This window comes from Pecten maximus, chromosome 13 (assembly GCF_902652985.1).
Source record: "Pecten maximus chromosome 13, xPecMax1.1, whole genome shotgun sequence".
Classification (NCBI taxonomy): Eukaryota; Metazoa; Mollusca; class Bivalvia; order Pectinida; family Pectinidae; genus Pecten; species Pecten maximus.
In genome coordinates, this window is record NC_047027.1 from 32375292 (window position 1) to 32447380 (window position 72089).

At 35.2% G+C, this 72089-nt stretch overlaps 4 protein-coding genes across 4 annotated transcripts in view; 1 reads left to right on the forward strand and 3 right to left on the reverse strand.

Moving 5' to 3' along the window:
* Positions 1 to 382: 382 nt before the first annotated feature.
* LOC117340914 (ABC transporter G family member 20-like) lies at positions 383 to 23700 on the reverse strand. The gene is made up of 21 exons (XM_033902697.1): positions 23516 to 23700; positions 22463 to 22593; positions 20951 to 21110; positions 20187 to 20341; positions 19516 to 19623; positions 18625 to 18724; positions 18312 to 18386; positions 16943 to 17011; positions 16207 to 16315; positions 13652 to 13763; positions 9188 to 9350; positions 7447 to 7550; positions 7035 to 7108; positions 6589 to 6704; positions 5651 to 5721; positions 4453 to 4541; positions 3772 to 3875; positions 3258 to 3330; positions 2452 to 2538; positions 1243 to 1347; positions 383 to 905 (listed from the first exon to the last, which is right to left on the reverse strand). The coding sequence occupies exons 1-21, from the start codon at positions 23522 to 23524 to the stop codon at positions 799 to 801; spliced, it is 2121 nt and encodes a 706-aa protein (XP_033758588.1). The 5' UTR covers positions 23525 to 23700; the 3' UTR covers positions 383 to 798.
* Positions 23701 to 25908: 2208 nt separating this feature from the next.
* Positions 25909 to 32202, reverse strand: LOC117341097. The gene is made up of 6 exons (XM_033902931.1): positions 32085 to 32202; positions 30863 to 31372; positions 29534 to 29674; positions 28556 to 28688; positions 27790 to 27975; positions 25909 to 27214 (listed from the first exon to the last, which is right to left on the reverse strand). The coding sequence occupies exons 2-6, from the start codon at positions 31324 to 31326 to the stop codon at positions 26996 to 26998; spliced, it is 1143 nt and encodes a 380-aa protein (XP_033758822.1). The 5' UTR covers positions 31327 to 31372; positions 32085 to 32202; the 3' UTR covers positions 25909 to 26995.
* A 6776-nt stretch (positions 32203 to 38978) lies between these two features.
* On the reverse strand, positions 38979 to 41507 carry LOC117340671 (monocarboxylate transporter 4-like). The gene is made up of 3 exons (XM_033902436.1): positions 41306 to 41507; positions 40711 to 40854; positions 38979 to 39823 (listed from the first exon to the last, which is right to left on the reverse strand). The coding sequence occupies exons 1-3, from the start codon at positions 41505 to 41507 to the stop codon at positions 39009 to 39011; spliced, it is 1161 nt and encodes a 386-aa protein (XP_033758327.1). The 3' UTR covers positions 38979 to 39008.
* Positions 41508 to 69966: 28459 nt separating this feature from the next.
* LOC117340672 (cysteine sulfinic acid decarboxylase-like) overlaps positions 69967 to 72089 on the forward strand; it is a 7396-nt gene continuing 5273 nt past the window's right edge. Inside the window, exons 1-3 of the mRNA XM_033902437.1 lie at positions 69967 to 70130; positions 70622 to 70728; positions 71858 to 71973. Coding sequence (XP_033758328.1) covers positions 70018 to 70130; positions 70622 to 70728; positions 71858 to 71973 — 336 coding nt within the window. The 5' untranslated portion in view covers positions 69967 to 70017. The remainder of the gene's footprint in view (positions 70131 to 70621; positions 70729 to 71857; positions 71974 to 72089) is intronic.

Genomic DNA, 72089 nt, shown 5'->3' on the forward strand with positions numbered 1-72089 from the left:
TCATATGAAACTTGTTAAAAATTTAAATCAACATAAAGTTTGGCAAACACAGGAAACAACTTAAAACAACAGAAAGTGTAGAATGTTGATATATGATAGAGCTTAACTTCCTTTAAAGAAAAAGACGTCATACCAAGTTATGCTGGTTACAGACTTTCCCCGACGTAATTCGGATATAACCAACCATCTCCGCTGGTCAAGCATCCTCTGTACCAATGTGATCCGTCTTTTCATAGCTCTGACATATCGTATGAAGGCATTCCACATAACGTGTGGTCTTTCATGAAATATTCATCAAACAAACTTAACGGTCCGATTGATTTCGTTGAAAACGGTTCCGGAAAATCTGACCAATCAGAAACGTCGTTGTATTTGTTTTTTGTTAGCTTGTTTGGCAAGATAGCAGATAGAAACCTATACCGACACATTAGCATGGTCATCTTGGTATAACTTCCTTTTAGGCGAAAAAGAGCTTCATTAATAACAAGAATTATGTTTGGTAGATAACAATGAGTATTAATGTCAAACGGAGGGATGCTTTCAAATACAACTCCGTGGGGTGGAATTTTCTTACCAAGTATTTCCTCTTATCCGAGATAATTCTTTCAACAAACCTATTCTTCTAGACGAGGGAAACTAATGTCATAAACTATTTCCTCTTGTCATTGGGAATTAGTTTTATACAATATTCATTCTACTGTCAGTCTCATACTGACGTCAGATACAAATTATTTCCACTTGGAATAAAACCAATGGCATAGTTTGAGTTTAAACAACAATTTCCATCTTTGTCACAAACTATTGTTTAAGTCTTAGGATAAAACCTCCAAGTGCTAACAAGCCGAATCCCCAGCCGAGAGTCACAAGGTATCCACGCCAGACAGCCAAATTTGTCAAGGTCCACCCTATAAACAACACAAACGCCGTTATGAGCCTTTACCAGTATATGAATGAAATATAAATCCAATGGGAAATGTAAAAGAGATCGGTTGTATGGGAATGGACTAAAAAGTATGATATTTTAAATGCTGGAATAAGCGGTATTGCAAATATGTGACATAAGCATATAACAGATACCTATATAACCATCATATGTCTCTGGTATACACGGGAAAATATTTCCTCAGGTATTAAATTTGGTATAAATGTTTCGCTGTGTATGAAAATTTTATTTCTAAAATAAACTGATGTATTTAAACTTTTAATATCTTTGAGTGTCACGTATACATCTTATATACATACCTCGACTAAGTATGGCACGCATGGCATCGCCTCCGTAGGTCATTGGAAGACATATACTGATGTATCGCAGCCATTGAGGCATGGCTTCCACAGGCCAGATAATACCTATAGATCGGTAAATGTCTCAGTAAATTCATTCATCACAACCTACCTAGCAATGGTGTAATATCATACTTACATAAAACATCACCATGCCTAGCTACGATTCACATAATTACACTTTCACATCTGAGGTCGTCACACTTTGTAACCAAATATACAATACATACATTGTTTGTCCATATACAAGGTTATCAAGCCTTGCCATCAGTTCCTAACTGGAATGTTGGTTTGGTTTTTTATTTCAATTTATTCTATCAATATTTTTAGATTTTCAATTCTTCGCAGTATTCCGGATGTTACAGATGTTTAGAGCAACGAGTTACCACTTATTATTAACAACATGTATTTCTCGTTATTAACGTGGGGTTAACCAACCCCATGGCCGACTGTGTTAGTAATTATTTCTCGTTAACAACGCAGGGTTAACCAACCCCATGGCCGACTGTGTCAGTATTTATTTCTCGCTAACATTAGGTTCACCAACCCTATAGCCGACTGTGTAAGTATTTATTTCTCGCTACCATCAGGTCCACCAACCCCATGGCCGACTGTGTCAGTATTTATTTCTCGTTAACATTAGGTTCACCAACCCCATGACCGACTGTGTCAGTATCTAACTCTCGTCAACAACATGGGATTAACTAATCCCATGGCCGACTGTGTCAGTATTTATTTCTCGTTAACATTAGGTTCACCAACCCCATGGCCGACTGTGTCAGTATCTAACTTTCGTCAACAACATGGCATCAACTAACCCCATGGCCGACTGTGTCAGTATTTAATTCTCGCTAACATCAGGTTCACCAACCCGATGGCCGACTGTGTCAGTATTTATTTCTCGCTAATATCAGGTTCACCAACCCGATGGCCGACTGTGTCAGTATTTATTTCTCGTTAATATCAGGTCCACCGACCCGAAGGCCGACTGTGTCAGTATCCACCTCTCGTTAACACATGGGATTTACCAAACCCATGGCCGACTGTGTCGTTATTTACCTCTCGTCAACAATAAGGGGCTCACCACCCCATGACCGACTACGTCAGTATCTACCTCTCGTTAACAAAATGGGGTACATCGAACCCATAGCCGGCTGTGTCTGTACTTACCACTCATTAACAACATGGGGTACACCGATCCCAGGGCTAGCTGTATGGCAGAACTTTCCTCCTCACACAACACCGAAATTATTATGCCTACAGTACAGAGAGTTATTTAATTTCTTCACATTCTATAAAAGTTTCAAAAATACATATGTAGCATATTATTACATTTTATCTTCAAAACTACAGAACTATCATAGATAAAAATATCACTACAACTCAGAGGGTGAGTTCGCCATCTGGAATCATGATTGTAATAAACCGATATTTTAATAAAAGATATTGCAATATTCAAAGGTCAAATATACATCGTTTCAATTTGTTTTGCACTGTAATAAGCATTGGAATCATCATTATTATGAAATATGTTTGATTCCGGGAAATGATAGTAAACCCACACATTAACCCACACATTAACCCAGAAAGCAAAATATTAGAACCCTAGCACAACCACGTTCAAAAGAGCTTGCGGATGCATTTCACACAAGCACGAAATTTGTCTAAACCCAGTTTATTTGCAAAATAGACTTTTACCTAAAAATTAAATAAAAAAATCTTTTGACACCGGATAGCAACAGTTAACCCAAACAACTCCAAAACTAAATATTATAACCTTACAGCAATTATAAAGAGTTTCACGACGCCTTCCAACGCTTTCACCAAAACCCTAACGTCTAGTAACCAACGCTAGCGTCTATACGCCGACGTAACAACTCAAGCTCACCCTGTCTTGCCTAAAATAATGTCCATATATATTTCTAGAAAAAAAGCAACTGTGTATATATTAAGAGACTAATGTATGATAAACCTACCTAGGGTCATGCCGCAGAAACCCTGTAACAACACCAGTATGATGACCCAGATTAGAGGGCCCTTGTACGGCACCTGAAATGTTTGTTTAAAAAAGCATATTTGATGAAGTCTATTACTTTATTTTCAAAAGATATTATCTACCATAACAAAATGCAGATACGGAGAAATGGTTATTACCTCCAAAACATTCATTTGTCGTCTTTAAAAATAACTTATTGAAGAGGAATTTTGGCATCCTTTACGTCCCTCTTTTGATCTCTATTTGTTCTCAGTTTTATCGTTTCTGTATTTGCTTAACTTTCATTTAACTATTTGTTATATCGACACTTTCTATAGAAACCAGTACAACTTGTTCTTGTCTGTTAAGTTAAAATGTGTAAAATCCTTTATTATTCAATTTAGTTTTTGAAACAAAAACCATGAAAAATAATGAATCATCTAATAACATGTTTTAAAAGTTTGTTTCGGAAGATTTTGATTTTAATTAAGAAGAGTTATTTTGGTGTGACATACATGAAAAACCAGCAGAGCAAACATGAGGAGGAGGCCAACTTGTACCATCATTACCAACAGTTGTGTCCACACGTGGGCCAGCATAATCTCAAACGGAGTCATTCCTGTCCACGAGAACAATAGAAAACATTTGGAATAAGAACAACAGAAAATAACGACTTCATAGTAAAGAAAACATAATTTTGTAAATCAAACTCGACATCGATAACAAGACGCAAGCTATGAACAAAACATATATCTATTTGCATGGCGACCCTTGAAAAGTACAAAATGTTAAGACCAGTGGTTTTGGAAGGAAGGCGTCTTCGTTTTCATTGACGACACTCGCCGTGAAAATCAAAGTAAAATCCGTATTATGTATAATGATCAAAATGTCAACTACAGAAAGTGGCATAGGAGCCATTCGGCATATGAACAAGCATCATACACGTTTAATTTCACATCGAAAAGGAAACAGAATATTTCCAATAAGATCATGAAGTCGACCACTAACTGTCCCGTGGTTGCCATCAACATGTACCATTGTAACATAGTGTTGTCCATAGTCAAAATTTGTAACGGGAGTCATGATAATGGGCACACAGCCTAGAATATTGAATTGACCTGGTAATGTAAACAAGAGTAAAAGAATATCTGAGTACCTGAAACAATACAGTTCTTAGTAAAATATTATCCGAGTACCTGAGACAATACTCCTTTCCAGCAGGCCCTCTTTCTTTTCAACCACAAAGGCCAGGGTCGTCAAGCCCGTGGCCATGAAAAATGTGATACTGAAATCACAAAAACGAAACAATCACGAAACATTTACTATATAAACATTTATGTTATGTGTCACGTGATAAAGGTACCACAGTGATGATTTTACCAGAGGAAGTATAACAATGTTTACATTTGTCCTGCACTATGTAACTTAGAATGTTTCGTTTCAGGTTAGATCACTAGGAAATGAATTCGAACCTGAAATCAAAGAAATGTATAGAAACAATGCAAGTCACACTTGACTCTTCTGCGGACAGGAAACTATAGAAAATGTAATGATGGTATTTATGGCCCTTAAAATTATTATCTTGCGTCACATTTTGAACGGAATTGAAAACACCGATAGGGAAATGAATAAGCAAGTGTTTGTTAACCAAGTGCTGTTAACAAAGTAATAAGCTTTTATCAATCATTATTGCCATATATAGGACTTCATGAATGTCGCAGTAACCAGTATCATTTCAATGACAATTGAATGAAGTAAAATTGTCGCCACTCAACATGAAATATATACAGAAATCGCCACACAGCATGCCATTTATACAGAAATTGCCACACAACATGACATATCTAGAGAAATTGTCACCCCCATAACATATCTACAGAGAGACCACTGGTACCATTCGAAAATGCGCATACACCTGCAGTAGGGTCTCATAGATCCGCGCATTATGCAACATATTATGTTACAGCTGTTTATAAAAGTCCATTAAATAACCAGACGCATGTTTTCCATGACGTTCTCATTATTGAGTTTCAAATCAACAGCCTCGCATCTAAAGTATTATGTAACAAACAACACCATTTTTTTTATTAATGATAATTATCCGAAAGTGATTTCATTGCAGTTTAAATATTTTGAGGATAGGTTTTCCACGATAGATACACGTGAAAAGCTTCTGTATCTTGAAAGGCAGCTCATGATATGGGCTGATCTGCCAATTCAACATTGTAAAAGGCTTTTGCAGATATATTTCTGTTTACTTCATTACTGGAAACAAAACTATGTGAATCATGTTACTTTCTATAATGAAGTGGGCGTACATGTATATATTGCCTATAATACAATTGAATGATTCAGTAAACAGCAAAATAATTTAGCTGAGGAAGGACATTTTACCTCAGAATGATGCCAGGTGCCATAAAGTTTGTGAAGCTGGGGTCTAGGGTGCCATATATTGGTTTTTCCAGCTGAAAGAGCAATTAACAGGATCAGGTACATCCTCTGAAATATGATTATTTTTGTAAAAAAAACAACAACAATACATATATTTGTAAAGCCATTATACCCTCCGACCAGGGAGATATTAACGCGATACTAACATGAGGAGACCTCAATCAAAGATCACTGTTTATAGGCCTAAATTGCCAAATTTAGCAAAAGGACACATTTTTTTTAATCTGAAAAGCATATCAAATAACAGGTACATGCGAGACTAATTATGTTGAGTTTGTGCCACAAATGTTAACCCAATATATGTATATTGTATTTTCATTTTTTTTTTGTTCAATTTTCTTTATCATAATGTAATATTGATATTATTTAGCTTCTGAAAAAAATCACATTATCATTGTATCATTATTAATGAGTGTATGACAGACTCCCCAACACGACGTAAGAGTACTTATCGGGGACTCAACCACTTTTGTTTTTTTAGCGAAATATAACTTAAATTACCAATACAAACGACCGTGGTAAACATAAAGATATGTTTAAATATACAGTTTCATTTTGTTAACTTCAAAAGTGTTTGGCCTGCACAGCGCAAGCATAATTTTTTCTGGTAATTTCATTACAGTGCAAATAACTGGTAGCAAAACATATAGAAATTACAAAAATTGGTCGTAGAAAATCACAACTAGTTGACAAGACTGATGCCCATTACAATGTTTTTGAAATTAATTGAATGCTTCGGCCTAATTTGTAAAACATTAAATAATTATTTTGGCAAGAAGAAATCTGCCACTACTATTTTTTTGGGAAATAAAAAAAAATAAAAAAATCTGCCACTAATGTTAAAATGTTGAGAACATGAGAGAAAAAAACACTGTTTTTACCTTAACAGGCAGCTGCGCTATATCAGGGTTCTGGCCTAACGTGGTCAATAATAATCGGGAAAACTTCTCGAACGCTAGGGAAACCTTCTCCTGGAGACTCACTGCTATTTGCTGATCTAAAATGGAGGGATGGTGATTGATGTAACACAAATCACTGTAATATACGGTCAAGTTTTTATTCAACATTTTCTGAAATGATCTGTAAATTTTATTGAAATAAAGACTATTACACATTTTCTTAAATGATCTGTTAAATTGACTGGAATGAAGACTAATCAACATTTTCTGAAACGATCTGTAATTTTGATCAAAATGAAGACTACTTTGTATTCAACATTTTCTGAAATGATCTGTAAAATTGATTGAAATAAAGACGATTCAACCTTTTCTGAAATGATCTGTAAATTTGATCAAAATGAAGACGATACTATAAGATTAATACTCACTAGTCATATCTAGGTACAGTTTGACTGTTCCCCCGTCCAGTGTGGCGTTACTCACGGACGAACTATGACTGAACCTGTAAGTAAATATTTTCTTATAAAAAAGATAAACTGTTTCTAATATCTGACCATTACGGTTGAACATTAAGGACAAGAACCATAAACCATTTCCTATAATACCAGTTGTCTCAAGCCATAGATATCATTTCCCTAGTGTTTGACTAACCATCTCATCAGTGCAAATAAAACAGTTATACTTTTCTAACAATTTTTCTATCGATATATATCCTGATTCTTCATCGAGATTAGTAAAGGAAAAACTAAAAGGAGACTCATTTCTAAATAAAACCGGACATGCTTAAGGTTTAGTGAGACAAATTTAAATGAATCCTCAGTTCCAAGTACTCATCCTTACCGTGTGATAAGGTCTTGAGTGAAGTTTTCTCCTATGGTCATCAGGCCCCAGGCTTCACCTTTCTCCACACAATCTCGAGCCGACTTCAAGTCACTGAACATCACCTGTGTACATTCGGTAAACAGACAATCGAAGGAACAGAAGTTGGCTTTTATAAAACAACCCTTGGAATTCTATGAAATAACTAAGTTGAAGAATTGAAGCAAAAGGAAATGTATCCTCGTATGAATTTTCAAATGCAACAACAAAAAATATCGTGATGCCCTCAATTACGAGATCAGTGACTCAGCCCGGGCCTACATCTGTAAATATGTTCAAGTAACAAACATAATGCACGTTGTTTTCGTGTGGGAAACTCCTGGAAGGTTTTCAAACAAAACTTATCAATAGAAATACATAAATTGGAGGATTTCATTTGCAGGGATAAAAAACTTGATTTGGTAGCCTACATTATTGTACATAAGATTAATGAATTTGTTTTATATAGCAAGCAAAAACTTTAAGTACTGACATATTTTTTATCTATTTTTTTTCTTTCACATCTTATTGCCGATGAATTCATGACACAGCAAATACTCTAAACACTAGTACAAACATTATGTAGTCTGTATCAAGTGAAAAGTTATACATCAAACCAATCAACTATACTGATTAATGCTAAAGCAAAATATATACCCTGCCTGCCCCTCATTAAGATACAATGAGGTAACAGTGATGTTAACGATCTTGTATCATTGTGTGAAGTTTGATCAAAATCCCTCAAGGAATGAAGCTGCTAGAATTTTGCGAAGCTGTGTCGGTACATGCTCACAAAACAGCTTGGCAGGAACAATGTATGAAATTGTGACCTCGGTTTCCCCAATATGGGACTAACAATAGCTTTGTGAGCGGAGGCTCACATAGACATATACTATCAAAAACAAATTTAAAAAAAAGTGTATTTTCGATAGTTATCATTTTACATGATTTTTGATGATGTATTTATGGTGTGGGTTTCTCGGTTAATTCACAATTAATTAATATATTTTGATGATTTTTGTTGACGGTGTTTGCGTGAATACCGTTAAAACAAGGGCACCCTATACGGTTTCCCGATTCAAATCAGTAGCGTGTGGGCCCATCCCTAGCTTCAGTCGCTGCTACTACTCTCCTCAACATTCGACCCATCAAGGTGTTTTTTGCCTTTGAGGGATATTAATCCACTCCCAAATAAGGGCCTGTGTGGGTGTAGCGATGTTTCATGGGATGTCAACGCGCTTCCTAAACCTGCATTCTGCTGTACACTCGCTTCGGAATATTGTGTAACTGATCTGTATTGTTCCAATGTTCGATTTGTAATGATTTACCAGCACATATGGTGCAAGAGTACCCTGAATGCATGCTTTCTTTAAAAAATTGTTGAAAACATACAGCATCAAGCAGAGTCATGGCCGACTAAATTTTAACCGAAGAACATTTTCACAGTGCACGGTGGTAGCTCTCTGTGAAATTCAATTGAGATTAGACGACATCTCTATATTTACCGCTAGTATATTACCCCAACCTCATCATCAAATAATTCTGTTCCGGGGTTAAGGAGATAGTATGTACGCCAGCTTTGTTTTCAAACTAACAATTGGCATTGAGCGAAGCAATTTATGATGGCATTATACCCGGTTTGTTTTGTGATAAAACTCCATAACATCAAATAAATAACTTCTGGTTCATCTTAAATTAAATCTGATTTGTATTGAAAACTTACCTTATCAATGGTGTTATTGTCGAGAGATTGTATAAATAGGTTGCTCAATCCTGTTGTCTCGTTGTTAAAGATGGCCACTTTGAGGTTGTAAGGATCTCCTCCGATACATAAACAGAACAGGATGATCTGGATGGACGGAAGTATGAACTCGAACAGGAGAAAGCTGTAACACAAGAATTGGTTAGGAAACCAAATATTAAAACAAGTGCAATCAATGATTGCGAAAGCTCACCGGCGGCAGCAATCACACTATGCATTCATTTTTTATGTATGTATAAGCATGTCCCTTTGAAATTGTGTGTCACATAATATCGCTCCTAGACCTCTAATGGATGTATAAACCAAATAAGAAGGGTGTGGACTTACAAGCTTTTCAAAACTAACCCCCAAAATCTTTAAAGTAAGTTTTTGTGTCAAAAAAAGTAAGTCCACTAAATAGTAAATGCCAGAATGCCATTCTTTTCTGCATGATTTGCCACAGCATCACTCCTGGATCTCTAATGAATGTATAAACCAATTTAGAAGGGTGATAGGTGTATACTTTGGACTTAACCCCAAAACTTTAAAGTGAGTTTTGGTGAAAAAAAGTTCACAAAATGGTAAAATGCAAAAAAATCACATTTTTTTTCTGCATGATTTTGCCATACCATCACTTCTAGACCCCTCATGAATGTATAAACCAATTTAGAAGGGCATGAGGTGTATACTTTTGGACTTACAAGCTTTCAAAAAACTTACTCCAAAAACTTTGAAGTGGGTTTTCGTGCCAAAAAAGTTAAGTCCAAAAAAATGGTAAAATGCGAAAAAATCACATTTTTTTTCTGCATGATTTTGCCATAACATCACTTCTAGACCTCTAATGAATGCATAAATAAACCAACTTAGAAGGGCCTCAGGTGTATACTTTTGGACTTACAAGCTTTCAAAAAACTTACTCCAAAAACTTTAAAGTGGGTTTTGGTGCCAAAAAAAGTTAAGTCCACTAAATGGTAAAATGCGAAAAAGTCACATTTTTTTTCTGCATAATTTTGTCATAACATCACTCCTAGACCTCTAATGAATGCATAAACCAACTTAGAAGGGCCTGAGGTGTATACTTTTGGACTTTCCAAAAACTTACTCCAAAAACTTTAAAGTTTTGGGGTGGGACGCTGACGCCGACGCGGACACCGGGGTGACAGCATTAGTAACCGGTGAGCTGATAATCAACACAACATACTGGGTGTGGTCAGGGACCAAATATTAATACAATTAATACAACATACAGGGGGTGGTCAGGGACCAAATATTGATACAATTAACACAACTTACTGGGGGTGGTCAAGGACCAAATATTAATACAATTAACACAACATACTGGGGGTGGTCAGGGACCAAATATTAATACAATTAACACAACATACTGGGTGTGGTCAGGGACCAAATATTAATACAATTAACACAACATACTGGGTGTGGTCAGGGACCAAATATTAATACAATTAACACAACATACTGGGTGTGGTCAGGGACCAAATATTAATACAATTAACACAACATACAGGGGGTGGTCAGGGACCAAATATTGATACAATTAACACAACTTACTGGGGGTGGTCAAGGACCAAATATTAATACAATTAACACAACATACTGGGGGTGGTCAGGGACCAAATATTAATACAATTAACACAACATACTGGGTGTGGTCAGGGACCAAATATTAATACAATTAACACAACATACTGGGTGTGGTCAGGGACCAAATATTAATACAATTAACACAACATACTGGGGGTGGTCAGGGACTAAATATTAATACAATTAACACAACATACTTGGTGTGGTCAGGGACCAAATATTAATACAATTAACACAACATACTGGGGGTGGTCAGGGACCAAATATTAATACAATTAACACAACATACTGGGGGCGGTCAGGGACCAAATATTAATACAATTAACACAACATACAGGGGGTGGTCAGGGACAAAATATTAATACAATTAACACAACATACTGGGGGTGGTCAGGGACCAAATATTAACACAATTAACACAACATACTGGGGGTGATCAGGGACTAAATATTAATACAATTAACACAACATACTGGGGGTGGTCAGGGACCAAATATTAATACAATTAACACAACATACAGGGGGTGGTCAGGGACAAAATATTAATACAATTAACACGGCATACTGGGGGTGGTCAGGGACTAAATATCAATACAATTAACACAACATACCGGGGGTGGTCAGGGACCAAATATTAACACAATTAACACAACATACTGGGGGTGGTCAGGGACCAAATATTAATACAATTAACACAACATACTGGGGGTGGTCAGGGACCAAATATTAATACAATTACCACAACATACTGGGGGTGGTCAGGGACCAAATATTGATACAATTAACACAACATACTGGGGGTGATCAGGGACCAAATATTAATACAATTAACACAACATACTGGGGGTGGTCAGGGACCAAATATTGATACAATTACCACAACATACTGGGGGTGGTCAGGGACCAAATATTAATACAATTAACACAACATACTGGGGGTGGTCAGGGACCAAATATTGATACAATTACCACAACATACTGGGGGTGGTCAGGGACCAAATATTAACACAATTAACACAACATACTGGGGGTGGTCAGGGACCAAATATTAATACAATTAACACAACATACTGGGGGCGGTCAGGGACCAAATATTAACACAATTAACACAACATACTGGGGGTGGTCAGGGACCAAATATTGATACAATTACCACAACATACTGGGGGTGGTCAGGGACCAAATATTAACACAATTAACACAACATACTGGGGGCGGTCAGGGACCAAATATTAACACAATTAACACAACATACTGGGGGTGGTCAGGGACAAAATATTAATACAATTAACACAACATACTGGGGGCGGTCAGGGACCAAATATTAACACAATTAACACAACATACTGGGGATGATCGGGGACCAAATATTAACACAATTAACACAACATACAGGAGCTGGTCAGGGACCAAATATTAATACAATTAACACGGCATACTGGGGGTGGTCAGGGACCAAATATTAATACAATTAACACAAAATACAGGAGCTGGTCAGGGACCAAATATTAATACAATTAACACAACATACTGGGGGCGGTCAGGGACCAAATATTAATACAATTAACACAAAATACAGGAGCTGGTCAGGGACCAAATATTAATATAATTAACACAACATACTGGGGGCGGTCAGGGACCAGATATTAATACAATTAACACAACAAACAGGAGGTGGTCAGGGACCAAATATTAATACAATTAACACGGCATACTGGGGGTGGTCAGGGACCAAATATTAATACAATTAACACGGCATACTGGGGGTGGTCAGGGACCAAATATTAATACAATTAACACAACATACTGGGGGTGGTCAGGGACTAAATATTAATACAATTAACACGGCATACTGGGGGTGGTCAGGGACTAAATATCAATACAATTAATACAACATACTGGAGCTGGTCAAGGACCAAATATTAATACAATTACCACGGCATACTGGGGGTGGTCAGGGACCAAATATTAATACAATTAACACAACATACTGGGGGTGGTCAGGGACCAAATATTAATACAATTAACACGGCATACTGGGGGTGGTCAGGGACCAAATATTAATACAATTAACACAACATACTGGGGGTGGTCAGGGACCAAATATTAATACAATTACCACAACATACAGGGGGTGATCAGGGACCAAATATTAATACAATTAACACAACATACTGGGGGTGGTCAGGGACCAAATATCAATACAATTAACACAACATACCGGGGGTGGTCAGGGACCAAATATTAACACAATTAACACAACATACAGGAGCTGGTCAGGGACTAAATATTAATACAATTAACACGGCATACTGGGGGTGGTCAGGGACTAAATATCAATACAATTAACACAACATACTGGGGGTGGTCAGGGACTAAATATCAATACAATTAACACAACATACTGGGGGTGGTCAGGACCCCAAATATTAATACAATTAACACAACATACAGGTGGTGGTCAGGGGCCAAATATTAATACAATTAACACAACATACCGGAGCTGGTCAGGAAACTTAATATTAATACAATTAACACATTATACAGGAAGGGATTTTCAAACTAACTGTTAGATCATGATCAACACAATATACAACTATATGTCAATTGTGCAGCCTTTGTCTGTACTGCAGTGTTTCTTGGATGCAAAGACACAGAAAAAAGTAAATGCCAAATTGGAAAATCTTGAAGATATAAACATTAGAATTCTTCACATTTTTTTCAATGTTTCCTCCAAAACAGTATTGACATCTGAGAACATGACAGAAAGGTCTGAGAATGTGTCAAAAACAGAACCATAATCTTCTAAATAAGATTCAACAACAAATAGTCATGTAAACTTACCCTATATTCCGCTTCATCAGTGTTAGGTTCTTCAGAAACTGAGCGACTATGTTTTTACCACTAGGAAGTCCACAGTTACATCTGGATGACTGACTGTCTATAATCTGTTCATCTGTTAACAATACAGAGCTTCATCTTTCATTTCAAATTCATTATCAAGTCACCCATTTACAGGATGTGTCCCTTTACAAACAACAAGGATATATTCCTTTACAAACAACAAGGATATATTCCTCTACAAACAACAAGGATATACAGTGGAACTTTCGTTAACTCGAAGTCGACGGGACCACGAAAAAACTTCGAGTTATCCGAGTGTTCGAATTAAGCGAGTTATCGCTTTTGGTGAAAAGTTTGGTCAATATTTGTCAACATTATATAATCATTATAACTTTGCTCTGTCGCTCATCAGTTTAGTGTGAAGACTGGTCAATACATGTAAATATATATGTAATGTTTCGTTATGTCACTTGTAATTTGGTGTAGTTTTGCCGATATACAGTCACGATAAATTTTCTTTCACTTAGTCACTTCAATAACGATCTGATGTGCAAGTCATGTTTGCAAAAGGTAAACGATAAAACGGAATTCGACAAAATAACAAGTTATTAATGTCAAAACAAATAACCGTTTAAGTTTAACACAGATTGCATACAAAACGTAACAGAACCATTACCTTTTATTGGACATATATAAAATACTGTTTGATCGGCCTACTTACTTTTTATTGATAACCACGCCATTTCCATGTGTATTAGCACCGGAAGTTGGACTGCGCATGTGCGTATAAAATGTTACTGTAACTGAGTTGGCGTTTTATCCGATTTAATAGACAGCACTGACCGTTACAAAAGTTGTACTCTGAACACCTCGGCAGTAATTACGCTATTGTTTCAGCAGTTTTAAAGATTTAATAGGCGCCGGTGACTGTGTCATTTCTACACCTGTAAAAACATCAGCCGGGTAGATCTACCGGTGTGTCAGAGATTAGTTCCGCTTGAGCGAACGGGTAGATGAGTTGTTGACTATCGTGTGTACTGATATCGGCGACCGCCTTGGGAAATTACCTGATGTAAGTAAAGCAGTACTTTTTATCACCAAGACTTGTTGTTATAAGATTCAACCGACAATTTCTTTTATGGATTTATGAAACACTTATAATAGCATGTAGGTTAGTAGTGCCGATATGTTCAGTATTACAAACAGAATTAAGCTCTTAAAAAATGTCGGCGTTTGCCACCGATCGACGAAAATTATACTTTTCAAGTAGGATTTTTATTGTTGGGACCAAATTTTTACTTCGTATTATCCGAGTTTTTCGAGTTATCCGAATTCGAATTTTCCGAGTTTTTTTTTACTAAGATAAAGAGAGAATTCGGCCGGGACCGGCGAGGTACTTCGAGTTAAGCGGGGTATTCGAGTTATCCGAGTTCGAGTTAACGAAGTTCCAATGTATTCCTTTACAAACAACAAGGATATTCTGGTGATTATTCTGGTGACAACATGTACTGATTTTAATGGGGACCATTACAGATGTCCCCCAAACTCCCCAACATTTTTACCACTATGTTCAGCATCCCTCACAACCCATTTATAAATTGTTAAATCAATCCATAGCAATTGACATAATTTTCGCCTTAATCAGACGATATCTTAATTTCGACCAATCAAGAGTCCTCCATTATTAGGTATCCGTACAAACACCTATGAACCAATTGTTATTGAAATTGAAGATTGAAAACCAAAACCAGAATTGGGCTCTGGCTGTCGGCCAGAAGTCTGTAGGAAGAGGACTTCAGAAATCTATTTTAAGTAACAGTGACCTAGATTTGACCCAGGTGGTTAAGACATGACATAATGTACAAAAGATATGTGTAATAAGCTACAATTAGATAATTTATAACGTTGGTAGCATACAAGGACACTGCTTGGCTACATATCCTTTTACCAACTTGTTATAATGGGAAAATAAAAATATCACTGTTTCTATATGAAACAATCTCATGAAATCTGCTTAGTAAAAGACTATACTTAACTCAAAGTAAAATAATATATATACTCAGTTACTTTGAAAAATTTGAAATCTCAAATTTATTTTAAATCACTGATATGTGAAAACCAGGTTCAACTGTAGATAACTCATACACCTGTTGATATACTAGAAAGCACAGCCACTGCTCTGCAGAAATTTAAGTGTCTATAACATACAAGTTAACTACCTGATGTTTGGTACCGATATATCACTATACAATTCATTGAAATGAACAGGGTATGTTGAAATTTCTTTCTACCTATTTTTAGGCCCTTAGCATCACTGACGAGTGCTAGAAGATAAAATACCTGTATGATGCAGATAAATTTATTTTGAGTCTTCTGTTTCCAATTTACAATTTGTATTGAAAGGTGATAATACAACTGTTGCTTGTGTCCTTTATCACAGAACTTGACACATTGAAGTATTAGTCGAGACATACAGACAATTACCCAGACTCTTGTATACTAGTACCAGACACTAAATATCAGTGAAGATCAATATTGTAAAGACGTATACCTACATATCTCATCTGTGTGCACATCGTTTGTGATTTCAACAACGTCAATATTGCTGGCCAGAAGTGGAGTTCTCTCCCCTGCCACTCCAGACCTCCCCTGTATCATATGACCCTAAACAGAAAAAAAGCATGTGAAAGTGTTAATGTTTGAGTGACAATTTCTCTGTCATTTGAAACTTGTTTAACAAGTAACATCTTAATGATAAATAAGATGTTTACATTTAAAAAGTAATATGTTGATGCTTATGAATGGAAAGTTTTTAAAGAAAGTACATCTCAATGATTAAAAAATGTTTATGAAGTAACATATTGATGATGGATGAAAAGTTTGAAAAGTAAATGTACCATCTTAAGGATAAATAAAGTGTTCAAAAAGAAACATCTTAATGAATTTTTTATTGTTAAATTACCATATTAATGACAAATAAACGTTTGGAAATTAAACCTTTTGATGATAAATAAAAGACTTGAAAAGCAACATCTCAATGATAAATAAACAGTTTGCAATGTACCATCTTAATGATAAATAAAGTTAATAAACGTTTGAAAATTAAACATCTTGATGATAAATAAATGTTTGAAAATTAACATCTTTATGATAAATAAAAGATTTGAAAGTAACATCTTGATTATAAATAAAAAATTTGAAAAGCAGCATCTTAATTATAAATAAAAAGTTTTAAAATTAACACTGTCAAGGGATCCCAAGATAAAGGGATTAACAATCAAGAAAACTCACTTTTCTCCTGTCCTCACTGTCATCCATGTTGTCATTTTGACAAAGTTTCAGGAACACAGCTTCTAGACTCTAGAAAATATGAGGAATTAGTATATGTTAACAAGAGGGAACAAATTCTCACAGACAAAAAAATTATATCCTTATGATATAAATATATTAGTTATTATTCATCAAAAACTTTTCTAATGTTCAGTTTACTATTTTTGGATGATTTATTTTATCAAGTAAAACTGTTAACAAAGGCCCAATCAGCCTGTATTACGTGTAGTATGCAGTTAATGAATGGAACATAATTTTAAGTCAAATTTAAAGTTGATCTAAATCAATGTTGAAATCGATTTCACTCCCTGTTTACTCTGTATTAGTTCTTATCCAATATAACTCCATAGAATCTGCGATTGCAGGAATGTCAAATGTTTAGATCTTATTTAAACAAATATGTTGGCCATTCATTCCAGCATATTTCTTGACCAGCTTGTTAGTTCGGTTCATGGAAAGACACTAAAAGATCTTAATACAATTGAACATGGTGCTTGGTCATGGCTTTTTCTCACTGGTTTGGGAAAGGGCCTTTTTGTCTCATTTTGAGAAAAAAAACTGGTGAACTGGGAAAGATATTTTCAGGAGGAAAAGTTGAAACCAAATGGATGGCAGAAAACCAGATAATATGAAATTATGAATAAAACACTGATTTTAGGCATTGCATTCTTTCTTGTTTAGGACTTTTCATTGTTTCAGATTTAGGACTTTTCTTTGTTTCTGATTAAGGATTTTCATTGCTTCTGATTAAGAACTTTTCATTGTTTCTGATTTAGGATTTTCATTGTTTCTGATTAAGAACTTTTCATTGTTTCTGATTAAGGATATTCCAATGTTTCTAGTTTAGGATATTCTATTGTTTCTGGTTAAGGACATTCCATTATTTCAGATTTAGGACTTTTCTTTGTTTCTGATTAAGGATTTTCATTGTTTCTGATTAAGAACTTTTCATTGTTTCTGATTTAGGATTTTCATTGTTTCTGATTAAGAACTTTTCATTGTTTCTGATTAAGGATATTCCAATGTTTCTAGTTTAGGATATTCTATTGTTTCAGATTTAGGACATTTCATTGATTCTGATTTAGGATTTCTCATTGTTTCTGGTTAATGACATTACTATTGTTTCTGGTTAAGGATATTCCAATGTTTCTAGTTTGGAATATTCTATTGTTTCTGGTTGAGACATTCCATTGTTTCTGATTAAGAACTTTTCATTGTTTCTAGTTTAGGATATTCTATTGTTTCTGGTTAAGGACATTCCATTGTTTCTGGTTAAGGACATTCCATTGTTTCTGGTTAAGGACATTCAATTGTTTCTGATTCTCCTTACATTGATGTGATGTTTCTGGATCAACATGTTGGGTTCCTCCTCTGCCAGCAAACGTCCACCTCTCATCAATCCTACCTGAGATATAAAACAAAGCTGTTCAAGACACAATCAATTTATATGATGACACAATATAAAGTTCGATTGAATTTTCAGTAACCTGAAGAAAGGTAGCAGTTATTTGAAACATGTTCATATTTTATGTTGGCAGGGTAAAAATCTCTAATTAAAATCCTCATGGTTAATAGTGGAAATCTGCGACACTCAAGACATTGTTCAGACTTCCATTCTCAGGATAATTATATCCAGTTCTTACCGTATTGGCCTGCCTTGCTTCCTCTATATAGTGGGTTGTGATGATGATTGTTGTTTTCAGACCATCCTGTCTCGCTATTTTCACTAAATGTTCCCAAATCCTACAAATAGATAAATAGTCTCTAAAACAACTGTTTCTATAGTTACTGTCTCTGTAACAACTGTTGCTATAGTTACTGTTTCTATAACTGTCTCTATAGTTACTGTCTCTATATAACTGTTTCTATAGTTACTGTCTCTATAACAACTATTTATATAGTTCTTGTCTCTATAACAACTATTTATATAGTAACTGTCTCTTTAACAACTGTTTCTATAATTACTTTCTCTGTAACAACTGTTTCTATAGTTACTGTCTCTGTAACAACTGTTTCTATAGTTACTGTCTCTGTAACAACTGTTTCTATAGTTACTGTCTCTATAACAACTGTTCTATAGTTACTGTCTCTATAACAACTGTTTCTATAGTTACTGTCTCTGTAACAACTGTTTCTATAGTTACTGTCTCTATAACAACTGTTTCTGTAGTTACTGTCTCTGTAACAACTGTTTCTATAGTTACTGTCTCTGTAACAACTGTTTCTATAGTTACTGTCTCTGTAACAACTGTTGCTATAGTTACTGTCTCTATAACAACTGTTTCTATAGTTACTGTCTCTATAACAACTGTTTATGTAGTTACTGTTTCTGTAACAAATGTTTCTATATAGTTACTGTCTCTATAACAACTGTTTCTATAGTTACTGTCTCTGTAACAACTGTCTCTTCAGTTACTGTCTCTGTAACAACTGTTTCTATAGTTACTGTCTCTGTAACAACTGTTCTATATTTTCTGTCTCTATAACAACTTTTTCTATAGTTTCTTCTCTGTAACAACTGTTTCTATAGTTACCGTTCACGTAGCAGTGGATCAACGCCTACAGTTGGTTCATCTAGAATCAGAAGCTCTGGTTCATGGAGAAGTGCGACAGCAAATGATACACGTCTCTTCTGTCCTCCACTGTACATATTTGGAATTATAACCAGTTTTAAAATCAGAGATGAAAATGGACTAAGGGCAAAAAGCCTGAAAATTAGATTACTCAATCTTCTCAATGGGAAAAATTACAAGTTTACATTACACTGATATTCTCAAAAAGGCTGAAATGAGCCAATCGGCTGAACATTTTCATCTCTGTTAAATACATTTTGTATCCATCACCATGGCTAATAGACAGAATAAAGGCCTAAGAATGAGAAGAGTGATCATTGAGAACAGAATTAGGGGCCAGCATGGACATTATATTGGAGTCAATAGAGAAAATGTATGAAAGTAGGACAACTAGCAGAGAACATGAAGGGAATCAATAATTTAATACAAATTTCCTGGAAACAGCCAAGTGAGACTAAATATCAATCTAATTATACATGTTGATGACAAGGCGAGAAAACAGTTTTGAGAAACTTGTAATCAGTCTGCGCAATAATGTTGGCCAACTAGCAGTCTCTGTGGTAGGGGTAGATACCTCTTTGTTGTAGGAAAAGAAGTTTGTATGTTTTGTGAAGCTCGGGACTTTGACCTACCTGAGAGTGTCCACTATTCTGCCCTGATCAGGAAGAGTCAGAAATTGTAGAAGGAACATAATACGTTCATGTATATGTTGTTTTGTCATTCCATGTATACGGCCAAAGTAGAACAGTGATTCTCTGATGGTCATCTTGTTGAACAAGGCCATCTCCTGTAAAAAACAAATCATTCTCTTTTAAATTTTTTTTTTTTTTTTTAAATTAATAAACTTAAATTACAAAATTTCTTTGCAACCCTGTCTTCATAACAATCCTACTCATCCATAGTTCAACCCACACAATTACCCTAGCTGGCCAACAGTACAAGCTATACAAACTCTCAGGGTCTCTGGTCATCATGTATTCAAAATAACTGTGATATTTTATATAGATAAAGAATAATTTGTTTGTACCTGTGTCCTTTCAATATATATTGTCTAAAAGAGAACTAGATTAAGGTAGTGTATATAGATTTGTAGTTTCATATTAAATATTTTACATTCCAGGTTTCTGAACCACAAAATAAAATCATTTGTGTCCAAATTTCTTATGTCGAGTCATGCAAAGCAGATTACATACAGATCTTTTCATTTTTTTCATGTAGGTATATAAACAAGAGATTTATCAATATAATTCCAGGTTTCTGTACTACAAGATAAAATCCTTTGTATACAAATCTTTGCTGTTGACTCATGCTATCAGGTTGCATACAGATTTTTTTGATTTCTTATTTTTTTTAGGTAGGTATACATATAAACAAGAGTGTTATTAATATAATTTACCTGTGGCATGTACCCCACTAAACTTCCTGGTATTCCATGTCCAGGTGTCCCTGGCTTTTCCCCTAGAACCACCAGGTTACCACTGTCTACAGACAATCGGCCGACAATACACCGCAACAAGGTTGTCTTCCCACATCCACTCGGCCCTAGTAACCCATATCTGTAATAGACATCAGAAGCTCAGTAAACATAATGCTGTTATTTCTCTGTGTAATGGTTGAATAAATCATGAATTATCAGAATAAACATGCAATGCAAAAAAGACTGATGAAAAACACATTCCTGACGAGAACCCAGAATCCAACCCCAGGAGTTTACTGTATGATCAAAATTCTTCATTTTGGTCGAAAAATCATGTTCTCTCATGATCAACTGAGTGTTGACTCAAGATACCATTTTTTAATAATCATTAAATACAGGTCACACTGACCTGCCCCATCCCATACCAAAAAACACCAAGATAAATTATACACAGGTCACACTGACCTGCCCCATCCTATACAAAAAAACACCAAGATAAATTATACACAGGTCACACTGACCTGCCCCATCCTATACAAAAAAAGCACCAAGATAAATTATACACAAGTCACACTGACCTGCCCCATCCTATACAAAAAAAGCACCAAGATAAATTATACACAGGTCACACTGACCTGCCCCATCCGATACAAAAAAAACAAGATAAATTACAATCTTTGGAAATCGAGACCCGACAAGAACGTTACCAGAATGATACTGTACGATTCTAGTTAATTCATTTACTAAGCTTTGCTTTATCAACACCGAGTCTGTATTTAACACTTGTTACAGGTTATGATAATGAACAGCTCCTAAAACAGATGGCTCCAGAATGACACTCTATGGCTCTTGTCACTTGCAATTTACTAAGCTCTGACTTCATCATTACAGATGTAACAGAGCCCAGGATTAATTAAATTCAAATCACTGCCTCCGCTAGGGATCTAACCCGGGACCTCTGGCTTACTTGTCTTACGCTCAACCAATCGAGCTAAAGAGAAGATCTCTTTAGCTAAGTGGTATATTGCGGCTAGTATTTACCAGGGTTATAAACAGAGACAGTATTTAACACTATTTTGATGAGAATTAATTTTGAGGGACCAGAACACTTGTCCGCAGAGGACCTCGGATCTCTGAACCTCTTGTTCAAAAACAAAAAAGACAGACACATACCCTTGTGAACACTGTCACAACAAAATAGAAAAAATAAAACCAAAGTGATCTCCATTTAATTGTTTGTTTATTGTTTTAATGTATATAATAATTTATTTGTAATTCAAATTTACAATTTTTCCCAAAAATATCATTTTCCGCTTTAGATTTTCCCAATTTCCAGGAAGGTTATTTTTTCCCAAAATAGGCTGAAAAATCACTAGTACAGGTTACAATAAACAGCTCCTAATGATACAAAAACATTGAGATAATTCCAAACATACTGAGTACTGACTTGATACCATACAACAGAGACAATTATCGATATACGTCACCTACATCGTGCCCCTCCTTACAGTCATGGACAGGTTTTGGAGAACTGGGTCTTCTTTTTTTCCATACCGCTTACACAACCCCCTCGCCCAGACTGCTTTCTCTCCAGACCCTCTCACATCTTGTCTAGCCATCACCTGAAAGTAGAAGAAATGATAATAATAATCCAGGGATTTTGCTACAATAAAGAAACACTTAAAACAGGTTCCATAAAAAGGACCCATTCCCCAGACCGGGGTTCGAACCTGGGACCTACATGTATGAAAACTAGCCGGATGCTCTATCAATTGGGCCAGATAATAATGTACCTAGTCGCCAGCGTTCATCCTATATCTAGTCGCATCCCACTACAGTAGCACATAGTACAGGGCCTAGTGAATTTACATGTAAATTAAAAAAAGGCCAGCATGTTCACGATTTGGTTAAATATAGTTGTTTGGACATATGCAACTAAAAAGGTATAAATAATACTGATTACGGGCGGCCTTCTGGGCTGATCCTCTGATATCAGTGAAATAAATTTAAAAGCCAAAGTTAACTGGGGGACAGTGTAGTTTTGTTACTAAATAGATAAAATTACCATAATTTGGCATAAATGTGACTTAAAAAATGGTTGTCAAAGCTTAAGGAACATTCTATAAGTCATGAAACATCATAAAGATGCAAAAATCAAAAAAAAGAAAAATGCACATGGCAAAATACGAAGAAATTATGCAATACTTACAGTAGGATACATGTATTACGTAACATCAAGTCTAGGTAGCCAACGCTTTCAGTTAATATTTCCAAGTGAAAAAGCATAAATTTTGTACATGTAGTATCGATTAATGCGACTGTCAATATGTATAGCCAAATTTACTGTTTAACCGATTTTGGTTATTCTATTGGCACCTCCTGGCGAGTGAGCGTATTACACGCGAGCTCGTGGTTTTCTCTAGCCAGTTATTTGTTTATAATTACGTACATTTAACTTTATAAGCCGACGGCAAAAGAAACAGTGTACACACGATACATTTTAATTCTGTCAGTGCATTTGCAGCCCCGTTTCTTGTGACTTACCTGAATCATCGTCGTAAAAATATCGATGTTTAAGTCAGCTTTGTCTACCTGATCTGTTTAAGTTGTAGACTCGAGCAAGAAAACTGAACGTCCGTCCATGATCATAGAAAGAAAACAAACAGAAAGTATCAACAGGAAATGGTACTTAGCTAACTAAGTTTAAAGCCGGACCCGGTCTTTGATATCCGAATTCATTATAGAATCATGCCTGTAAAATGTCCTATGAAATTCTGATATATAATATGTATCGGGTTATTAGTTAAAATTCAGATAAAAATAGCCTGAATAAAAATGCATATGATAATCTACTCTACAACACCATGACGTGATTTAATTCATGCATGTTTGCGTATTATTGTTAAAACTGTTTGAGACTAAATATATGTATACTGTGTTTATATGTATGTTTTTAAACCCTGTATTAAAGAGTCACACATATGTTAACTATTTACAAATAATATTTTATTGTTTGAACATTTTACATTGTCATTTTAAGTTTAACTTCAATTACACTATAGTGAGTTACAATTCTAAACGTAAAAGTCGCATAGGGAGACATATTGAGCTGCAGATGGTACATGTATGTTATAATAATCGTAAGCGTAAACTTACAAACTTTCATGAAAAGGTCTCCAGATTGGTTGTTTTGTCATTCTGTGTTATCATAGAAAGTTGTTGTTGCTGTTTTTTAAGCGAGGTACCACAATATTCTAGCTTACCATCTGGTCTATTTTGATATCATATTCTAAGAAAATAAAAGAAAATAGAAAACGTCCATCTACCAACCCAATCATAACTTAGAAACAATTCCACTGTGTGTGTGTAGGGGGGAGGGGGATGGGGAAGGGGGGAGGGGGAAGGGGGAGTAAGTAGTAAGTGTAATCTCAACAAATAAATATTGAACGTGGCCGTCGTCAAGGTGATCCAATAGCTCCATATGTCTTCATATTTTGTAGTGAAATGTTAGCTACAAAAAAAAAAAAATAATAATAATAATAATAGCCACATTTAAAGCAACAATGTTGAGAATAAACCAATTCTGAATGCACAGTATGCAGACGACACAGGTTTGAGATTAGACGAGTCAGAGAGGTTGCTTAGTGAATAGGTTTTTGAGTTAAAGAGCTTTTTAAAAATCTCTGTTTTAAATGTTGATACCAATGAAACTCAAGTAATAGGACCTGGCAGTTGTTAATACAACGATATAACTATCGACCGGAATTGGGCTTACAGTGGGGAACAAATATATTTACTTTTTTGGAGATAGGAATCTCTGTTGACAGATCAAATTCCAAAATTGATCTTTGATACGAACATTGTAAAGCTTAAAGCACTTTTTCGGTGTGTTCCCATGGACAATAAAACCCAAGATTCATGCTGACTTTCCATATCACAAGGGTTTGCCAGGGATGGTTTTTAAGATCCAAAGGTAAAAGGTCAAGTTCATTGTTTCTAAAAAATGTAAAACTGTTTCCATGCAATAACTCAAATTTCCTTAACTCGATTAAACTCAACTTCGTTTAGATCATCCTGATGACGAATGCGTGCATGATATTGCTTTTCAGGTCCTAAGTTAAAAGATCATTGCCACTGTAACTATAGATAGAAATTCAGTACCCGCGCGATAACTCATGTTCCATTTGGCCAATCAAACTCAAACTTCATGCAGGTCTTCCTCACCAAAAGAACATGCTTGGAATTGTTTTTTTCAGGTCTGAATGTCAAAGGTCAAGGTCAATGTTACCAAAAATAGGAAATTTGATTCCGTGCGATAATTTAAGGTCCGTTGGACAGTTTTCCCTTACCACAAGTGCTTGTATAGGACGGTTTATACTAGTTCAAAGGTCAAAGGTCAATGGTAATGTTATTATAAATAGATAATATTTCCATATGACCTGTGCATTCACATAATTTACTGCGCAGACGACACATCCACTTTCGTGGAATTCTTGTTTTACTAAGAAACATAATTGAAATGAACTATATATGTATCAGAGAAATATCTTCCAGGTAACGTACCTTCACTGAAATCAAGCGTGATTAACTGGTATACAAGATATCAGGTCGTAAACCTACCATTAAGTTAAATTGGTTGAAGTTGAAGCTTTAGCAAGTTGTGTAATTAATTTTAGGAGCCTCACTAATCGTGGTTGATTTGTTTAGCACCGGAGTTTCTTCTCTCGTCTAATTCTGACTGAATTATTGGGATTTCTCTCAGTTTTATCCTGGCTATACTTTAACAGTGATTCTCATTTGGGATTATTAGAGAGTTACAAGGCGTTTGAGCAAAGTATCAAAACACCACACCCCTCATCCTGATCCCCTGACCTGTCCCAATCCCATCTTTATATTACACTTCATACTTACAAAAATGATCACAACATACACGATAACTCCATACAACGATATTTTATTGACTTCCAATCAATCAAGACCAATACATTTAAACTACAAAAATGCAATAAGTTAAAAAGTCATGTCAAACGCTATCCAGCAAATGGGCTACGATTAAAAAACACGGAATAATTCTATTTATCAAAATAAATATATATATATAACTTATCGAGAGCTATATCAGCACATTTGACTTGCTCAAGCATAAAGCTAGAAAACTAGTATTAAAGTGCTATAATTTTCATGAAAATACATTTATTAAATAAGCTATTATTCAAGCTATCATATATTATTATTATAAATATGTTAAAGTACGATAACTACATATATACATATACCACGTGAACGATTGTTTATATGTCATATATATATGTTTAAGTACGACAAATCATGTTACGAGAAGGCCGTAGTGTCTGCCAAAAATATAAGATCTGATTTTAGATGTTGTTAATTCAAGAACAATTTTCAAATCAATGTCACCACTGGGAATATAGAAGCTTAAAATATGGTTTTCAATATGGCGGCTATGACAGCCATCTTGGATTTCGGGCCAGTCTAAAATAAAAAACACATACTTGTCCTATCCTAATCGGGGAACTACGACAGAAATAATGTCTTTATTATTATCCAATCAGGGAGATTTGTCGTCATCATCATAGCCATCAGCATCAGTGTTTACCCGACGACAACAAATGTAAACGGTTATCAGAAAAGTCAGCTGGGACACATCGTTAGCAAGTCTGGAAAACTGTCTCAATAACATCAGTACTTTATTAAATTTAATATGCTCTATCTTTATTGGGAACCGACAGAAATGACAGTCTCAACCAGTCATCAATATTTCAAATAATCGTCATAAATTTGTCGAATATATCGAACGAGTTCGTGCTTCAGGATGTCAAGGTCAATTACAATGTCACGTTGATAATGATATAAACCTTTGTCTGTGCTCTAGCGACCTAACTTGTGCACTTGTAAGTCTCTTTATCTATAAAACACTTATCCAGTGTATCAGAGTCGTTAAAGAGTGTTGTTAAAATAGGCGATGTATGCCAATTTGACCTCTTTGCGCACCAAACACACGCATCATTGGAGTAAATTTTCATTTAAATATCTCTCCCCTACTTCCTGGATCAATCCCAATCTCAGAAGAGGTTCTATGAGATCATCTCTGTCCTTCTGTACCATGTAGTCATAGGGTCTAGTGAACACCAGCTCCGGTCCACTCTTTGTATCTTTTTTCAAAGATCCGTTTAAAAGTGACTTGTATTGATCCCCGGTACAAGTCAGAGATGTGAAAGAAACCTGTAATAGATAATTGCATTGCACTAAAATACAATAGCTCATCGTGAATGATTTTATTAATCTTTCTTATTATTTTTTAATATAAAACTGAAGACAAAGACGCTGATTTGGATCACAGATGAAATGTAGAGGTCTGTACTGGTCATCACAATACTTCAGCTATATTACAAATTAAAAACAAATAGCAACAAAACACACACACGTTATGGTTTATATCACAATTGCACCCCCTCCCCTCCACACACAAACACACATATACACTTCTTTATTCTACATCTCTGCATACAAAATAGTTCCTCCCACTAAGATGATTAAGATATAATTTGGAGAGAAAAAATCCGATGAAAGAAAGGAAATTAGAATCACCATTAATATTATTATACTAATTATGCATCTGATCAAACCAGGTACAAACCTAGGGTTGTACAATATTGTAATATTATTGTTATGCAGTCTTAATTGGTCATACAATCCATGGCTATATATAACAATTGTAATACATTTCTACATATCCATTGTGTAAGCGATTGTTCTAGAATTATAATCAACTATTGTAAAAACTATCATCAACTCACATGTGTTTCCTCAACAATCATGCCGATGATGGCTTTGTCAGACAAAGATGTTGGGTAGTACAACAACAGCTCGGCTCCGTGCTGTCCTAACAATGTATCAGGCATGGGATCTGGTCGCTCTTTGACTGCAGATCTCAGACGCTTCGATTGTGGTTCATAAGATCTCCCATCGTAATTCCTTTTCACCTGAAAACAGTAATAAATTTCATCTCTTTTCTGCAACTCAGTTTTAAGATCTTGTCGTGTATATCTTGCGATAGCCTCAGCGACCAACCAATAATTGATAACCAATAGATGATTATGGACTTTTTACAAAGGGCATTGGAATAGTACTGGCTTGTTTTTTAACCAAATTAGGTGGTGATATCTATAAAAAAAATCTGAAAACAAGAAATACCAAAATTGTTGTGCCATCTTTTACAATGTATCTGGTCTTACGAGTAATTGAGTCCTCTACTTTTTACAAAATCCTGTGTACGGCCACCACCAGATAACTGTGGCAAGCAAAATTTCTTTCGTCGAAATAAAGAGATTTTATTGGTAACCATTCAAAAAATAAATAAAAAATCTGTTTGAAAAATTAACCAAAAATGCAGAAGCCATTTCTTGAAAACCTAACATGCAATTTGTTTTAGCTTAATCGGACAATTTTTCATCTTATTTTCATGGTAAGTTTCTTCAAGGTCATTGATGTCAACAATCTACATTCATAGTTTGTCCAAAGTGAATTAATGAATAGTTTATTAAATTTATTTTTTGTAATTACCTCGCCAACAAATAATGTCTTAGAATCCAAAGTCTTCTTTTCATTCAGGTACACACTGGCCAGTATGTCTGGAATTCCCGAGACGCTTTGATCTCTAACCGTCATAGTTTTCTTTGGTATGCCTGGGACGAATCTGAAACAATAACACCAGTATATACAGTAAATACCCACCTAATAATGAGGCCGTAATTCTAAATCAAAATCGAGAAAAATGGGAGCAAAATATGAAAAAGTATAGTTTGCAAAAAGGCTCTAAAAATACAGGGGAATTAAATGGCAATCTAACCAAAATCTAGATGTTAATTCTTACTACGTTACACAAACATTTAACGACATAGCTTAAGGGGTCACGTTCTGGTGACCTTTGTTATCTCAATAGTTCACCTATTCTTTACATCATGCATCTGAAGCTAACCAATTCGGTACAAATAGTATATAGATATACACTTCTTATGACAAAAGACTTGAAACAGATTGACAGATTTTAAAAGCTATGCACTCTACACGTGCTGTAAATAGCAATTTGATTGGTTAATCCAAAAGGTCATCCTGCCGTGACCCCTTATGCGATGTCGTTAGATGTTCATGTAACGTTTTCAGAATGACCATCTAGATTTTAATTAGATTGAATAAGTGGTATGAATACCTATATGTATATATAATGAAGATATTTATGCTTGGTATTTTCACTAGGTAAATAATACATATACACACTTAACGCGTGTAGATGTTTCAGGCCGGATATGCATTTCCTACATAGTGCACACCACACTGGAGCTCTTAGATCATAATATCCGTTGATTTGTCAAGCTTATGATCTCTCGTTACATACATACATACATACATACATACAGTACAAAAAGACAGAAAGACAGACAAACGCATAAACATACTATTAGTTAACTTACAAAGTCTTTTTGAGTTTTCCAAATAGGCGAAATATGCTATATTAGCACGATTAAATTATAGTGAACTCACGTGCACTTAACTCCAAACATTTGCAGGAAAAGCACAAACAAATGTTGGAACATGAATTCAGAAACTTTGACTTCGCAAACGTCCCGTTGGTAGATGCAGTGTCGCAGCCACATTGCGAATGAAAGTCCCGATTCCTGAAATCTAAACAAGGTAACATAAAGTTAAATTGGTATGACAATATTAACACAGTTTTATATGGATTATTGATTACTTCAAATTTGCATTTTTATGGTTAAAGAATGGTCTGTTTTGTCTTTTGGATTCACCAGAATTATTGTTTCATAACAACATAATGTCTTGATCATGTTTTTGATTTAAAAAAAGAGACCTTTTTCATGTTTAAACTTGACACACAATTTTACAGTGAATCCAGTCTTTACCGACGATTGACTGCTAAAACAACCTGTACCATCAAACAATATAACCACAAAAACGACATTTAAAATACTATTTTCCCTTTTCATACGGTTATATCCGGAACATTAAATAGACCACCTTGGATGATCGGATGTCATACATTGACTTTCCCCTAGGCGGTTGGAGTTCCCGTCCGAGCACGCGGGTTTTGTGTGGTGTGAATAATATATGATTCTATAACTATTTTTAATAAACCTATCATATCCGGAACCTGTCTTCTCCAGAAAGGTGAATATTCTCATTGACTTAACAGACATATCCATTTGTTAATTGTTTCGATAATACCGTTCATTTAAGCATTGATGTCATTTTATTTTTAGTTTCAACGGGGTATGAAACAAATTTGTTTGCAAATTGTATGAATCCGCGAAGCTGATTCTTACAGAAGTTTGCAAACAAAATTTGTTTCATACTCCGATGAAGCTAAAAAATAATTGACATCAACGCTTATAACGCGTCAATTGTCGTATTGTGACGTCACATGTTTCGCGCCATTCTCGGAATTTCTTTCATAGAAGAATGAAAAGAATTTTTCGACCAATCACATTTGAGTATTTACCATGAAAACAAAGAAAAGTTAATTACATCTTTTTTACTGGGAATAGCAACACCAATACGAATGGCACCGTATGCACTTTTTGTAGGTTAGCTGTATAAAGTCGCTATTCCATTTCTATTTAGGAGAAATCCAGCCATGTGATCAGTACGTAATTTATTCATCATTGATGTACATGTGCCTCGAGTCATGCGCCTGTCAAAATTTGGCAAGAATGTACTAAACTTAGGAAGAGGACCATAACTGTACCTAGATCTCTGGCATAATTGTCCCCATAATAGTCCCCGATATAATCTCCGTCTCTGCCAACAGAACCAATAAATCGGTCTGTCGTCTTTGTGATAGTGTTTACTTACCGGTCAATAAATGTGTCTTCCCCACAGCCTTTGACCTTCCATAGGTCGGTCTGTTTTGATAATTGTACTGCCTTTTTTATTGTCATAGTTTTAAACTCTTCATTCAGCACAGCCAAAGTATCACGAAGTTTTCCTTCAAGGTCCTTGACTCGTGCTTCCATGGCAGCCTCATTTGCTGGTGCTTCTCCGGCGGAAGTTATTCGTGTCTTACTTGATGTCTGTCCTTTCTCAAGCGCTTTTATGATGTCTGGGTATTTACCAAGCATATTTATAATGTCTGATGGAGACTTTGAAACATCACAGAACGAGGTCAGTTGCATTTTCAACTCTATCAGGTGAATTCTTTCCCAGGAACTAGTTTGCTCTGGTGTCCTAATGCTATTGTCATCTGATGAGGGTGACCCTAGTGTTGATCTCGGCGATCCCGCTGTGTCCATACTCTCCTCATCTGTGATGCTAGCCATTTGGATTATTTGTTAAGGTGTAGAAGTTGGTCTTATACCTCCAAATCTGAGCATATGAAGTAATAGAAAAGAAGACATAAATCATCATCATCATCATCATCATCATCATCATCATCAAAGTCGTCCATCATCATCATCATCATCATCATCATCACCACCAATATGACATAACTTGCTTTTTCTTGTTTTATCTTCATGAATTAATGACTTGTTGGTACAAACAAATCATTTACTTTGCTTCATCGTTATTAAGTTGAGCATATATACATTAATATATTAGGAGAAAAAGTGGATTCATGAGTTAATGATGAGAAAACGGGTATCAAGTCTAAAATAAAATAATCCAAAATAGGTGAAGGCTCTATGAGTAAGGTTTTCATGCGCTCGTCATTACAGTTTTCATGTGGAGACTTGAAAGGTAAACATCACGATCCTGTATCTAACGCACTGCTGTCTTACCCCTGACCAAACATTTGTTTTTTTTCATTTCAGAATATATCATTGCGCAGAACAAAACACAGGAGCATCATAAAACGCTTCATCAGCCCTATCTACATAATTTAAACATACACACTATTTAACATACCTTTTTTTACTTATACGTAGTCAACTAATCTTAAGTTGATTATTAAAACTAATGAGATATCCTGAATACAGATAAAGAGGAACAATCGTCACAATGAATGTAAACAATTCACAATTCTATCGAAGACCATTTTCTGGCTAATGTTATTAAATCATATAAACAACTGTCTCACCGGATCTCAGCTATGTACGGCCGTTCTATGTCGTGTCTTAGCTTCAAGTGTTGTGGTGATGGGTTGTGCAGTTTCAGGAAATAAGGCCGCACATGCGCTTTACAGAATACACTAAATCCATGCACAATCGCTTCTGCATATAAACAGACAATGTAATGTATGCACATGACCTTTACTAAGGTATTCAAAGTTCCTGAATAACTGTTAGCCTGGAAATTTACGCGATGGAGGAATTTACACTTTTTACGCGGAGTCATTTGGATTGCGAAAAAAAACCTCCAATTCGTATTAGTTTGATATCAATTTGCCTAATCTCTAACTACAAATGAGTCTTTCCATCGCGTAAATGATTTCAATACTTACAGTTTACATATCAAAATCACAAATCTTACCCCTACGAAAATAATCACGTTGACAGTATTTCAATAGTTACGTATAAAAAGGTGTCATCTGAAAATAATTCGCATACATGCAATATGTCATTTCAATGTTATTAATAATAAGTAGGAGAAATAAAATAGGACCAACTATCAAACTCTGGGGAACCCCGGCCTGAAAGTTCAAATAATTACAAAATTCTCCACTGCCAACGACTGTATCCGTGCTTTTCTTTATCGGGTTCGTACTAGTCGTACCGGTATGAATCTAATGTACTCGTAATGGAACCGCTGTACCAGGAGAACCGAACCCGTTCTCACTGATCGTATTTTTTTTCAAGCGTACCACTTCGACCAACGATGGAGGAATTGTGATTCTCCATTTGTCATGCAAAAGTACTTTATATTCAAAACGAATCAATCAGGAGCTCATCATTTGCGATTGAATTCTTTGAATCATTTAGTCCATGTTTGACTAACTATTCATATATTTATTTTGCATCTGTCACGTTGTAAAAATGGAAAATTATCGGTTTTAATGTTTGAAGCGAGCAATGGCCGCCATCTTGGGACCCGTTTGAGATTTAATTGCGTTCCGTCATATGATAATGTACCAGTTTTGTACAACTGGTGTAAACCCGATAAAGGAACAAACTGTTAGGTTGCGGTTATAAAGATAATTTTCGGACCATTTTAGAATTCAGCAACAAGTTTATTTAGGAGGCTCTTATGCCAGACATGATGTAGCGCTTTGCTAATATAACACACAAAAATGGTCGTATTTTTTACCGTTATCTAGGGCAGAATAAATGTAATGAAGGATCGCAGGAACCTGATTATTTGGTGAATCGCCAAGTCTATATAGTAAGTTCGGTTTGCTGGCGAGAGTAGATAGTGAGAATGCAAGAAGATGAAGACATATTTAAGGATTATTTTTACTGTTATTATAGAGTTTCCTACGTTTCCTACAGAGGCTGTTAATATAAACGACATTAGTAATTATCAAAGTGATTAAGCGTAATTAGGAATTTTCGGGATCCTCAGTAGTGTCACGATTAAGAATAGACGAAATCTGCTTGTAACGTAGTTTTTTGGGTTTTTTTTTTGTGTTTGAAAATATTCAAAAACCACTAGATGGGACACTGTCATTAAGTCACGTTGTTCCTTCTTTATCTACGTCGCTGTGTTTGCAATTTCGACTTGAAGAAATATTATATTATAAATATTATATTATCAATAGAATCAGGGTCGTGTGGAGTTTTAACTCACCAGAAACTGGTTACTGATACTGAGGAAGACACGTTTGCGTTTGGCATCTTTCAATCATCGTTTGTGATGATTGCTTTTACATAGCTATTAAGCATTTCTTTAAACAAGTTTCATTAGTTGTGGTGAAGTCAATATGCCAAAAAATGCATATTTTCCAGTACGAATTCCCTCGCAATTAAAAACAGACCAATACCCGACAAAAGATGGTAATAATTATCAAGTAACAACTTATTTGAAATAGATGGATTTTTTTTTTTACATTTCAATCTAGTTATCGACGGATTTATAACTGATCCATCATGATGGTTTCTGTCACTTCACTAGTATTTGATAACCCATGTTGACAGGACCTTCTGTTCATTACTGAATGTGTTGAACAGAAATTCTAATATTGCCGCAAAACGATCGTCTACAATCGCCGATAGGAAGTGTCGAAATCATCTCTGATTTATTAGCTTCATGTCAAGATGACTGGTGATTTGTGATAGGCCTTAATTCTTTTAACATATCGTTTTGTTTATTTTGAATTGTCTTAGGTCACGAGATATCTACTTACCATCCAGGATAAGAACACAAGTTAAATTATTTATTTGTTTTCTGATTGGCGGACAGACAGACGACCGTGATACATTATATTGGTTCTCAAGGATTTAAAATTGTAGAGCATGTATCATTTTGACTTTGGCATGAAGACCTTTCCTGATCCTAACATGCTTCCTATTTTACACTTAGCCCATCTACATATCAGCATTTGTAACAATAATTAAATATTTTCAATGCATCAGATTATAAAGAGAATTGATATGTCATATATCAGTAATTTTTTTCAAGAGGTATATGGTTATAAAGCTTGAAATCAAAATGATTCCATTTATTTTCTTTATTTGTTTATCAATTAATTCTCAATTTACCATGATATATATGCGTATATAGTTATGTATGCATATTAACTTTCTTCAAATTAAAATAAATGCAAGTGAGATGACTATATTAAGACGTGCAAAACATGCATAAAGTCACGTTCTTGTTTCATCCGGGTTGATTATCGCTGTGTTCCGTTTTCGCAATTACCTCTTGAAGAAATATTGATCAAGTGTGCATCTGTGTCCGGTTTCCTGTTTTTAATCAGTTCATACTATTTATGTAATAGAGTCGCCCGAAGCTTTGCCCTCATAGAACACGCTCACATATTTATGGGTGATGCTTACTTTTGCTATTAAATATAATCGTTGGGAAGATGTTCTAATATCCATGGGACATGTGACAGACACGGCACGGGAAGGACACGATATGAGAAGTACACGGCACGGGAAGGACAAGAGAAGGTCATAACACTGATCTATAAATAATAACCATGTATACAAGCGATACACAACAAACGTTCGAAACGCAACAAAATACTTATAATTTTTAACCAATTGCATTACATTAGCAAGCTTATAAAGACTCTTTGATCAGTTGTGTATATCTTTGTTTCTATTGATAACCCGCTGATAGTGTATTGTAACCTTGCTGATAATGTCTTAAGACAAGTCATTATACATATGAAAACTTTTTTTCTTGCAGGTTTTGAAAAGAAGTTGCTACGCAACTATATTCCCTCCACGTAGATTTTTTGTTATACTATCGGCCAATATCTAGTGATAACTTTTATATGCTCAAAATAAATAGTCTTTAAAATATGTCTGTTTACTGACAAAACACTCATTGGAGTTGTTGATGTTTTGTTTTTCAAATACTCATCAGATACATAAATATGTGCCTACAGTGACCTTAATATTGTTTGATGTTAACATATCTATTATATTTGCATCAATTTAATTTTATGTATATTCCTTAAAAATAATACTGGCTAAATATTTCCTAGTTTTCTCTTCTTCGTGTAAAATATTAAATTAAATACATCAAGTAATTTACTTAATTTTATTTGTAAAACATTTCTTAATCATAAAGTTTCCTCGTAGATTTTTTTATGATTCAAATGTGAATGTTTGTTAAAGCCTATGTACTTTATTAAAACTTTAACGGTTTGATTTAAGACAATACTAAATGCATTCATACAATTGTAATACTCAATGTCGGTTTAAACAAAGTATTAGCTTTGACAAAAGCTAATATTCTATGAAAAACTGTCTTTGTTATCGACTAGGATATCAATTTAATTTTCCATAGTTTAGTTATCATAAAAGTTTATTCGAAATGAAGCATACAAGCTAACCCTGAATATAAAATGAAAAAAAAAATGAATATTGTCCTACTTTCCTGGGTATTATTTTCAATGTATTGAAAATTGCAAAGATTTAACGCAACAATGAATTAGAAACATTCAAAATTCCCAACGCAATGATGGTTTAAGTGAAAACAGAAATTTGAGCCATTCGTAAAATGCAAGAAAAATACATTTTCAAAATTGCCGTCAATGGGCAAATTTTCTAATTTCTTCTAAAAGCAAATCAACTAACAAGACTTCTTTCATACATTTTTCAGATAAAACCTTTCTATAAAATTGCCAATTTGTTATGCAAGATCGAAACGAGACTTCAATGTGACTGAAACCTCAGAAGAGTAGATTCTTAACGCGACGGCCAGAACGATAACAAGTCAACGACCAATTCCTTGTTGGAAATCTGGTGTTTTGATCTCGATCAAATCTAGTTAGATTTGTTATGTTGATGTTATACAATAAAGCATTAATATCTTTAACTAAGATATGTAAAGAAATTCCATGTTTATATACAATCAAGTACAATGTTAAAAGGTCTGGGCCCGCTTGTTTAAAGTGTGATTAGACTAGTCACAGTTTAACAACAATATTAAAATCCTGATTTAACATTTCTGGTAAAACGAACTTAACAAAATGTCATGAACCGGTAACACTTGTCATTCTCTTCTTACCTTCATATTTTAAGACATGCACACACTTAGGTCTTGAAGTAAAGGAGAAATGTGATATTCACGAATCAAGTAATTAAGCTAATCACCTTTTAATCAACTGGCCCATAGTGATAGGTTGATCTTGTATGTTACATTGTCATAATGACTCTTTATATTTTATACTAGTGTCTTTTTACAAATTTACAAGCTGCTCAGTAGTAAATGGGGCTCTGCAGCCGTTCACCCCTCTCTTAGGTTTCTAAGGTATTATATATATATTAATAAAAAAAAATCTCATGAAAAAACAATAACGCTTCATTGATCTCTTCCGCTTGTGCATACCATCACTTCTAAAGGACACCCTTCTGTTAATATTTAGATGTTAGAAACAGTTCAAGTGATAGAACCTAGGTATCATCGAGCAGGTCCGGTGTGTGGCCTGTCTGATAGGTATGGTCAGTGGTTAAGTAGGTCGAGTATAGTTCTGATGGCGCTAGGGATAAGACAGTGCGTGCCGTGCTTGTACCTCAGAAACATTCCTACTCTAGTTGTATCAAATTGGTGATCAGGGGGTAAATATGAAATGACACGGGTAAACTCTAAATAGGTGTATTTTTAAGAAAAATAATGTATTCGTGTCTCCAAATGTTAAAAACTTGTATATTGCGTGTGTCTGGAGCCAAAAGATGTGTTGCTAGTGTTAATTGATAGCAGTGTCGTGATGATAAAAGATCTAGTGGGCCGACTTGGGATATCAGATGCATGTTGTTGACTTGGATATTATCACGCCGTATTTTCGAAGGACAACTCATACCTGGAAATTTGATACAGCAACGATCGACCTCGATCATTAGATTGATGCCGACGTTACCTTGAATAATGTTCTCACAGCCAGCTAAGTATTTTTAAAAAGACACGAAATAAACTAGGAACGTGAATGTAAATCACATTCCTGTGGATAAAGTCACAAAATATCATTTCAATGACGAAAAAACAGGAAGATGACTGTGGTTTTAGCTGTGAATTTTATCCGATTGGGTAAGATATTAGTAAGAGTGTGAGTATAGTCCGACCAGAATCACCTGTCGTGTTTAACTTTGATCAGCATATTGATTACAGACGAGTATATAGTCATTTAGGGTGAAAAGGTGCTTTGTACATATACATGTATATCTGTTAGTTGTTTATAATGTAACCAACCTTATCATCAGCTGCATTATTTGTGTTTATACTGGTCTAAATTCAGCGACAGAACTGTTAACATGTGAAGAATTGATCACATAGTTACTTGAATATATGAAAATCATGCATCAAAAATAAATGATACAATCCCTGTGTTGTCAATATCAAATACGAATGGTCCAAAACAGCACCCTGCTGGACACCGTAGTATTCCTAATTGATATGCTTTGTTAACACACCTATGCACAAATGAACTGCCCAATTTGAATATTCCAGGAAAAGGTCAACGCGACAGGTCATTCCTGATTGACTATATTATATATATGTATTGTAAATAACGATGTTTATAGTGTATATAATTAAAGAATTTATTGTCATTACAGGGCAAAGATGTAGCGCTCGTTCTACAGCTGCAAATGTTTTCATTACATTAAGTCGCAAAGTGTTACGTTTGGATACACCTCGAGAGCAGGTCTGCGTTTATAGCATTATATACGAAGGCATGCGCACCTTCCTTCCTTCCTTCCTTAGAGTCATATTTGGGATGTTTGTCCAGTAAATCGACACACAAAGACCATTATAAGCACTAAATCTACATGCAACGCTACTAGTATGAACAAATCTTGTATTATACAACGGCTGTTTTTTATGTAGACGGATCATTTCGACGAATGTCTCTACTGACATTCCATTGATACAGTTCTCGAAACAGTCGGGATTTCCGAATGGTCTGCAGATCTATCACTTTTCTTGAAGTATGCTGACACGACCCCCAAAATGGACGCTATTGTGATACAGGATCCTGGAAAAGAAGAAATCAAGTAAAGATGTGCACCGAGTACGGTAGTATCGTCTTACTAATGGAGACATATATACGTCTAGTGTAGAGTTATTGGATTTGTTTACAATTGTCAGTGTACGACATCAATGTGACAATTTAATAAGACAGAATTGCCGTTGAGAAATATAAAGTTACCTGCTAGTAGGAAGGAATTCTCGTACGATCCAGTGTAGTCGATGATGGCACCTTATATGTAACAACATAAGAATTGAGTGGAGTATTCTAGTGAGAAATCACCTCATACTAGCGATGTAGTCATGGTTTAAATTTAGAAACGGAAAAACAGTTTTTTTTAATTATTAATTTTATTTTAAAATAAAAGATAATGATTTAAAAATGAATTTGTGGAATTCAATGACATCTCAAGTGCAAGTTACAAAGCTACATGATAACATTTATGCTGACATATCTACCTGCTGCCGGCGGTCCGATGAGAGCACCAGCACCACTAAAGAACATACACGTTCCGTAGCCCGTGGCCAGCTTCTCTACCCCGACAAGCTGTATAATAAGTGTGTTCATTATAGAATAACAGCATCCGGAATACAACCCAAGGAACATAGCATACGTTAGTTGTCCTCCATATGTTGATCCGTACAGTGGGAATATCAAAGTCGAGATGCCGAGTAGACCGAATGTTCCAAAGTACATCACAATTTCATCTATGTATTCATCGTTAGCCGCGACACCTGTTAAAACTCGCGAAACACAGTCACATACACCAGTAACTGAGAGGAGAAATGACGAATTCAAGGCAGACGCTCCCATCTCAATAGCATAACGCACGAAATGTACATATACAAGGAATATTCCTGTACAAGCAAAAAACATGCTGAAACATAGAGAAAGTAGCGAAATGTGCTTAAGGATCGCAAATGAATGTGAAATATTGGTTAAAATTGTAAATTTCTTCCTATATTTTGAGTTCTGATGCCTGATTTGTTTTTGTCGATATTCTAGTTCTGACGGGAAGAACATACAACCTAAAAACGCTCCATGCAATGCGATGCCGGCTATGATGAGAAGGAATTCCCTGTTGCCGTATTCCTCCCGCGCTGCCTCGATCACTGGGGAGAGTAAGAAGGTACCGATTCCGCTCCCCGACACTGCCACTCCACTAGCTATATTCCTCCTGCGGTTGAAGTTGAACCCGATAACTACCACTGAAGATAAGTAAACCATTCCTGCACCGATACCTGAAAGAGGAAGTGAAATAGTTCAATTCATCACTTCAAACAGAAAGTGAAAAAAAAAACAGCCATCTGGTGTTGCAGATTGTGAAGCATTCAGCCATCACGTGAAACAGGAAGTGAAGCAGTCATCCATCGCGTGAAACAAAATGTGAAGCAGTTAGCCATCGCCTGAAACAGGACGTGAAGCAGTTAGCCATCGCCTTAAACAGAACGTGAAGCAGTTAGCCGTTGCCTGAAACAGGACGTGAAGCAGTCATCCATTACGTAAAACATGAAGCTATCTGCCATAGAACAGAAAATCTGAAAAATGAGGTGACGCAGTTTGATATCACATGAAACGGGAAGTGAAAACCATAGTTAATCTCATATGGCAATTGTGGATTGTGAATATATCAATATATTAAAACCGGTAAAAGTATTAAACAAAAAAGTTGAGTTGTTTCTTTTAATTTTGTTAAAAATACTAGTGTCTTTACGCAGATTAACTTGAACTATTTTATCTTAGCGACAACGGCTGCTGTAGTTACCAACGTCGCAACACATCCTGAATTTTATTTTCTTCGTACTGTAGATATACGATTTGTGTGATGTAAATATAAGGATTGTACCTCATTTTGACTGCGTATACGGTAGTATGCTCGCAGTTGGCAACGAAAATCCTATGTAGCGCTAACCATAGGAAATGTTCGTTGCCAACTGCGGGCATACCATCGTATACGTAGTCACAATGAGGTACCATCCTTAGTTGTGCCACTTTTCTGATTGACTAACACGCAAATTGCGGTAAACCACGGGGACTATTTAGTCAACGAGCTATGTCTACTATCTGTAATATCAGAAATGTTAACGGTAAAACCAAATTATGTGTGTGGAAGTTGATGTAGCCTTACCTGCAACGCCACCATAAAAGAGGATGGCAAGTTCAAGGGAGGGGACAAATGCACAGGTGATAAAACCGGCGGTCATAACCAGTGACCCGATGATCATTGTGACACGACAGCTTGACCAGTTGATCAGGACACTGGCGAGAACACCTGAGAGGAATAAATCTTACGAATTATAATCAAAACATATATAATCCAGTTTTTAATATATGATTGCTCAATGGAATAATTTGTGACTGTATACTCTTGAAAAAGCGATTCTTAATGACCTCAAGCAAATAATGGTGATCTGGAATAGTCAATGTATTTCTCCCCAGTGTTACATCTGCGGACATCACTAATACAACCAAAGGTCGTTAAATGATATAACACAGGTCATACCCATGATATGCTCACTTTTTAAGAAACGGGTGCCATTCTTCTGGTCAAATATTAGGGACATGACGGTATTTAAAAACATATCTCTAACATGATATAGCATTTCATGAACGACAACCATGTTTGGTACATTCAGTAAAAATAATGTTAACATTTAACCATTTTTCCTGTTGAATATACATGTATGTGTAATTCATTATGTGAGGATCTTTTACTAACAAACCTGTCAGCGAGAGTGTTGCTACAAACAGACTGGTGGCCCAGGATGTATTCTCTACACTCTTATCGAATCTTTCTAGGAATGCGTTGTGTATGACTCCAATGGAATACTGGAAACCTCCGGTGATCACGTGGGAGCCAACTGAGCTCGCCATAACAACCCAGGACCATCCTTTATCCGCCTCGGTAAGTCCACGTTCTCGCATCCTAAGGAAACAAATTCAAATGTTCTCTCCACAACAATAAATACAAATAAGGCATGATTGCTCTCAGTCTAATTAAAATATAGATGGTCATTCTCACTACGTTACATGAACATCTAACACCATCCCATAAGGGGTCACGTCAGGGATGTTGTAACGTAGTGAGTGATTTTAATTAGATTGATTTGGTTTGGTTTGGTTTGTTTAACGTCCTATTAACAGCTAAGGTCATTTAAGGACGGCCTCCCGTGCCTGCGACATGCATGCGTGTGGCGAGTGCGGATGTGTGTGTTTGGATGCTACGGTATATTCGTGTTAAGTCTCCTTGTGATAGGCCGGAACTTTTGCCGATTTATAGTGCTACCTCACTGAAGCATACTGCCGAAGACACCCAGCAGGACACCCCAGCCGGTCACATTATACTGACAACGGGCGATCAAGTCGTCCAACTCCTAATATGCTGAGCGTAAAGCAGGAGCAGAAACTATCATTTTTTAAGACTCTGGTATGTCTCGACCAGGGGACAGAACCCAAAGCCTTCCTCACAGGGGCGAACGCTCAACTAAAGGCCAAACGTGAGGCATTGTCAAGGGAGACATTAGGAAGAAGAGAAAGTTGCTAAGAAAGAAGAGAAACGATAAGATCCAAATTTTAGTCGCCTCTTACGATTTGTTATGAATTTTAACATATTTTCTAAAAGTAATGAGATTATTTTTACAAGAAATATATATGATGTAACATTTAAACAGGAAGACCTTTTTTTAGATTTTCTATTATTTCATTTTTTTAAAGATGGAAACAGCTTAACCTAACATAACCTTACAATTATTATTGAATGTGTGGGAAAACAGGTCACTAGCCTTACTATTAGATATATCAATGTTGATACTGTTATCGCTGGGGGTCCCTTTATTTATACCATCCTTTTTATTGTGACACCGGTATGATAGAGCTGTACACATTCCGCGTATGCTTCCGGTTGTGTATTGGCTGCTATCTGGATCCGCGGTGCAATCTGGGTTAATTTGGTGTTGACCTTTGAGATTGACCGGGTCTTGGTGAGTTGCCGGAAGACGTTCCGCGCTCACTGCGCATATGCCATAGATTTGGCCAATCGGAATGGGTATGCCACGTTGCATGTAGGACCAGGGGGCTGGGGTATCAAAAGGGACTGCACAGCGATAAACGGGGACTTGCATGGCCGGATAACCGGCCAACCCCTCAGGAGAGGATACCCTCTCTATCAGGCACTGACAACAGTGGCCACATAGTGCTGATAACAGCACGCGTACATTGCGTACGCACGTTAGGGTGTGGGGCCGGTGCAGTGTTAGCGGGGAAGTAGGAGAATTTAATGTAGAAATGTTAGTTGTAGGCTCTGTCTAATTTCGCTTGCTTTGTTTAGGCTTATATGTATTGTCTATATTCATTAATCTTCATTCTATAATAAATCTATAGATAACTTTATTCACGGTGTTTGTTGACATTAATCAATTGCTCCGCCACATCCTTCGAACTTGGGTTAATAGCTGCCTGTAATCAGCTAGTGGGAGAGGTTCTCTCTGGGGACTTGTTAGCTGACCGGTGTCGGGAGATGGTAACGGTAAAAACAACTATACGATCACACATTTGGGATCTATCTCTCCGACGCTGGTCGGGATTGACGCACCCCGGAGGGAACCCTATTACAAATGTATAAAATCTGTGTGTATTACCTTCAACTTTTTATGAAATATATAAATATATGTATGTAATTTCTCATATTTATTATCAAATATGTATGTGTGTATTGCCTAATATTTATTATTGGATGTATATATGTGTGTAATACCTAATGGTTATTTAAGCATTGAACTGTTACCAAATGGTAGTATACAGTCGATATGAATAAAATTTGGGTGACAGATAAATATTTCCTGTCGCCCTAACAGTCGACGTTCTATATAAGATTTTTGTATTTATTGTATCTTAAGATGTATTTAATTTGCCGCTTACCCTATCACTGACGTCATCAAGTTAAAATGCCGAAACAGTTGAAATTTCCCGAAGGAATAATGTAGTCCCTCATGTCGTCCTTAAAAGAAATACATCGAATGGTTTTGGCTCAAATATGGCTTTATGTTTTAATTTTTTTACGTATTTAGATATCGTAACATTGCTCTAAATTTAAAATTAAAGTAGTTTTTGTGCGCAATGATATACCGTTATCATTTAGAAATGATGCGTCGTTGAACGAGTATTGCACCGGATAGACTCGATTGTTTCCGCGAAACGCCTACATATCTATCAACTGGATTCACGTTAATTTCAGAATGTCAGCGCTTAAATTCGTAATGATAGTAGTCTTAACTGCAGGTGATAACGACTCCATGTTTATTTCGCCCGAAACAGATTTCATGTCTAACCGGTCAGATCAGTGTCACTAACTTAGGCGATGCTCAATTTCACAGGGTCTCGGTTTCGCACTCTGGAGTAAGAAAGGCCTTTGTCATAAGTGAATAACCACACCACTAAAATCCAGTATAGAAACATTGATGTTTCCTAGCATACTATTCAAATGTATAATGTGTTAGTCAGGGTGTACATGTGTGTAAGGGTGTACATTTGTGTAAGGGTGTACATGTATATGTATGTAAGGGTGTGTATGTATGTGAGAGTGTTTATTCATGTGAGGAAGCGGGTATATGAGGGTATGCATGGGAGGGTGTGTGTATGTGTGTGTATGTGATGGTGAAATATATAAACATGTAGTAAAGAAATTATACATGTGTAAATTGTGAGTGTAATTGATGCAATGTATTTACAGTACAGAAATCTTAATTATTTAGTTTTCTCTACATTTAATGTGTTTGAGTGGGACATTTGTATGTGTGTGTGTGTATAAATGTGTGTATGTGATAAATGATTAATTACAGTAATTTTGAATATCTTTGATTTATACAAATTTAGTAAATTTAATTGATTGAGTGTATACAAGCCTTAGTATGTGTGTGTGTGTGTGTATGTGTGAGAAAGTTATGTATTGTACATTTTTTTGATGAAAACACTGAATAAAAAGTAAATTATAAAAAAAAAATCCAGTATAGATACACACGTGGAAACCATATCGGTACTCGTGATTTTTCACAAGTTAATCTTCATACATATAAATGCTGACTCTTTTATGTTGTGTTTTTTCTCAGAAGTTGGAATCGAACTCTTAGGAGCGAGACGACGTTGATAAATTTAATAAATTCGTATCAAGAATAGTGCTTTTAACGATTTTTGTGATAACTTACATTTTTTATAATAAAAATTTAGTGTCATAACTTGTGAAGATTTTTTTTATAGTAGCCTATGTTACTAAATTCTAACATTCGAAAACTCTCTTGTCCGAATGTAACAGGTATCCATTGATTTTTTTTAAACAACACCTGGAGCTGAATTCCCACAATGACCGATTCACTGTAAATTGTAGTATAGAATATCATACGTTGTAACTCACTAATGACATATAAGCAAATACATCACAGACTATAAATATATGTGTGTGTTACCTAATAAATATTAATGAATGTATATATATATATGGATTCACTAAGATTTATTATTGAATGTTTTATGTGGATATTACCTTATGATTAAACTTTGTCAGTATAATGTGACCGGGTGGGGTGTCCTGCTGGCAGTATGCTTCAGTGAGGTAGCACTATAAATCGGCAAAAGTTCCGGCCTATCACAAGGAGACTTAACACGAGTATACCACAGCCTCCCAAAACACACATACGCACTCACCACACGCATGCATGTCGCAGGCACGGGAGGCCGTCCTTAAATGACCTTAGCTGTTAATAGGACGTTAAACAAAATAAACCAAACCAAACCAATGATTATACTTGAATGTATACATGTGTGAAAACTGAATATGCAATTGTATATGTGTATTAAGCGAATGGCGAATTGGTCGCCTCTGTGAGGACAGTGTCTGTAGCTACTTAATCACGAAAAAAAAAATGTTTTTGTCGAAAAAGGAAGATACGGCCAACTACTAACTGACGGTATCTATCTGGAACACACTAATTGCATCGCGTGAGGAAATTCAACATAGCTGATGTTATATTCACCTTTAAAGACTACCGCCCACTACATGCCTGCAGGACACCTATATTGACGTATATATATATATATATTTCAATTTCGCTAATGGTCGCTGTGTGTTTTCTCGGTGGCATTTATTTACAGTGTTTCATTCTTTGTCTTTTAGCTCTCAAAGAAGTGTATGGATCAATAGGCTAAATTTTCTCCGGTTTTATGTCAGATCAAGCCTCCCCATATTGAATAACTAAACAAAATATATATTAAAGTACGTGGTAGACGGTACATAACGATACTTTGTCACGAGATGTGAATATCTGATACTGACTCGGTGGACAGAGTGAGGACTTTTTATTTGTTCTAAATTGTATCATTTTCAGCAAAACTGTCATTGCACGGAGGCAAGGCGTATCTCAATTTTCTTTCAAAGTTAAGAATATCGTACCACATAAAAAACTAGTAATTTAAGGAACTGAATATGTGATCATAAAAAGAAATATTTTTTAAACTTTTTTCCGGTTTAATTCTATGTATAGCTTTGCATAAATAGATAAAAATATAATATACTCTTAGCTATCTTTACATGAAGAGGTTAAATTAGGGGATAGTACGTTGAACTCGAAACACGTTTACTGCCAAATATACGTACAAACATTGTTTTACATCGCTACAAGTACGCTGTAAAGTACTCTGTTACCTCCGCTAGTGACGTGTCATACTGTAGCGGACTGACCAGTCAGAAAGAGCTTTCAAAGTCGGTCATTTGGCCACCCCCTAATCGCGAGAGTTCGACCTGTATGTTGACGAAGCAGTGTATTTGGATTGTTGTGAAAGTCCTGTTACCGAAGATTTGAATACATATTTGGATTTACTCAGGGCCAACAGTTATGTGAACGTTTGTGCACCAAAAGTTCCATATTTCATTTTGGATTTTACTTGGCTAAGTTAGATGCCTACAAACTGACGAAATGAACATTTCAATCGATAAATGACGGTGAGAACAATATTTGTTTCATTTATTCACCAAAATACATTCCATTTGGTACTGTACAGTACTTTTTGTTCATGTGTTTGCTACGTGCACGTGGTTATAGGCCTAGGCCTACCGTACTCCTGACATATTTTACAAATGACGCACCTAGAAATACAAAAATTGGTACAACAGTAACATTTGGTGAATATAGAGTATTCTTTCTTAACAGATAAATATGTCATTTATAATAATATTTATATTGAAACTTGAATTATCAATGCAAATTGTGTCCTGTTAGTTTTTGAGAGTTCTGATGAAAGATAAGTTGACTTTGTTGAGTGACGTCAGACGGCTAAGGGCAACGTTGTTTATTTTGTTGGTGAGTCTGACGAACCAGCTGATTGTGAAGAGGGTTGTTGATGGACTTTTGTTCAGGACGTTGCATAGGGCTTGATGGTTTCTGATTCAGAACTGTCAGCATTAAAATGCTTCAGTGACGACTCATTACGGTAACCCGAAATTCTCATAATAGCCCCTGACTCTACTCCCGCATGCGACAAAACAGTTATTGTTGTAGCTCTAACACTTTGGTTGGTGTCGGTATAATTTAGGGATGCGGCACTGGAAACTGTTTTCATCATATTGCATAATCCTAACTGTTCCGGGGTTATTAATTTGGCTCAGAGGCGATTTGACGCCGTATTGTTTTGAATAGAAACGGGGCGTGGCTTAATCGCGATGGGCGGGGCTTAACCCGATCGATCATGGTTCTATCGCAGATTAGAACATGGTCCGTAACCAATTAAAACATGCGTTGCAAACGAATCGTGTTAGAATACAAAACAATATGAATTATATTTACATAAAGAGGTAAAACAGCAAACAAATTTAAATATATTTACATAAAGAGTTTAAATATAAATGTATATCAAACAAAATACATAAAGAGATTAAATACAAAATAATCTCAAATAGCTTTACATAAAGATGTAAAATACAAAATTATATTAAATATATTTACAGAAAGAGGGAAAATGCAATATAATCTTCGCATGTGGGTTAATGTTGTGTCCCATTCTATTGCTCATAAGTGTATTCATTTAAAATATACATTGTTGTACAATGTTGCAACTTTTACATTCCGATGACGTCACATTAATTACAGATCCCGCGTTGTGTCTACACTGCCTGACGCGAAGGCTTCATTAAGTGTTTTTGTTAGTTTTGTAACATTTCAATTGATCAGATTTGCGAAAACAACCTCAATTAATAAGAGGCGTGAGTGTAGTTTTACCAAAAAACGGCATGATGCGCATAAAACTCAAATTTTCACTTTGTCAGTGCACTAATGTTGGCAGCTTAGATCGGTTGTCATTGCAGCGACAAGGACGGTGGTCTTGTACAACCGAAATCTTCTAACTTAACCTTATGTCTTCGGAAATCATCTGTAAATAATTAATAACGATACATTTGTCTATCAATGTTTATTCGTTTCTGTATACCGATTTCGATACTTAAAACACTTAACACTTGCTCTATAAATCGTCCTAGAGCACCCGCATACATATAGGCATTACTTATGAAACAGGAGAGAGTGTGAAGGTATTTGTACGAGAACAACGAAAAGTGCTGTACATTTTTACGGAAAAGACAAACATCGTCAAAACTATTCAAAAAGTAGTCTATTAATCGGCACTTCATTAATTAATACAGGTTTATAACGCCATTATATAACCGTACGTGAATGAACAGAATGTACAGCGATTTCGTCGCTTTCTAAGTACAATGAACAAGTGTATCACATTTATTTGTTAACGTAGTCCTTCGTGCCGGTCACGTGACCACGCGAGAATACAATGACCGACGAAAACCTCCGGATTACATTCAGTCGAGAAAACAAACAGAACTGACGGGAAAATTATAAAATAATGAATTTATTTTAAAACATAACCATTTTTGACATGTTTAATCATCAATGCAACATTAACCCACCTGCCTTACACATCTTTACATAAATATGTAAAGTACAAAATAATATTACATATCTTTACATAAAGAGGTTACATACAATGTAAACCCAAACATTTTTATATACAGAGGTAAAATACAAAATTATAATGAAAATATTTACATTAAAAGGGAAACTGCAATATAACCTGAAATATCTTGACATAAAGAGATGAAATACAAAAAAAATCTCAAATATCTTTACATAAAGTGGTAAAAACATAATATTAATATATCTAACATAAAGAGGTAAAATACAATAAAATCTTTACACAAACAGTAAGCGATAACAGACTATTTATGCATTAAATACACTTGAAACATTTTTGATGTGTCATTTGGGGACGATAAAAATATAAAACAGCAGAAATTCAACATCAATGTTTAGCTCGCAATATTCGTCACCGTTTGTTTTATGAGTTACTTATAAAAAGAGCAAATTAAACATTGCAGGTGAAAATGACTACTGCATATTTTAGCCACCTACATATTTCCTTACCTAATTTTAAACGAGTGAATTTTGTAACACGGCGAATGTTTCCTGTATGTAGTAAACTTTACCTGTATATTTCAAGTAAATCCAAGTTTGTGATGCTAGCAGAAATATACTTCAATCTGCAACGTCCCATCAAACTTACTATTTTGAATATGATTACCTTTCTTATCCAAGTGAATCCAAGTCTATGACGCTAGCTGAATTTTAAGTTGTCACCCACTCCCTCTTACGTTATATTTCAAATGTTTATGACTCCATATCGTTCTCAATTACAAAACATAAAGGGTGTTTAAATATAGTATGTTGACTGACAAAGGCGATCTTATGATTGGATGGGTTTATTTGAATTGACATATAATCTGCTAATCTATTTTCGTTTCATTTTTTTCCATTGTCTACAAGGTATTTATGTGATGGATGTTATGATACTGATAACAAGTTCTATTTTTTTTTAATTTGTTGCAAATCGTCACTAAAACCATAATCAAGGTCCACTATCAGGGATGTCAGTGACAACTATTTACTACTGACGGAAAATTAAAAAAAAAAAAACAACAACAAGGTGTTCGAGAGATGGAGGTTGATAGAGGTCATGGGTGACTTAACCCTGATCTGATCAGATTTATAGTGGCGGTCTAGTGGTAGGACGAATGGCTACGTGACAAACGGTTTACTAGTTAGAGTCCCGGCGATGACATTTGATTTCATCCTTGGACAAAAAACTTAATTCCGTTATGTTCCAGATTACTCAGCTGAATATGAGTACGTGGCAGCACGACATGTTATGTGTAAGCTGTTAGCGCCGAGTTGGCGGATCAAGCTGTATGCTCCAGAGGAGCTGAGAAAGACATTGGCTGGTTGCTGAAGCTCCAAAAGCTACTGATTATACGAGATTTGTGAACCACTGTGCTGTAAAAGTATAAAGAAGTACAAATGATTTAAACTTATCATTATATGTGTAGTTCACATACATGTAACCTGTTGTTGGTTTTTTTTTCCTTCAAGGTTTTAAATTGAGTTTTATTATCCCAGGAAAAATTGAAGGATGCCAGGGTTGGGACCCCGGGTTCACCCCTCTTACACCATGAAGCCTCTCACAGGAGGTCTCGTTCACATCTTTTACACATTCGTTTTTCATTTCAGCTCATTTGCTCGTTTTGCAACAAAAGAAAAAGGAAAAAAAAGAAAACGAAAAAAAAACATTCATTCTACAGACTTATATATGTATAAATGTAATTAAAGCACGCGTTGCCATCCCATCGAATCTAACCGCGATGTTATTTGGTTAAACCTTTAATTTATATTATTTATTTATCTATTTATTTATTCATTCATTTACTTTTACCATCTGTACACCACCTAACATGTCTCCTAATTTATCATAATAGGCCCTCGGCGAATTAATTATCTGCCGAGGGGAATCGTTTTTACAACATTACGATATTTATTGCTGTTTATACCTACTACATTTGTGTAACTGTTCCATGATCTTTGTCTATATGTGATCGTATATAATTTACCTATGTTTTGATAAAGGGGCAGATTGCCTCGAACATTCGACAATTTACTTGTCTGTACTGTCGTTATTACTACTTGACATATATTTATATATGTATATATATACATATTTTTTCAGCAAAGCAAATTGGGAGCTACATTTGCGCACATTCATGCTATGAGCTACATAGCCTTTGATTTATATGGACTTGTAAGTTATTTTACACACCCATCTGTATATTAACAATCTAAATAACTTTCAAAAAACACAATATTTAACTCCACGGTGTCAAAACGTGATAAGAAAATACAATAAAATTAAAGAAAAAAATCCTATTTTCAAAACCTGTTTGCAATAAGAATATAAGACTCTTTGATTTGTGTGATATGTAGGATAGTGTTATTCCATCCGAGAGGTCACAAATGTGGTGAAACCCGAGGCTTGCCGAGGGTTTTACGACATTTTGTGATCCCGAGGATGGAATATCCCTATCCTACACACAAACATAATGAAAGAGTCTTTTTCTCTCATAGCACTACCAAATTTCTGGCAGAAGTATCCCTCAGCCATCCGTTTTCTTCATTTTTTAAATTTTTTTTGACGTTTTTACTGTAAAAACTTGGCAAACTAAGTTTGCACACAAATTGTATTCCTTTTGTGGTTAAGTGATGAACGAATGAACTATTCGCCGATAAAAAAATTGCCTTAACTTGACCGACCTTAAACCTGGCTCTGGTCAAATTGTCAACATCTGAGAAAAAGAAGTTCTATCAACATCAAACGCTGAAATGAGTTTTCCAATTTTACTTATGATTTGATTGGTACATCGACATATTTGAACACACTGTACTTTGTATTGCCAAGTCACAGGGAACAGTGACTCGATACGAGTATTCGATCTTTTCTGTGACATATGATTAAAAGTGTTATCAAGTTTTCTTGATAGAATGACGAAGGTAGGTCCGTCGATAACGATGATCATAGTAAAAGACTATGATGACAGTTAGGCCTAGTTTTCCAGATTATACAGTAGACGCTGTGTTATAATTAGAATAAATATTTCTTTATATGAATATCGAGGAGTGTCATTTTTACCGAATGTTCCAAATACACAGGTTACTGAGTAGGCCTAGAGTGAAAAAATCCCAGGCCCCTGTGCTGACGCAAACGGAACCATTTCATTGGTTGTGACGTTTGACATTTTCTTTTTAATAAACCTTTTTTATATATGGCTTTTATTAAACCTCCTAGCATTGCCAGATGATTGTGTGTGTTTGCATGTTTTTGATAGCAAATGACAGACCTGTAGGGTAGGCCAGTCTATACTGTACTGCACCGTAAGCTTAACTGTTACAACAAGTCTGTAGGCCTACTCTAGTACAGTAACGGAGTTATATGTTCGCTCAGATGAAATGTCTTATCTTTTAACCGTGTAGCCCTATTGGTTTATAGCTAATATGATATTTTTATTTTAGAATGTGTGTCATTTTGATTTTTTATAGTAAAATCCAACGTCTCAAAACCGACACCGACGATATAATAAATCTAAGGCCAGGACTGTCAGATGAAAACACACGACGTTATAAGAGTCGCCCCCCTTGAACGCAGATATCTCCGCACGCGTGAAATGCTATGTAAGGAAGATTTTTCTCTCATATCTCGCCATGTTGGATAGAGTTTGCCCATGTAAGATAGCTATGTAAGATAAATCTATCTTACATAGCATTTCACGCGCGCGGAGTAATCTCCGTTCAAGGGGGACAACTCTCACAACGTCGTCTGCTTGTGTTTACACCCGACAATCCTTATCGTCGGTGTCGGTTTTGAAACGTTGGACTTAACTATAAAAATACATACATTCTTAGATAAATATATATCATATCAGCAGTAAACCAATAGGGCTACACGGTTAAACGATTAGACATTTCATCGGAGCGAACATATAACTCCGTTACTGTAGACTAGGCCTAACGGTTACAGGCCTGTTGTAACAGTTACTGCAGTACAGTACAGTAACAGACTGGCCTACCCGACAGATTTGTCATTTGTCATTAAAACAATGTAAACACACACAATCACCTGGCAATGACAGGAAGTAAGATAAAAGCCATACATAAAAAAAATATAAAAAAGAAAATGTCAAACATCACAACCTATGAAATGGTTCCGTTTGCGTCAGCAGGGAGCCTGGAATTTGTTTTTTCTCTCTCTTCTGTACTGTCAGTAACTGCTAGCCTAGGCCTACTCAGTAACCTGTGTATTTGGAAGTTGGGAATTGGCTCTTAAATGAACATACATTCGGTAAAAATGACACCCCTCGATGTTCATATAAAATATTTATTTTAATTGTAACTCAGAGTCTATATTTGTGTAGAGTAACCATGAAAACTAACTGACATCATAGCCTTTCAATATGATCATCGTTATCGACGGACCTACCTTCGTCATTCCATCAAGACAACCGGTTAAACACATATAATCCTATGTCACAGAAAAGATCGAATACTCGTATAGAGTCATTGTTCGCTGGTTCACACACGAAGTTGCCAAAATCACAGTGAATTTAAAATTACCAGCCACGAAACATCGCCGCGTCATGGCGATCGAGATCAACATCACTCTCAATAGCCTTGAACTATGAATGGAATTCCAATGACAGTCGTGACGTCATGCAGTGACGTAGTATTTTATAAAAAAAAAATTGACTTGGCATTTAAAAGTACAGTGTATTCTGTGAAATGATAAAATATGTCGAGGTGCAAATCAAATTATATGTAAAGTTGGAAAACTCATTTCAGCGTTGGCTTTCAGTATTGTTGATAGAACTTCTTTTTCTCGGATGTTGACAATTTGATCACGGCCACGTAAAAGTCGGTCAAGTTACGGTAATTTTTATCGGCGAATTGTTCATTCGTTCATCACTTAACCACAAAATTAATGAAATTTGTGTTCAAACATAGTTTGCCAAAATAAGGTATGATCTTTCAGAATATCACAAGTATTTTTAGTAAAAACATCAAATAAAGAAATTAAAAAATTGAAGAAAATGGATGGCTGAGGGACACTTTCGCCAGAAATTCGGTAATGATATGAGAGAAAAAGACTCTTTCATTATGTGTGTATGTAGGATAGTGATATTCCACCCTCGGGATCACAAAATGTGGTAAAACCCTCGGCAAGCCTCGGGTTTCACCACATTTTGTGACCCCTCGGGTGGAATATCCCTATCCTACATATACACATATGAAAGAGTCTTATAATCTTAAATAGCTATCTTACATGGGAAAACTTTATCCAACATGGCGAGATATGAGTGAAATTTTAGTGAAATTTGAATGTTAATAGGACAAAAAGTTAAACGTAATCAGCTTTGATTAAATGAGGTGTTCCAGACTATGTAACAATTCTGATCAAAAATAAAATGTATTAAGTGGTAGAACCTGATGTGCTATTTTTATATAACTCTGACGTTATGATAGTCGTGTATGATGTTTATTTTAAAAAACTATCCTCGTCATATAACTTCCACCAGTACAAAGTTTGAGGTTACCTCATGCTTTGTTACAACCACACGGTTGCTCAGTCAGGCCAAATTGAAAAGGTATGTTATGTTAATCACGCCTCTATAACCCGGCTGGAAGCCCGTGGGGGTGTTACTTTAGGAGGAAATTAGAGAACCCGGAGAAAACCCACGATTATTAAAACGCTAATAAATAGGACAGAACGGACGGTATCTTCCTTGCGTAGTGAAATTTTACATATTTCTAATTGAGATACCTTTAGCTAGACACGAAAGCATGACGAGTTGACAGAGTTCTTTTTATGTAAGGCGATACGGCTTGTTCTGTTCAAAAACGTAATCACTGATACGGGTATATAGTAAGGACTTAATACATTTAAAAGATCTAGATACAGTAAACACAGTCGTTGACAAATACACGGTTGAATTAGTGGTCTACAAGGCAGCACGACATCGGCTCCTATGCTGTCTTCACACGATATATTTAACCTCTCGGGCACGATTAAAAAACAATATCATGAATAACTCTTACATGTATATATATGGAAAAAATACCAAAAAAACCCCAGCTTGGTGCGATTTTAGGTGTGTAACTCGTAGGCGAATGTACAGGATCAATAAACAAAATCCTACGAACAACCTTTTAACAAACCTTGGTGCTAGTTGTAACAAACTCAAAATATCCCAAGGGGCTGTAATATGGTAACATTTTAGAGGTGTACGACAGGTTTCATTAAAATAATACAAAAAATATCCATAATATAATAGTGTTAAATTATTTTAAATGTTCATACTAGGTACAATGCAGGGTATATCGAGCGTTCTTTTATGGAGAGAATATATAACATGAGTGTCAGTATGAAATTGTATCTATTGAATGAAAATGTCGGGATCCTTTAGGTACCACGAAACAACAAATAAATTGAGTGATGAGAATTAAAGCAATATCAACATTTCATCGTCGGTGTATACTATCTGGGGCCGCGGCGGCCAAGTGGTTAAGGTCGTTGAGTTTTTTTCTCGGGTACTCCGGCTTTCCTCTACCTCCAAAACCAGACATGTCCTTAAATAACCCTGGCTGTTAATAGGACGTTAGAAAATAAATTAAGATCTTATTTGACTTTTGTCGTGTATAGGACTAGATGACAGAGGTTCAGATTGACTTTGTTTGGCACATATGTGTAAAGGCTCGTGATATAGAATCGTGAGGACAAAACTTCGTCACTCAATAAACGTCTATTTTTCTCTGTATTTACTCGTTAATTTAATTCATAATATGTTGATATACATGTTTTCTTATCCATGAAAATTTGATATACATATATCCACCAGTTTCTGATATAAGTTTATTTATCCGTCAAATTTTGATACATAAGTGTTTATTTATCCATTGCATTTTTTTATATAAATGTATATTTATTCACAAATGACAGGTTTATTTTTGTGAGTACTCTCTTTCCACTGTTAATCAAGACTTGTGGTAGTACAACATAAGGTATATACACGAGGTAATCAACCATGTCCGATAACGTATTGAGTCCGTCCTCAAGTGACCTTGGCTGTTGACAGGACGTTAAACAATACAAAACGAAGCAGTATTGTGCTAATCTTCACAACGCTGGTAAACGCATCAATTGTGCATAATACTATTTCAGTAAAGATTTAAATTTTGATTATATTTTTAAACAGCCATTGATTTGCAGTAAACTGAATTGATGTATATAACTATTTTTCTTTCTTATTATAGGTGTATGGAATGTGTCCTTACAAATTCGTGGGTCGCCACTCTGATGTTAAAATCTCTTTGTCCGACAATATGCATTGTGTGCATGCATTCCTTCTATCTGTGGCCTCTGTAAAGATGTTCCACTTCAGCTATTTAACTACCAGGGTTTTTCAATGTAGGAATATGTTTAAGGTCATAACTACCCCTCCAAACTTCTTATACGCCAGGGTTTATTATATAACTCACACTCAAGTGAAGTTCCATGTATTGTACACATGTCGCATTCTTTCTCGATCTAGATTTTTAATATCATAAGAAATCTTTCAGTTCTACACTTTTCTCTTCTTTCTTAACAACTTTCTAATCCCTAACGTCTCCCTTGGCATTGCTTCACTTTTGGCCTTTAGTTGAGCGTTCGCCCCTGTGAGGAAGGCTTTGGGTTCTGTCCCCTGGCCGAGACATACCAGAGTCTCTAAAAATGGCAGTGGCTACTCCTGCTTAGCGCTCAGCATATTTGGAGTGGGACGACTGGTTCGCCCGTTGTCAGTATAATGTGACCAGTCGAGGTGTGCTTCAGTGAGGTAGCACTATAAATCGGCGAAAGTTCTGGCCTATCACAAGGAGACTAAATCCGTCCTTAAATGGCCTTAGCTGCTAATAGGACGTTAAACAAAATAAACCAAACCAAACCTTTCTCAATATGACGTATCATAGGGAAACTGTCCTTTAACGCTTTTCTCGATACGTTCTATCGTAGGAAAACTAATTCTACATTTTTGCGATATGTAATATCTCCTTTGATTTTGTCTCAGTTTTGGCCTTTGGTTGAGCGTTCGTCTCCTTGAGGAAGGTTTTGGGATCTTTCCTTTAGCCGAGAACATTCCCCTGGCAGAGACATGCCAGCGTCTTTAGAAATGGCAGTTGCTACTCCTACTTAGTGGTCAGCATTTTTTGGCAGGTTGACGACTTGTTTTTCCGTTGTCGGTATAATGTGACCGATGGAGTGTCATGCTTGGTGTATTCGGTAGTATGCTTCAGTGAGGTAGCACTATAACGACGGCATCACTTCCGCGCTATCACAAGAAAGCAAACATACCGTAGCCTTCCAAAATAAACACGATATATACAACAAACGCATGCAATTTGCATACAGGAAGGGACGTCCTTGTGTTACTTTATCTGTTTATAAGACCTTGAGCAATACAAAAACAAACCGCACTGTCCTCAGTGTTAATTCACAATTTTTTTGTTGGAGTAGACAGTAAATATCGCTTTGGTAACGATTTGCTTGGGTGGATTCTGAAAAGAGTTCCGCTAAACAGTCGGCAATAGACACATACAATGTCCGTGTTAAATTTAGATATCATGATTGATCATTTAAGAAATACGTATTTCATGTCGCCGTGTAATTTATCTTATTCTAGATATATCGAAATATGTGTTATTAATTAAAAATGCATTCCAATCATGTTGATTTATAGCGATTTTTTTTTGCATCGTTATAAACGAAAAACATGGCATTTTCTTTTAGCAGATATTTTCAATGCTACGATTAATACAACACTGGATGATTTGTTTAAATGGTTTGGAATGTACACATATCAAACTACCCCTTTGGTCTTTATGTTTGCTTATTAACCCGTTAAGTCTCCGTGTCATTGCTGGTTCGTGTTATCTTTCCTTCCATAATCGTAGGAGTAATTCATTATGTACAGGTGTGACAACACTACAGCATAAAGCAAAGTTACGTCCTCGTCCATGAACTGCATATCCTGGGAGTCACAAATCAAAATTGTAGGCCAAAACATGCGAGCGACGCAGTAACTAACGTTTGACCATTGTTATGGACAGTTTATACACATATTGTTACGGATATAGTTGTATCATTTAAAACTTCTATTTGAAATGCAATGACTTGCTTCTGAAAGTTACATCAACAGAAAACAGATCAGACAACATCTTTAGAACATGCAGAAATGTACCGACGAAGGTGAGTTATTCGACTGATTTTTTTGTCTATGGTGTACCCCCATGTTAAGCTTAGATTGATTATCTTTGTAAAGGGATTCAAGGGAAGATAATTACGACATTTATGCAACATCAGCGTCATATACAGCGTTTCAGCTAGGATTTTAAAGCGGCAAGGCGCATTTCCAAATTTGAAATTGGGGACAGGACGCCGCGACCTTGGAACTGACCTTACTGAAACACTGATTCAATGCGTTTTTGAGTGTCGTGAACAGGGAATCTTACATCAGTGTCCATGTAATATAGAATGTATTGAATATATCAATTATTTGATATATCATGATTCTTTAGGGCCCGATGAAATCAGAAATCAACACGGATAATGATGAACAAAACGAACTAGAGTTTAATTATCGATCAATTTTATTTCGGCCGTTGTTTGGTATCTGGTATAGTATGTGGATATAAAGGTTATGATTTCCTATTATCGGGACATAATTGTAAAACTTTTTTTTGTAATAGAAGCATGACAGAACAAACAGACCGCAGCAAACAGCAGTTTTGTCTTGCTATGTTTTCTGTACTCTCCCCCATTTATAAATATCAGTTACATTTTAATATAAACCTATGACTAAAGTGTGTTTTTGTGTCTAAAAAGGGGGCATTTATTTATTTATTTAAATGTCTGAGTCAGATAATATAAATTGTGTACCTGTATTTTGTCTGTATATGTATACACCCTAATTAAAAAACAACAACAATGAAGTAAATTGGCATTAAAGGTAAACCTTTTTTTGGAATCAGATTATAGATCGATATCATATATCAAATATTTCGTATCGATAAGAGCGGATTGAGTTTAAACACTTTATTACCAATATCATATCTTAATGACAGGCCTAATCAACATGCAAAAAAAGAAGAAGAAAAAGCGAATTATATGTAAATTCTAAAAACCGCTTCCGATCCTGAACTGCTTGATATCACAGTTAGAGTCGTATTAGGTCAGAAGGATTTAACCGTAACATTATAACTTTACTTAAATGTATGCCTACCCAAACATTACTCAACAAATTTTGTAATATGTATCATTTCAGATCAGAAGAGAGAGAAAAAACAGCTTTCTCAGCAGGTTGATCGAGGATATATTCGAAAATGTGTTTGCAAGGTCAAATGATAGAAATTTAAAAGTGATTGAATTCAAGCTACCAGAGGACCTGGAGAGTGTCATGGATTTAACGTTAGGTGAACCAACAGATGACAGTAGACTTCTAGAAATCTGCCAAAACGTTATCAAGTACAGTGTTAAGACAGGTAAAGTAACTCTCGTCAATGGTGTGAAAGATAAATTAACCCCCCCCCCTAGCAGTTTTTAAATGTTATCAAAGTTACAACTAATTTAAATATTTATCTTTTATAGAACTATATTTTCCTTTATGTAAGCGTCACCATCTGCAATTTTGTAAACAAATCAATTTCGTTTAGGATAAACGTATAATGAACCGAAGTGACATGAGTACCAACCAGAGACTTTATATCAACCATGTGTAAGACTCGATTGACTATCGTGTGTCAGGGCTCGTCTCATTTCGGCAGGGCTAGTTCCAGTTTGGCAGGGGAAGTACCAGATGGACATGGCTAGCTTCAATTAGGCAGGACTAGTTTCTGCTAAGTAGGGCAAGTTTCAGTTAAGCAGGACAATGTTTCAGTTTGGCAGGGCTAGTTTCAGTTTTGCAGGGCTAGTTTTAGATTGACAGGGCTAGGTTCAGTTTGGCAGGGCTAGTTTCTGCTTGACATTGCAGGTTTCAGTTCAGCAGGGCTAGTGTGTTTGGCAGTGCTAGTTGTTTTTTTGTTTTTTGTTTTTGGTACAAAACACATTTTATTCCCCCAGACATGTAAACATTGGAGGGCTGCCAAGGTTGGGGCCTTGGGTCAGCCCTCAATATAAATCATGTTCCCACACAGGGGGGCTCTCACTAACCGCACTCGACACACAAATACCACGCACCCAAACTCTAAACATTCTGTCAAATACATTAGTCAGTTACACTCAAAATAACAGTAATAAATATGATGTACGTTTTATTTTTGTCAATAGCAAAACAGTTCTTAAATTATCTTCACTTCATATATACACACCCACACCGTCATCATACACCCACACTCACATACATACATACATACATACATACATACGTACGTACGTACGTACCTACCTACCTACATACATACATACATACATACATACATACATACATACATACATACATACATACATACATACATACATACATTCATTCATACATACATAGATAACATAACATAGATAACATAACATAGATAACATACATACCTACTACATGCATAACATAACATACATAGATAACATATAACCTACATACATAACATAACATAACATAACACAACACACACACAACTACATAACAAATAAACATAAGACGTAACATAATCATAACATATTTATAACATAAATGTAACATAACATACTAACATCTATCATGACCACTAATATACAAACATAAACACATGCCTACATATTTCTCTTACTCGTGTGTGGCACATAAATGTAAACAAAACTGTTACAGGAACATAGACAAACACAAAGCACAAACTTGGAAGATACTGGTGTAGTTGAAAACAGCCTTGGTCTCTTCTCGTATTAAATATATATATGATATTTAAATGTATAATAATATATAATATTTCCCTAATTTTTCTAATGGAAATTTGAGTATGGGAATTAAGCTGAAGTATCATTATTACTTTAACATACCTCATATGGGAATTGGAAGATATTCCCTAGTGTCACTCTGCTAGGTGGTATGATTACAGTACTTATACTATATAGCTATAAGCCATACATAAACTGGCTCATAGAGGATTACCGTAATTATACTTTAAAAGCTATAAATTAAACTATACATAAATTGACTCATAGTGGATTACACTAACTATAATATATAGCTATAAACTATACATGGACTGGCCCGTAGTGGTTTACAGTAAATATACTATAAACTATACTTTTAAACGGTAAAAAAATATGTGACTTATACATTAACTGGCTCAAAGAAGATTACAGTAACGATACTATTGTTTTACACTGTAAATGCACATATTACAAAGATGTTTACGGTATTTTGATTTACAAATTAAAATTATGTGACCAAACTTCCAAAGTCTTTTTAAATTTCTCAGTTTCATCCCTTCTTAGGGCTACAACTTTGTCAATTTCATATATATTTGATAAATACTTGATAAATTTATTTAAAGTGGGTTTACTTTTCTGTCTTGAATATATAAAAAACTTAGCATGAAAATTAAAGGTTTAACACGAATACAGTTTTGAAATTCCGAAGTTTTACCAAATAAAATAAAGTCCTCTTCAATTTCAAAGTTTTGTTTAGTTTTTGAGTAAATCCATCTATTTATGTCTTGCCAGAAATTCTGTGATATTTGAGATTCATAAAAAAGGTGCTCTATAGTTTCCTTGCTGTTTTGGCATACATTACATAATTCACATTGTCTAATTCCAATTACTTTTAGATAGTATTCTTGAAGTTAGTCTAAAGATGAACCATTGGATACTATTGTCTTTTGTTATTTTAAAAGGGAGAGCATAACTAGCTTTCCAATTAACGTTGGAAAAAGATGGTTTCATAGAAAGCCATTTTTCTTTTGCTGTGTTAGTATGATTTTTATTATTAATGAGATTATTGTACATGTCCCTAGTTCCTTTTCTATTTTGTAATACCGCATTAATGTGAACAAGTATAAAAGGTTTTTGAATAAACGAATGATGCGGTGTGATTATCATTATCTCTCATATTTTTTTTTATTGACTCACAGATGCTTCTTTATTGTAAAAAAAAATCCAGTGACAATGTTAAACTCATCTTTAAGGTCTGCATAACTTAAAAAAATCACCATTCTCTTGAAATATATCTCCAACATAGACTATGTTTTGTAAATACCATTCAATATAGCAAAAATGATCATTATTAATTTCAAAGTTTCTATTATACCAAATTGGCGATTTTAAAAGATCTTGAAAGTTTTTAATGGTTATCCTTTCTTATACTTTGGTCCATGCTTCGCAGACATCTCTCTAAAATATGTTTTGTGTCCCAATATTTTTAACGAAAATAGCTGTTTGGTCGACATGTTTCTTCGTATAAATTTAGCCATTCACTATCTACATAAGTGAGTATTCTCCTGATCTAGGCAGACTTTAAGCCATATATAACATTCCCAAGGTCAATCATTTTGAGCCCACCTTCATAGTAGTCTTGAATGATTGTTGAACGTGTAATTCGATCGATTGGTGATTGCCAGATGAAATTAAAAAAAAAATATTCAGTGAATTAATAATGTCTTTACTGGGAGTAGGTAGAGATATAAATACATTATTCATTTTCGGAATAATTAAAGATTTAAGAACTGCTATTCTGCCTATATATATTAAGATTCTCTTTGACCAATGAAGAAGCTTGCTATCTGTAACAGAAATTTTTTTTATTGAAATTTAAAGCAACTATGTCTTCCAAATCTACAGAAAATCAATAACAAGCAAGGTAAATTTGGTTGTTCCCCATTTCAGTTTCCACCTATGATGGAACACGTCAGCACTAAATTTCTTGCTACCTATCCAGATTATATTCGTTTTTTCAGTATTTACCTCCAGGCCATATATTTTAGCATGTTTGTCCAGTATGTCTATAGTCTATGTATACAATGTTGAATTGCTGATGATATTTCGTAATGTTTTGACCAGATAGCCACGACTTAGTATATCAAAATTGTATTAGATCTAATTCTAAAAATAGTAACTACAAGTACCTCAAGAGATCTTTAAAGGAAATAGTCAACTCCAGGATATGTGAAACGTGGAGTAAGATATGGCAGACGAAATTTGGAAACCTATATTTATACAAGCGTATATGTACCTGGTGTTTTATAATGTAAATGGAAATTGACTGAATATTGTAAATACTTTTTCCTTGGTCAATCTACTTTCACGTGAGTGTTACAAAGATATAATTCATAAAACGAGCTCAAAAGAGCTCAAAATTTGTACAAATATATCTACTTACATTTTTTCTTAAAATCTATGCCTGATCTTCAAGCACGTGCTTTTGTTTTGAAAACCTGTCTTTTTATGGTTGTATCGATCAATCTGGTTCAAACTATCCCATCCGTTCTCATACTTAAAAAGCCTTTGTGTACAAAATTATAGATATTGCTGTCACTTTATCTTTTTGTAGAGTAAATTTATTTCATCAAGAATGCTTACATTTTCAAATTTTTATTTTACCATACTATACCACTCGTACTCCTTTTTAAATAGGCTCAGCATTAATTTGGTGTTTTACCTGAAACTTCATCTATTAATTCTGTTAATCTGTATGGATGTTCACCCAAACCCCGGTCCACAAGAAACAGTTAGCATAGTTCACCTAAATGTAAGGTCATTAAGAAACAAACTGGATATACTTGATGCAGAACTTAACTCAAATGATATACTCTGCATTACAGAGACACACCTTAACCAAAGTATAGCTGACAAAGACATTACTCTCAAATCATACACAAACATACCACACCGTAGAGACAGCACAACTGGTCCAGGAAGGGGGGGGGGGGGGGGGGGGGGGGGTTATAATTTTCTATAAGAACACAGTTATTACAAAACGACGCACTGACTTAGAAGTGGATGATGTTGAACTTATTTGGGTAGAAGTTAAAGTAAAGAATCATACACTCCTCTTAGGATGCATTTATAGACCTGAAACAACGATAGTATTCTTGAGAAAGTTTCTGAAACACATCTAGACTTTGTACTTACGGGTGATATTAATATAAATATACTTAATATACAACCTAACTGTCAACTTAACCAGCTACTCATAAAATATAATCTTAATAGACTAATCAATGAACCTACTAGAATTACATCAACAACAGCAACTGCAATAGATGTAGTGTTTGTAAACAATTGTAATATTATTAAAAAAAACCTATGTTGAACCACCCTTTTGCAGTGACCATTCTTCTATTCATACAGAAATGTCATACTCTATTCATAAGCAAACTTGTTATAAAAAAATCTATATCTACATCAGTTTTCTGATTATGATATTATAAACAATGCTATTAATGATATTGATTGGCATTATATATATGAAAATATGGATGTTAACGAATTTAATGAAATTCTAACAAATACTGTCTCTGGATTTTGTACCATCTAAAACTATAACTGTAAGGCCTTTTGATAAACCGTGGATGACCAACACAATCAGACTTAAAATGCGTCAAAGGAAAAGAAAGCACAAAACTGCAATAACAACAAACTTAGTACAACACTGGGCAGAATATAGGCAGATCCGCAATACTGTAATTGACCTAATTAGGGAAGAAAAAATGAAATATGTAGAAAAACTACAAACAAAACTGGCAAATAATTCTTTTCCCCCAAACAAATGGTGGAAATTAGCTAAATCCATCAGTAATTTTAATAACAAAGACACATGTATACCACCCCTTGAACATAACAATACACTACTTCACCATCCCATAGAAAAAGCAGAAGCACTTAATGACTATTTTACCTCAATAGCAACTCCATCAGACACTTTAGAAGATCCACCAAATATTCTTAATGCACCACCCTATCACCTGCATTCAATACACATAACTGAACAGGACAGTGAAGACCAAATTAATATCCTAAATGAAAATAAGCCATCAGGACCAGATGAAATACTCCCGAAAGTTATTAAAAGCCTTAAAAGTCTAGTAAAACCCCTATATCTCCTCATAAATAAAACAGTTGAGACAGGCAGTATACCAAATAAATGGAAAATGGCTAATGGGAGTGCTATATATAAAGGATCTGGGAAACAAAATGACACATCTAATTATCGACCTGTATCAGTAACGTCCTGTTTTAGCAAAATAATGGAAAAGGCTATCTTTAAATACCTTTATAATTATATTAAGGATCATAACATTATATCTAAACATCAATCTGGATTTATGCCTGGTGATTCGACTACTAACCAACTTTTATCTATCTATCATACAATAACTAGTAATTTGGACTCTAGAAAAGAAGTTAGATTCATATTCTGTGATATAAGCAAAGCTTTCGACCGCGTCTGGCATAAGGGGCTACTTCATAAATTAGAATGTTATGGCATAACTGGAAATCTTCTTAATTGGTTTAATAGCTATCTAACTAATAGAAAACAAAGAGTTATAACAGAAGGTCACTTTTCTTCATTCAAAAATGTCGATGCTGGGGTTCCCCAAGGGTCTGTACTGGGGCCTTTTCTTTTTCTTCTATACATTAATGACCTACCAGATGCCTTAACAAATCAAGTAAAACTTTTCGCTGATGATACATCCCTATATGCTGTAATTGATGATAACCAAGCAGAGATAGCTGGTACCCTGAACACAGATCTAGAAAATATTAGTTTTTGGGCCAATAAATGGGATGTCAAATTCAACCCTAATAAAACAAAGTCTGTTCTTTTCTCCAGGAAAAAAATACACAAATTATTGCCCAGTTATTTTACCTGGACACACCAATAGATACTCATACTCATAAGCAATTAGGTCTAACATTTAATTCAGATGGTTCTTGATTTGAGCATATACAAAATATCTTTTAAAAATCCTACAAACGATTGAACATTCTAAAAAGTTTACAATACAAATTAAATAGAGAAACATTAATAACTATGTACGTAGCATTTATAAGACCAATACTAGAATATTCATCTGTAGTTTGGGATAATTGCAATAATACATGTAAACAATTGATAGAATGAATACAGCTAGAAGCTACACGTATTATCACTGGACTTAGGAGAGGAACTACACATAATATAGTATACAGAGAACTTGGACTGGAAACTTTAGAAAGTCGTCGAAAAAAAACATAAACTTATACTAATGTACCATAGCTTACATAATAATGCACCCCAATACCTAATTGATATAGTCACTCAATACTTAAATGACAATGAAGACACAATACATCATCTCCGTAGGCAACGATTATTCAATCAGCCACTATGTAGATCAGAAAATTATTATAACAGCTTTTTCCGAACTATGCTACGTGAATTTAATTCCATTGACACTAAAATTCTAAATTCACCATCCCTAGGTGTTTTTAAGAAACTTATCACTCCCGTCAATTTAGACCATTGTCTAATCCGTACAACGGACCTTTTAAAGGTAATAGAAAAGAAAATATTATATTATGTCAACTTAGAAACAATGCAAGTAATTTAAATTTTGACCGTTTTAATGATCATCTCATAGATTCACCATTGTGCAGATGTAATCAAGGGGATGAAACTTCATACCATTACTTTTTTGAATGATGCTTATATGAACAGCAAAGGCAAGAGTTGAAACAAAATATCAATAACCAGCATCATCTAACCACTATAATATTAACACATGGAAATTACTTGTTGTCTGATGAAATAAATATATCAACATTCTGAATGCTGTTCAAAAATACATTAAAGATAGTAAGAGATTTGATTAAACTCAAAATTAACCATACTTATTCAAATGGTTTTTCTAGACCCAGACTCGCTCAATTAGTTTTTGATTATTATTTTACCCGTATTTACATATATATTCTATATTGTTGATATTGTTGATATAAGAATGTGGTGAACCTGCGACCTGCTTCAAAAGTCAGCTGATCCCTGAATATCTCTGATTGATTTACTTAATTCAAAACTAGTATTTTCAACTAGAATATTTATATTCAAATGTATAATTACCTAGTTTCCTAGACCATCATCTTTCTTATCATGTAATTCATATTCAAAGTTGTTATTAATCATAATACTTACTCCGCGAGAATTAGATTGAAAGGAATTAAAATAACACTTATAACCCCATTGTGTTTCTATAGCTTTTTCTTGTTGAGATGTAAAGTGTGTGTCTTGAAGACAAATGATGCTGAAGTTGCTGTAGTGTGTTTTCAGATAACTCAATACATCTTGTCTTTTATTCTTCATAAACAGGCCCTGACAGTTTACTGATGCTCTTCTTATTTTGTTATCAAAACCTCACATTATGTAATTTTATTTGAACCTTAGCTGAGACACCAGTTGAATATCTATAATGTTTACAATTGAACAATGTGAAGAGACCAAGACACTTATGTCAGGAAAGTGGGAAAGTTGTTATGCTTTTACATACATACAACATACAAAACATTCGACACATCAGTACGAGAAGAAAAATGGGTAATAAGATGACACAAATATTCAGTATCCGCTATAGTGACTATACATAATGTATTTGCTAAAGTAACTATATAACCGTGAAATTCGCGCAATATTGAACAGTTTTCTGAGATTATGACGTTATATAATGTGTAATGTCTTTTAATAAGTAGTTGACTTAATGAAAATGGTGAGCTTACGTAAGTAAATGTTGGTCTGCGTACGTTAACGTTTGGTATGGAACTCGCGTACAATGTACACCATCATGGTTGCAGGTTATTAGAACTTAAAACTTGTGTATTTCAGTGATATAAGTCATGATGTTAAGAGGATGTCCGGAAATGACATTACTTGCTTTGTTGTAGAATTCAGGGGTTCGCTGAACAACCGGGAGCTTATATTACTAATATTCTGTAGTTGGTGTTGTGAAAATGAAACTGTTTCAGGGTGTCCCGGAAGTGAGGTTATGTTGTGTAAAAATCGAAGCGATTTCCGGTTGCGTTATTCCGGACAGTAAAATCTGGATTACATATACACTGTTGTGAGTGTATGTCACAGTAAAATAAACTAGTATGTGTGCATATTAAACAATTATAGAAAAAATGTAAGTATGAATATATTTATATATATATATATATATTATTATTATAAAGAAAAGAGGAATGGCCTATTACTTTTTTCTTTCAGTATAATTTAGTGCTCATTCATATACAGCAGAGTAAAAGGTGTATTTTAGCAATATGAACAGTGATATTAGGTGTGAAAGTGGCTGATTTTATTATCACTACTTTTATAGTTTTATAGGGTTAAAATTATATTCTAATTTAAAACTAGAGTAGATGTGCTCAATTTATATTTTCACATATGTAGCTTAATTAGTTATAACAGAGCACAGGTCTAGGGGTGTATACATTTGTAATAAATATATTTTAAGAATATATTTAAAAAAAAAAATAAATGATAATATATAAGTAATGTTTTTTTCACAAAAAAAATACAGATACTGTAAAGGCACTCTATGCACTCCTGATGACACAAAAATGTGTTTACAATGTAATTTGTTTTTTAAATATTGAACACACTGACACTGCACTCAATATATCATACTAGAATATCAATACAAAACAGTTATTAAATATCTTTGCATGACTAGGAAATTCACTTTTATACTAGCCATATCCAGCAAAGAGTTGTTGACATCTCATGATTAGCATCACGTTAAAAAAAATAGCGTAGACATTATAAAAGTTATCTTATAGCTTAGACGCTAGGCATAGGAATGTGATAATGCTTTTATAAAGCTAGTATTAGCCTATTAAACCTATTAAAGCGATATTTTTTTAGGACCAGGCATCTCATTGCCTAAATCTATCTATACTGTACTGATATACAGTATTTTGATTGATAAAAAAATCTGTGATTTTGATATTGGAAAGGGAGAATTAAGGTTAATTTCGGATCAGACATCATAACCTAGATACAATTATGATCTATACTATATATGTATTTTGATTAATAAAAAAAATCTCCGATTTTAATATTGGAAAGAGAGAGAGAGTTACAAAGAAATAAAAAGGATACTGAAGAAAGAAAAAAAACCCCAAAAAACAACGGTATAACTGGTCAGTTTACAGAAAACGTTATGGGTAGCTCTACTGGCTACTGAAATTGATTTGTTTAAACAATGTATTTGATACAAAGTCACCGGGCCAGTTACTGAGATTGCAATATGTTTTCGAAAACTTGATGGTCATTGACTTGGAAGATTCTGCCGCTTTTGTTTTTAATCTTAATTTTATCGTTCATATACCATGTTGATGTTATCTGTGGGTATTGGTAGGCTTTCTTAAGCAAGTCCTGATTTAGACTTAAGTTTGGAGCGTTCTTTGATTATCGCAAATTTCGTGGTTCTACGCGAAAATTTGCATATAATGTTTCTAGGTTTTCCATGTCGGTATGGTCCGAACCTGTGTGCAGTGTCCACGTCAATCTCCCTGATGTCCAACTTTAGTTTTTCTTTTCATAATGTCATCACTTTCACAGTAGTATTTTGTATGGTTTCACTTTCATCGGTGTCTTGTAGACCACATATACGTATGGAATTGTCCTTGGTAATATGAAGGCCATGTATTTCTCCCTTTAACTTTTCTACTTCTTTTTTGTGTTCTTCCTTAAGAATGCTTATCTGTTTAGCAAAATCATGTTGGAGCCTTTCTACTGCCGATTCAAATTTTGCTGTCTCTGCTTTGCGGTCTCCTATTTTTTACAACTTGTTGCAGCAAGGCCTCTATCTTACCGAGTCTTTCATCAATTGCAACGTCTTTGTTTGTCGCACTTTTTCCCGTATATTCAAATATGGTCTTTTGGTTTGATTCTGCTCTAAAAAATTTATCTCGTTGTTTATCGTTTTCTTTCTTTTTTGATTGTGAGTTTTTGTTATTTTGTGAGTCGGGAGTACACTCAAAGCCACTACTGTCAGATTCTTGTCTTACTCTCTTCGATGTGGTGGGCTCTTCGATTATTTTATTAGTCGTAGTGCTAGCCATAACGTACACACAAAACGGTCCAAACTTAATTGTAGCTATGACAAGGTAAAAAGTCGTGCAGGTGCGAGGTCTATTTATAGCACTATTATAGCTCACACTGAATACCGTCTATTGTTGGAAAGAAATCTTCAACAAATGCATTTAAATTATGTTTTCAAAACACATTTTCAGTTGTAAGCGTTCCTTAAACTTCATATAGGCGAAAATTCATGGGAAATATTTCTCTAGAAACACTTACTTTGCCGAGGGAAGCTGAGGCCGAAGCAGTCCACGTCTGGTGTTATCGAACGTGACGTCACAAGTGCTAGTTGTTTTAGGTTGGCATGGTTAGTTGTTTTTTCCACCGCTAGTTTCAGTTCGGCTGGGCTAGTTTGAGTTGGACAACGTTAGCATATTACACGTTTTATGTATTTTGTTTTACATGATGATTATTGTTCATTCAGGTCACCCTATGTTCTTTAACCAGCTTTATGGTGGAATGGACCAGTACACAATGGGCGGGGCGTGGCTCACCGACGCTCTCAACACAAGCATGTAAGTTTATATATGCACAATTTTAGTCAGGCTTACTCTATATATGTAAATATTTTGGAAAATAATACGCTAATGTGGCACTTCCACACGAATGAAATTAATCAAATGTAATTACATTGTTTATCTTTCATTAGGGAAGTTATATGCGTACATATCGTAATTATGATTATCCTGTAATATTAAAGGACTTCGCTAAGCCTCATTTTCCTGTTCTATTATAACCCTGCTGATTCAATTTAGTAAGCACTGTATAAAAACAATAGCAAAATCATGTTAGCACATAGCGACTTACGGTTTTTTTCAGTGGGTTTATCAATAGTCTATCAGGCAACCCTATCGCCAATCTTAAGTTTGTAAGATTCATTGGTTAATTTTGTACTTTTTTGTAGGTTAAATTCCCAACCCTAGTTGTAGATAATAATTGAGACATGGACGCACCTGTATCCATAGTCGTCTCACAGTTGTGTTGAATATGCCTGTTTGTTTTCTAGGTTTACATATGAAGTTGCTCCCGTGTTTACAGTTATGGAGAAATACGTGGTCAACAGAATGTTAGGACTAGCTGGATTATCTTCAGGAGATGGTATCTTCTGTCCAGGTAATGTATGCTTGTGGGATGTGGCAGTTATGCACATTCCCTGAATTAAAACAATCAGTTAAGGTGACCCTTTTTTGTGTGCCTCCTCCACACCGGCAAATGTGAAAGTCTTGGGTCATGAAATTCACAACTTTAGGTAAACACTTTCAGTTTGGTTTGGTTTGTTTTTGTTTAACGTCCTATTAACAGCCAGGGTCATTTAAAGGACGTGCCCAGGTTTAGGAGGTGGAGGAAAGCCGGAGTACCCTGAGAAAAACCACAGGCCTACGGTCAGTACCTGGCATCTGCCCCACGTAGGTTTCGAACTCGCAACCCAGAGGTGGAGGGCTAGTGATAAAGTGTCAGGACACCTTAACCACTTGGCCACAGCGATACCTTCAGCCGCCTTATCTATGAAGATTATTTGATTCTACCTTATTGGGGTCATGAGAAGATGTTTTTTTTTTAATTTTAGTCAATTTGACCCTTTTTTTGCCTGCCTCTCATAATTTTGGTTATCCTTTGGCCATTGACTTCGTCTCGACAAAACAATAACAGGAAGACTAACGGAACTTACAGGTCAACCGGTGCATACACAATAAAGTACCGGGTAGATACAATACATAATACACTACCGGTGTATATGAAAATATAGTGAAATTTTAGTGATTAAATTGTAAGGGAATGTATATGTGTGGCATATGTCTATGTAATACAATTCTCCAGGTAATGTATACTTGTGAGATATGGCTCGGTAATTCACTTTCCCAGGTAATGTATGGTTGAGATAAATAGCTCGGTATGGATGTTCCCATATATGGTAACAATATACTAAATATTTATTATTACTTATAAAAATAATCTGGGATTTAACGGAATAGACAACAACTTGAAGCCTACGATGTACCACTCGACAGTGGCGATGACATGTGTGTCAGTATTGGTAGAGTCAGGACACAACTATGACCCTGGCTGTTCACAGGACAATAAACCAAGCTATCAGGGAAATACAAATGTATAACGAGATTGAAATGAACATAATAAGGTCGATAAATACGAATGCAAACATATACAGAATATGGAGATCCCAAAGCAATATAAAATCAGTTAAACGTGAACTTGGGAAGGTATAACAGGTTATTTCTTGCAGGCGGATCCATTTCAAACATGTATGGATTGAACTTGGCTAGATGTAAACGATTTCCACAAGTCAAAATGGACGGTATGTCGTCACTTCCGCCTTTGCGGATTCTCGCATCAGAACAGGTATGTTTGCGTCACAGTTATTGTTTTTTAATTTCATGCTTTTAATATAAACTTTTTGTGTTTGTATCGTTTAAGATAAAATATTTTGGCTGTTTATGTACACCTGGTTATTTCAA

Excerpts from the sequence above, each read along its gene's own strand:
- LOC117341097 (XM_033902931.1), bottom strand. The coding sequence starts at position 31,326 with ATGGCTAGCATCACAGATGAGGAGAGTATGGACACAGCGGGATCGCCG. Across the intron at positions 28,689-29,533 it reads ATGTTTGGAGTTAAGTGCAC|ATTCGTCCCAGGCATACCAA; the intron begins GTGAGTTCACTA and ends TTATTGTTTCAG. Across the intron at positions 27,215-27,789 it reads TGATTGTTGAGGAAACACAT|GTTTCTTTCACATCTCTGAC; the intron begins GTGAGTTGATGA and ends TATCTATTACAG.
- LOC117340671 (XM_033902436.1), bottom strand. The coding sequence starts at position 41,507 with ATGCGAGAACGTGGACTTACCGAGGCGGATAAAGGATGGTCCTGGGTT. Across the intron at positions 40,855-41,305 it reads AGCAACACTCTCGCTGACAG|GTGTTCTCGCCAGTGTCCTG; the intron begins GTTTGTTAGTAA and ends TATTCCTCTCAG. Across the intron at positions 39,824-40,710 it reads CTTTTATGGTGGCGTTGCAG|GTATCGGTGCAGGAATGGTT; the intron begins GTAAGGCTACAT and ends TTCCTCTTTCAG.
- LOC117340914 (XM_033902697.1), bottom strand. Across the intron at positions 16,316-16,942 it reads ACAGTGAGGACAGGAGAAAA|GGTCATATGATACAGGGGAG; the intron begins GTGAGTTTTCTT and ends TTTTCTGTTTAG. Across the intron at positions 4,542-5,650 it reads GCACCTGGCATCATTCTGAG|TATCACATTTTTCATGGCCA; the intron begins GTAAAATGTCCT and ends TTGTGATTTCAG.